Source organism: Mytilus trossulus, chromosome 3, assembly GCF_036588685.1.
Source record: "Mytilus trossulus isolate FHL-02 chromosome 3, PNRI_Mtr1.1.1.hap1, whole genome shotgun sequence".
NCBI classification, from domain to species: domain Eukaryota; kingdom Metazoa; phylum Mollusca; class Bivalvia; order Mytilida; family Mytilidae; genus Mytilus; species Mytilus trossulus.
In genome coordinates, this window is record NC_086375.1 from 73,553,355 (window position 1) to 73,625,443 (window position 72,089).

General features: G+C 32.3%; 3 protein-coding genes across 3 annotated transcripts in view; 1 reads left to right on the top strand and 2 right to left on the bottom strand.

Annotated features, from left to right (window-relative positions):
- Nucleotides 1–2,636, top strand: part of LOC134712367 (stress-induced-phosphoprotein 1-like) — a 13,736-nt gene extending 11,100 nt beyond the window's left edge. The window contains exons 11-13 of the mRNA XM_063573851.1: nucleotides 662–765; nucleotides 1,096–1,259; nucleotides 1,929–2,636. Of these exons, the coding sequence (XP_063429921.1) occupies nucleotides 662–765; nucleotides 1,096–1,259; nucleotides 1,929–2,001 (341 nt within the window). The 3' untranslated portion in view covers nucleotides 2,002–2,636. The remainder of the gene's footprint in view (nucleotides 1–661; nucleotides 766–1,095; nucleotides 1,260–1,928) is intronic.
- A 23,510-nt stretch (nucleotides 2,637–26,146) lies between these two features.
- Nucleotides 26,147–36,947, bottom strand: LOC134712368 (amino acid transporter heavy chain SLC3A1-like). Its single transcript, XM_063573853.1, has 10 exons — nucleotides 36,397–36,947; nucleotides 35,470–35,655; nucleotides 34,350–34,492; nucleotides 33,864–33,989; nucleotides 32,635–32,748; nucleotides 29,407–29,519; nucleotides 28,697–28,886; nucleotides 27,885–28,067; nucleotides 27,461–27,586; nucleotides 26,147–27,040 (listed from the first exon to the last, which is right to left on the bottom strand). The coding sequence occupies exons 1-10, from the start codon at nucleotides 36,830–36,832 to the stop codon at nucleotides 26,693–26,695; spliced, it is 1,965 nt and encodes a 654-aa protein (XP_063429923.1). The 5' UTR covers nucleotides 36,833–36,947; the 3' UTR covers nucleotides 26,147–26,692.
- Nucleotides 36,948–43,050: 6,103 nt separating this feature from the next.
- Nucleotides 43,051–59,567, bottom strand: LOC134712369 (nucleic acid dioxygenase ALKBH1-like). The gene is made up of 6 exons (XM_063573854.1): nucleotides 59,412–59,567; nucleotides 47,011–47,107; nucleotides 45,988–46,150; nucleotides 45,055–45,136; nucleotides 44,204–44,397; nucleotides 43,051–43,567 (listed from the first exon to the last, which is right to left on the bottom strand). The coding sequence occupies exons 1-6, from the start codon at nucleotides 59,517–59,519 to the stop codon at nucleotides 43,066–43,068; spliced, it is 1,146 nt and encodes a 381-aa protein (XP_063429924.1). The 5' UTR covers nucleotides 59,520–59,567; the 3' UTR covers nucleotides 43,051–43,065.
- Between the last annotated feature and the right edge of the window lie 12,522 nt (nucleotides 59,568–72,089).

A 72,089-nucleotide genomic window follows, 5' to 3' on the forward strand; every position in this document is an offset into this window, starting at 1 on the left:
TTTTTTACTTGTTTTAATGCATTTCTTGGTCAGAGACTAATTATATAACCTTGAATATCACAAGATACAATTTTCTATTTAATTTCATGCAGAGTTAATAACAAGTACTTAAAAATCATGTTCAACATGACTGACATTATTGTTATATTAAGTAAAACCATGGAAGTATTATTTCCATGGTAAAACTAATACAAATGATAAAAAGAAAGGGAAAAAGCTAATTGATTTTTTTTATCTGACTGAAGGTTAAAGGTTACTATCACAGTTGCTAATACATTGTAATATAGCTGTTCATATTATGTAATTCTTCAAAATGTTTGATTTAAGGTGAAATCTCTTGACTGGCATTAAATTTTTTATGAACATTTTTGATTAGGCATAAGTTTAAGCCATAAGTAAATAAAAATAGAATATAATTTGAGAAATAAAACAGTTGTCCCAAGAAGCAAATGGCATTGAAAACCAAAAATAAAAAGATGCAGAGATAAAAATGGCCAAATATTAGTTAATACTATAGTAGATCTATGCAGAGATAAAAATGACCAAATATTAGTTAATATTAGTCAGATATTGCTTTTCACTTTTAGAAGATGAAAATAAGCCATTTTAAAAACTTATAATGTATAAACAATGTACTTAATCAGTCCATTGTTTATTTTAGTTAAAGGTTATTTGAGAAAAGGAAGTATATTTTATGCCATGAAAGAACCATCAAAGGCTGCTCAGTCATACCTGAAAGCATTAGACCTTGATCCAAACTGTGAGGTAAATAAATTTAGCTAGTCAAGATGACACACATCTGGTGGTCATAATTGCAAAATATCAGATTGAAAACTTCTTCCTGACAACAGTTGGGGAAAATATATGAAATTTTTTCATTGAAATCAAACTCTTCTTGTTCTAAATTGATAGAAAATTTCTTAAAATGTTTATATTTGGATTTTTATGTTAATGCATATTTTATCAGATGAGCAATTCAGCCACTTGCATACATTTGTAGATTTCAGTCACAGACTTTCCTCTGAAATTAAACTTTTTCTTAAGAGGCCTGCAGTGCTTAAAATCATATTTTCATGACTTAATTTGAATTGTTAGGAAGCAAATCAAGGATACAGAGATTCAAGGATGGCAGAAGGAAATGACCCTGAGGCTGTACGTAAGAGAGCCATGGCTGACCCAGAAGTAACACAAATCCTCAAGGATCCAGCCATGCAGTTAATTCTTCAGCAAATGGAAAAAGATCCAAAGGCCGTCAGAGAGTAAGTCTGAAAAGACTAGATGCAGCTAAAAATTATTTTGAAAGCAAAAGAATTTGGTAGAAAGCCAGTTTAACAGCCTAAATATCAAAATAGTCACATTTTGTGTCCAGTATTCAATACAGATCTCCAATAAACTATATTAATATTGCAATTCCAGCTCTGTTTTATTTCAAGGCTTTGAATATAACTTTTTAATTGCATTTCCAAGAGTATAAAGAAACCATTTAAAAAAGCATATACATAATTATTTTGTACCATCACTTTTAAAATTTTAAGAAAAATTATCTGAAAAAGTTTACATCATTTTGTCTTTTTTTAAAAATAGTAGTCATATACCTCAAGAAAGTTATCTTTCACTATCATTTAAAATTATGTATCTGGAAATATCATGCTTTGCAAACATAAATGATTAAATGGTAAAAATTTATGATAAAGATATGTTAAATTACTTCACAGTATTCTATGACCAGTTCAGATTGTATTCTAAAGAAATAACTTGTCCTGATAATGATATACAAATTTCTAAAACATAGACTATCTCTCCAAAAACACAAAACAAAAAAAAAGATGTTAGAAAATTCTACTGACTTGTCTGATGAGTGATCGAGTATGCATCATACCTTATGCCTTCAAGACAAAGTTATTTTTAATGCATTTTATATATTTCAGACATTTACAAAACCCAGAAGTTGCAGCTAAAATAGAAAAGTTAATGGAATGTGGAATTATTGCTCTTCGTTGACCTATGTAGTTATTTCAGTGAAATCAAACATGTTTCCATTATACAAGCTTGCATAAACAATCACATCAGTGCTATAAAGTATTTCTTATCGGGAACAATCATTTTACTTCATTCAATTGTTTGTTACTGTATGAGCCTCTATTTTCATTTCTAAATTATAAGTTCAAGAGTTTTCTCCGATCATATATTGTATGTCTGTTGTGCAATTAAAAAAAGTTGTTTGTCATTATATTGTCATCATACATATGTATATATTGTCTCAGGAATAGATTTTACTTATTTTCATTACAATGACTGAGAAGAGTCGAAATATTATTTTACTGGTCTAAGAAAATAAAACTTCATAAGAAGATGGGAAACGTGAATTCAGTCAGACTACTATTATACTTTTTTTTTTGTTTAAAGACAAGCACATCCATGTTTTCTAGTAACATTAGTGCAGGAATCTTCAAATGAATTGTTATAGGTTGAGTTAAAAAAAAAATATCTATGTGACAGCTTTTGTAAATGTAAAATTCATTTTTTTCTGTAAGATTAGTTCATGATTGTTTTAAGAATGATTAACAAAATGATTGAATTGACTATATTGTCTAGAATATAATGAGGAATTTATAATAAAAATGCTGTTTCTGTTATGTGTTATGTTGTTGTTTGAATATTTGTACCAGTGGTCTTGCTAGCCCAAAATAGAAGGACGCCGCGCCCTGAGTGCCCTCAGCCGCGCCCTGGTGCCTTCATCCGCGCCCTTCTGCCCTGACGTCTTTTTCCAAAATTATCTTGTGCCGTTTTGGTTAAATTTTGTTTCATCGATTTCTGATCTCCAAGTTAATTACATATATGACACCTGTGTAATTGCCCCCAGGTTAATCATGTCATTACAATCAATTACAATGATAAAGACTTCAAAGGTGTTAATAACTAGGTAATTTAATTAGGACAATGTATCTTTTTGTCATACTTTTGATGAATGTGTCAGCGAGTGTGTTTAGCTTGGGTCTAGCTTGGGTCGGCATTTTCGATCTCCAAGTCACAATGGAAGAGTGTATAAATGAAGACTTTCATGACTTTAGAATTGAATTTAAGTCATCAAAATAAAACTATGCCTTTACAGAAATGCCATCCATCCCAACTTGTTAGCGAGAAACACAGTTTTTAATTAACGCAAACGTGGTGGAAATTGATTTTCGAGTTACTTCCCCTGTTTTAAAATATTATCTAGTATCAAAAAAAGGAATAAATCACCAATTTAATATATGATAGCATAATAATGTAACCTTAAAGATATTTACTGTCTTTGAACATATTAAAAAAAATATATTGCAATTTCTACTTGATAATTACACTTTTAGCAATCCATGTTCTAAACATTGATAAATAAGTAATGCTCTGAAGCACAAGGTGAATGATGTATTAAATGCAGTAATTGCTGTAGAGGTTAAAAAAAAACATATTCTTTCATAATCTATATCATTAATAACTACACAAACAATGTATAGTTGAAAAGCAGCTTTATATTAAAAAAAACCCAACATATACAGTAAAAAAAAAGAGATTCCTTAACTCGTGATACACACAGAAACGTAGACAAAAAATTGAGCAGTGCCCTTTCTTATCATAAAAAGTGCCCTGCCCTCCACTGGCACCCTGCCCCTTTTGATTTCTAGCTAGAGCACTGTGTACTATAAGTTTATTTTAATATGTAAAGAAAAATATTTATTTATTGTATAACTCAAGTAGATGTTTTACATGACATGATGTAATATAGATTAGGGATTTGATCAAACCTTTGCAACCGTGACTGATATTGACGACATAAAATCCTATCCAACTGTGACTGATATCAATATCTTCATGGATGAGTTATAAAGCGTGATTACCATTGGTCGTATTACATGAACAATTTACATGTATTTACTGCTAAGTATATAAGAAAGAAATTTATCTAGTATCTACTGATTTACTAACCTGTACCCAGTCTTTAGCGCTATAAATAAACTTTACAAGTTAGTACATCAAGAATCTCCCACAAAATTGTATTTAATACTTATTATTCCTTTTCAGCACAAAGATAAATTCCTCTAAAACTAAATAGAAAATTAAAAAAAATCTGATTTTCTCTTGCAAATCATTGTGAGACGAGTACTGATATTAGAAGTCAATAAACAAATAACTATTTTTTTATTCAATTACTTATATAAAAAAAAATATTGATGTTGTAATGTTTATGCCCTTTGGGGCCCATAATTGGAAAATAAAATATCTTATCTTATCTTATCTTATATAATATCCATACAGTGTATGAAAATACAAAATTTATTTGTTATTGCTACAAAACAGCAGAAAGGTTGTCTTTTCTCTCTATTCTCCTTAAATATGAAATTTTATATTTTCATACATTGTATGAATATTGATGTCAAAATGATTACAATGAACTTGTCTTGTAATTCTTTCATTACAATGATTACAATGAACTTGTTTTGTAATTCTTATATTACAATGATTACAATGGACTTGTTTTGTAATTCTTATATTACAATGATTACATTGAACTTGTCTTGTAATTCTTATGTTACTAGTAACATATCTACACAAATACAGTATTCCTTCTAGAATTTTCATAGCATGCATTTTCTTTTGAAAGTGACTTGTGCTCTTCTAACTTCTGATGAAATTTTGATATTGCAAGATATTTTTTGTTTGTCATATGCAAATTGCAGAATTTTTATATGATACGAGTTGTTATGCTTTGAATATTTAATCAATAGGAGCTTTACTTCTACCTTATTGTATGGTATAATATACATGTATTATATCATTTTCTGGAACAGTTCAATGCAGGAGTATTGTTATCATGTCCTGGGACTATTGCACTGTCAGAATATTCAACATTAATCATTATTGCGGTAGTTTTGTTTCGTAAATCTGTATTCAATACAGATACATACAGAACAAAAAGATTACCATTACAGATAGCATAATTATCTAGTATTAAAATATTTGAATTATGATTGATTGGAAAATTAATGTACATGTAAAGAATTAAATAACAAATAAGATATCTTTTAGAGTTATTCAATTACCTTATATTAATGCCTCATACATTAATTTTTATACGACCGCAAAATTTGAAAAATTTTCGTCGTATATTGCTATCACATTGGCGTCGTCGTCGTCCGAATACTTTTAGTTTTCGTACTCCAACTTTAGTAAAAGTGAATAGAAATCTATGAAATTTTGACACAAGGTTTATGACCACAAAAGAAAGGTTGGGATTGATTTAGGGAGTTTTGGTTCCAACAGTTTAGGAATTAGGGGCCAAAAAAGGGCCCAAATAAGCATTATTCTTGGTTTTCGCACAATAACTTTAGTTTAAGTAAATAGAAATCTATGAAATTTAAACACAATGTTTATGACCACAAAAGGAAGGTTGGTATTGATTTTGGGAGATTAGGTCCCAACAGTTTAGGAATTAGGGGCCAAAAAGGGACCCAAATAAGCATTTTTCTTGGTTTTCGCACCATAACATTAGTATAAGTAAATAGAAATCTATGAAATTTAAACACAAGGTTTATGACCATAAAAGGAAGGTTGGTATTGATTTTGGGAGTTGGTCCCAACAGAATAAGGGGCCCAAAGGGTCCAAAATTAAACTTTGTTTGATTTCATCAAAATTGAATAATTGGGGTTCTTTGATATGCCGAATCTAACTGTGAATGTAGATTCTTAACTTTTGGTTCCGTTTTCAAATTGGTCTACATTAAGGTCCAAAGGGTCCAAAATTAAAGTTAGTTTGATTTTGACAAAAAATGAATGGGTTGGGTTCTTTGATATGCTGAATCTAAAAATGTACTTAGATTCTTGATTATTGGCCGAGTTTTCAAGTTGGTCGAAATCGGGGTCCAAAATTAAACTTTGTTTGATTTCATCAAAAATTGAATAAATGTGGTTTTTTGATATGCCAAATCTAACTGTGTATGTAGATTCTTCATTTTTGGTCCTGTTTTCAAATTGGTCTACATTAAAGTCCAAAGGGTCCAAAATTAAACTTAGTTTGATTTTAACAAAAATTGAAATCTTGGGGTTCTTTGATATGCTGAATCCAAACATGTACTGAGATTTTGGATTATGGGCCCAGTTTTCAAGTTGGTCCAAATCAGGATCTAAAATTATTATATTAAGTATTGTGCAATAACAAGTCTTTTCAATTGCACAGTATTGCGCAATGTCAAGAAATATCTAATTGCACAATATTGTGAAATAGCAAATTTTTTTTAATTAAGAGTTATCTTTCTTTGTCCAGAATAGTAAGCAAGAAATATCTAATTGCACAATATTGTGCAATAGCAAGAATTTTTTTTAATTGGAGTTATCTTTCTTTGTCCAGAATCAACTTAAATCTTTGTTATATACAATATACAATGTAAATGAGTCTAAATTGAAAACTATGTTCAAACCTATGACTGCGTTTGGATAAAAACCGCAGTTTTTATACGTGTGCATGTCAAACAAATTTCGTTGTAGAAGGGTCAAAAAACAGCACAAACAACATTTTCCAAAAGACCAAAAGAGTGAAAAAGTATATTTAAACAAAATGCATTTGACTAACAGGTCGAACAACTGATGTTCTTTAACCCGGCTGACTGCCATTGGCGATTGCCAAATAAAATTGATCACAAGATGTAACAAAATGGATCCTAATATAAATTTAATACGTCACAGAAAAAAAAATTGTTAACTTGTGGACAGGATGTTGTGCCACAAACATTTGGTGTCAATATTTCTTTAGTACACTATATCCAGATTTCGACAATAAATGTCTCTTCAGTGATGTTAGGGATCGAAACTGTATTTGGGAGGCCATATAAAAAGTACCCTCATTTTTAGATTAACTCGTGAATTTTAAGAGTCAATATATAGGATGAACGGATCATATAAACCGGAGGGAAAATATGATACATGCCCAAACAAAAAATATAAACGAGTCTAAATTGAAAACTACGTTCAAACCTATGACTGCGTTGGATAAAAACCGCAGTTTTTATACGTGTGCATGTCAAACAAATTTCGTTGTAGAAGGGTCTAAAAACAGCACAAACAACATTTTCCAAAAGACCAAAAGAGTGAAAAAGTATATTTAAACAAAATGCATTTGACTAACAGGTCGAACAACTGATGTTCTTTAACCCGGCTGACTGCCATTGGCGATTGCCAAATAAAATTGATCACAAAATGTAACAAAATGGATCCTAATATAAATTTAATACGTCACAGAAAAAAAAATTGTTAACTTGTGGACAGGATGTTGTGCCACAAACATTCGGTGTCAATATTTCTTTAGTACACCATATCCGGAATTTCTACAATAAATGTCTCTTCAGTGATGTTAGGGATCGAAACGGTATTTGGAAGGCCATATAAAAAGTACCCTCATTTTTAGAGAAAGTACCCTCATACAATGTATATTCACTTTTTACTACCAACTGATAAATTAAAATAATCTTTACCATTCAGTGATAACAAGCAGTTTTTTTACATCTTATTTTTATATTTTATGATGTATTTAAATGAGTAGTTATTGTTGCAAACTCCATTAGAAATTTTAATTGAGATTAGTTTTGGAATAAGGGAAAGGGGGGATGTGATTAAAAAAATTGGGTTCAATTTTTCTCATTTGAAATTTCATAAATAAAAAGAAAATTTCTTCAAACATTTTTTTGAGAGGATTAATATTCAACAGCATAGTGAATTGCTCTAAGAGAAAATAAAAATTTTAAGTTCATTAGAACACATTCATTCTGTGTCAGAAACCTATGCTGTGTTAACTATTTAATCACAATCCAAATTTAGAGCTGAATCCAGCTTGAATGTTGTGTCCATACTTGCCCCAACCGTTCAGGGTTCAACCTCTGCGGTCGTATAAAGCTACGCCCTGCGGAGCATCTGGTTTGTTGTTTGATATTACAACTTGGTATGCAACTGCAGCATGAATTGCATTCTATTCAAGGCACAAAAATGAACCCTATGTTAATTCACATTTGTCTTAAATAAAACGTCCAGTCTGATGAAAAGTTGGCAGGAAAAAAATGTCCAATATGTCTTTAAATTGCTTATTTCATTTAATGACGAGGATTGACACACAAGGCAATTACTGCTCCCTCTTTCTAGCTATCCAGCCAGTCTACATCAAACTTTGCAGGAAGAATGCAGAAAATGGTGCAGCAGTAATTAGAGAAAAGTCTGAAGAAAAATAGGATGGAAGCAATACTAACTGGTAACATTGGTTAATATGAATTGAATTAAAAATTAATTAAAAATTAATTAAAAAAACCAATCGTCCAGATGTATATTAGAGTTTTTATGATATGCCAAATTTATTTTAATAGCAAAAATGTCACCTTCTTATCCAAAAATAGTGTCAGACAGATCTTGTCTACTGCAGAATCAAAAATATGTAGTTTGTAGTTCTGGTTGTTAGGGAGATTATCAGCTACTTCCAGTTTAAAATAGTGAAGGTGTCAGTTGAAAGTGTACTTTGAACTGATTCCCAAAATCCCTATCAAAAAATGGAGATTGTTCGAAAAAATGTATAGTTTCTATGTTCATTTGCTTGAAATAAAGGTGCTAATTAGTTACTTCTATTTTATAAAAAGTAATTTTTGGTTCACATGAAAGGTTGTCATTCACACTGATTCTGATATATGGTTTCTAGGTACTTTTACACTTCCTGTTGAACCTTTTCGAGGTCAAAAGTCATCTAATCTAATGAAAAGATTTATCTTGTTACTGTATAATTTAACAGAAACATCAAAGTCTTGAGCTTCAGATTTAAATTTGACCTATACCTCAATTTAAAGGTCAAATGTCATCGATCTAACCACACTCTTCCATGCTATTTATGCATGGTTAAAAAGCTATCCTACCAAACAGTCTTTTATTGATATTTAAAGCAGAAAACTCCAATAAAAATTCTTGAAATCACTACGGCCACAACTTACAGTTTGCAGAACACCTTGTGTTGATAACTTTTACATTTAATAAGGAGTTGAAATAACAAGCGTAGTTCAAAATAAGGGAAAAACCTTGGCCCTTTGACGATAACCTTAATTTGCCCTTTCTTGACCAAGGACCTCATATCAAAAGCCTCTGTCTCTATGACTTTCTTTTTATATGACCGCAAAAAAAAAATTGTGGTCATATATTGGTATCACATAGTCGTCCAAATACATTTGGATTCCAGACAATTACCAGTTTAAGTAAATAGAAAGCTATGAAGTTTTAACACAAGGTTTATGACCACAAAAGGAATGTTGGGATTGATTTTGGGGGTTATAGTCCCAACAGTTTAGTAATTATACAGGCAAATAATGGGCCCAAATAAACATTTTTCTTATTCCACAGACAATAACCTGTGGAAAGATGTACGGATCTCTCTGAAAGTATACGGTACTATACCACAAAGGGATGGTAAGAGTTAGCTATGGGGGCCATGGCTCAAACTGTTTAGAAAATAGGGGCAAAAACAAGGGTGTGACAGTCACTGTGAGTCTGTGACTGTCCTTGTTTATGAACAATAACTGAAGTACAAAACATAATTTCAAAGCGGTAATTCAAACACAAAAATAATTTGAATTTGTTGGAATTATCTCCCTTACACTGCTCTTAAGTTTTGTATAAAGAAATATTGTACTGTTTTGAGGTGATTAGCTGTCAATTTCTTTTAAGGAGTGACTATTTTAAAAATGTTGAAGAAGGTAATTTGAAGGTAATTTAATTTTATCTGTGATTATTTATGGCATTTTCTATTTTAAGACTTTTATGAAGTATTTAAATGGGTTATTATAGATGCAAACTCCATTTGAAATTTGTATTGAGATTATGACCACATCTTGAAGGGGAAGATTTTTTTAAAAGGGGGAAGATTGGAAGGGGACAATTTTATCTAAAGATTTCAGGAGATTTTTTAAAAATATTTTATTTTATTTGTAAAAAAAAAACCGGGGGAGGGGAAATCAATGGAAGGGTTCAATTCGCAACAGCATATTGTATTACACAAAAGCAAGGAAATTGATATAAATCCAAATCACATAACCAATTCAAGTTCTTTGACTTCAGCCATTTTGTGTCAGAAACCTATTATATGTCACATATTTAATTACAATCCAAATTCAGGCCTGAATCGAGTGCGAATATTGTGTCCATTTTTGCCCCAACTGTTCAGGGTTGGATCTCTGCTGTCGTATCCAAATGCGCTCGGCGAAGCAACTTAATGTAGTTATCCCAACTATAATGTCAAACAAAAAATGATAACTCATTCTATAATATTTTTCCGTACTGCTTTGGATCTAATTTAAAAGATTATCCAGAGAGAGAGAAAATGCTATACCCCATATCCTGACCTGGTCCCTCGATCCGATATGGCTGTTTCAGTCTGATAATAGTGATGATATGGAAAATGCAATGTATTAATCAAATGAGAATTGTTTGACTTGTACCTGTGTAATTCTGGTATCATAAATCCAGCATCATTTTTTTAAAACAAATTTCTATTGTACGGTTATATGTTAGGTTCTATGGTACGGTCATTTTTATAAATTTCCTGTTAACAAAACTTTATATTTTCGAAAAACTAAGGATTTTCTTATCCCAGGTATAGATTACCTTAGCCGTATAATATTTGGCACAACTTTTTGGAATTTTTGATCCTCAATGCTCTTCAACTTTGTACTTGTTTGGCTTTATAAATATTTTAATTTGAGCGTCACTGATGAGTCTTATGTAGACGAAACGCGCGTCTGGCGTACTAAATTATAATCCTGGTACCTTTGATAACTATTTACACCACTGAGTCGATGCCACTGCTGCTGGTGGACGTTTCGTCCCCGAGGGTATCACCAGCCCAGTAGTCGTCACTTCTGTGTTGACATGAATATCAATAATGTGGTCATTTTTATAAATTTCCTGTTAACAAAAATTTGAATTTTCGAAAAACTAAGGATTTTCTTATCCCAGGTATAGATTACCTTAGCCGTATTTGGCACAACTTTTTGGAATTTTTGATCCTCAATGCTCTTCAACTTTGTACTTGTTTGGCTTTATATATATTTTGATTTGAGCGTCACTGATGAGTTTTATGTAGACGAAACGCGCGTCTGGCGTACTAAATTATAATCCTGGTACCTTTGATAACAATATATGCCCTTTTGGTTATTCTTAAGCAAGTTGCAAGATTAAGGGATCAAAACATCAGCAAGCTGTACTCAAAAATAAGGAACCTTATCGGTGGTAATAGGATGTACAACACCTGTAAGTTTTGGACATACCCATGCGGTGTTTAAAAGTGATATTTAATTAAAAGTAGATATGAAGGCGATTTATTCTAACCTGTGGTACACTAATGAAATCCATTCAATTATAATAACTATGTACTCTACTTTATTATATAAACAAGATTAATGTTTTATGAAAAAAATTAACAGTTTGTAATGTATATAGATTTGGTCCGACGACATATATAGTTAAATCTATAATACTCGAACAAGAGATTTTTAAATATGACATGAATATATAGTAATCAGATTATAGAACATAAGAAATCTTGTAGAGATTACTTTTTGTTAATATTACACTTGGAAAAGGTTCGAAAATGGATGTCAAATTTTGAGCCGTTTGGGAATATTTGTTTTTATGATGTCTGTTGACACTTCATCCTCGTCTAAGACCAAGTGTTTTGACGTCCCGAAAGTGGAAATTAATTATGCCCCGATTTGCAAATCAAGTAATGTTCAACTTGCATTTGTCAGCATGCGATCCCAAACGACTCTTTGTCAGTCTATAGGACGATACCAAAAGTCATGGTCTAAGTACGATTTCAACAATCAGGCAATGAAATGCAAGGAATTTTCTTTCCATGATCTAACGGATAAGGCACAAACAGCTCATGGATTTAGAAAAGGCAAAGTCGTAGAATGTAAGTCAAGGCTTGAATCAAGTAATTCGTTTTATGAAGACTTTCTAATTAGAAATGATAGAAAGAAAAAGAAAAGTGAGGAATTTTCAATCGCTGGACAGAAAGTGAACTTTAGTAAAGATTTATGTGGGCCAAATGTGATGCCCCCACGTGAATGGATTGTTGAAAAATCTCGTACACTCCCGGATATAAAAGCACCTAACCCAACTCCGATTACATTCTTCAAACCATTGAATTCTGACCTCAAAGAAGAAAAGTTGAATGTTAGCCTAGAGAGTCTGGCATATAAGAATGAAGAGATAGGTGAAAATGAATCTAAAAATCTCAAAAAAGAAAAGTTGGAAACAGAACCAAAGAAAGACAATGGAGACACATTGCCGAAAATTACGGATTCTGTTGAAGATTCAGAAACAACTATGAAAGGTGTAACTGTTTCACTGCAAACAGATGACTACTTGTATTATAACAATGAATCGGGTGGAAGACCTATTACGAGTCAGAGCAGTCGTCCTCTGAAATACCAAACGGTGAAGGTAATAACGCCAACAACCAATAAATTACCCCAAGTGCACGAAAGGAGATCGTTCGCCTCCCGGGAGACACCTAGAACTTCAAGGAAAGCCTTTCCTAGTTTTCGAAACTCCAACACCAACATTCACGATACTGTATCAAGAGCTGCTTCAAAACAAAAACTTGGAAAGTTGTCAACAAGTCTGCCTCTACTACCGAACACGAAATAAAGCAACGATTGGACAGTGGCATATTTTAATGATGGAGAACATAATAATTGTGATTATGACTGGAATGTAATCATTGATTTTTAATTCAGCAATGAAGTATGCTAACACTATTATTCTAACAATACTTGCATCATAGACCATCATGTATAGGTAGTAGAGTCTTGGTATTTTTATTCATCTTATAAGTTATAATGAGATCCTCAACCGTATGTTGTTTTCACTTAAATCAATGGTCGTTATAGGATGCGCTATTGTTTCAGTTTCAGATACATTTATTTATGCATAAAGACAAGGAACGATCAACTTAATTAGATTGAAGGGACGATCATTTGACTTTTTAGGGGAAGTAGGGAAAAAAATGTACGAAAGAGACGTAAAGAGACGTTTGTAAAATCCTTTTCTCGTTTGTATATTATAATTTCCGGCATTTTGCTAGGCACGAAATATGGTATGAAATATTCAATTCCGAAATTTGCCTTTCCCAGCTTTTTCTTAAGAAAATCAAATGGTGTGCTAGGAGGGGACGATTTCCTTCTGTATGTTAGAGAGAAGTCCTTGTTCTGAAACGAGGGGAGGCTATCCAAACTGAGATCATGAGGTCAAGGAGCGTAAATGTTTTACATTCAAAAGAAATGTTGCCATATCAAGAATATTATTCAATATATAAGTAGTAGATTATACAAAGAAAAACGAAATTTAAAGACTACAAAAAGGAAAACGCCTCTATGAAGGCCAGGCCCTTGCCAATTAAATTCTATTCGGTATGAAATTGAATTTAATTTGTCTAATAAAACTGAAAGAAAGTACCGTTTGTTTGTATTTAATCTACTTAGTGAATATTGTGTTTATGCTATGCTATGGCATCGAGTACAATGTATAAAACGACTGTTTTATTTCACTGAACCTCTCTTAATACAGCTGTAACAACAAACGTTTAACCACATTTACATTGTTGTAAGACCCTCTTGTAAGTGTTTCGACCTTTTAAAATATTACTATATCTAAACTGTATTGTACCACGATATTTAGAAATGTGAAATATTTCATAATTTTAAAATAAATTGACAAGTTTATAAATTTGTTGGCGATCATTTTCCTCATAGATTTGGCACACAAATGGTCTAAAAAGTAATGGTACCATGTATTATATAATGTTTATCTTGCGATCTATAAAGGACTACAAAGAACCTATGTTTGAGTATCTACTACCAATATTATCAACGTTCATGTTCAGTACATGAAGGAACAAAAAGGTGATATGTTCAGACAGAAAGTCTAAGCATGGACAATTAGGACAGATGAGTTAAAATTCAACATTCAGAATCAACTCGCAGAAACGATTGCATTGATATGTAGGTGTAGACATAAATCGTATTGTTTTTTCTTCTTCACACAACTATCAAATAAATCTTTTAAAACACATCTATTCTTATAAATATGAAATTGTTTAGGTTTATACACCACAGCAGAAGGTTTATACACCACAGCAGAAGGTTTATACACCACAGCAGATGTTCTTGAAGTGGCTGGTATGTACAATGGTATGTAGTTTTCTATACAACCGCAAACAAAAAAATTGCGATCCGGACGTATATATATTGGTATGACGTTGGCGTCGTCGTCGTCCGAAGACACATTGGTTTTAGCACTATAACTTAAGTTTAAGTTAATAGAAATATATGAAATTTAAACACAAGGTTTATGAACACTAAAGGAAGGTTGGGATTGATTTTGGGAGTTTTTGGTCCCAACAGTTTAGAAATTGTTTGATTTCAACAAAACTTGAATCCTTTGGGTTCTTTGATAGGCTGAATCTAAACATGTATTAAGATTTTTGCTTATATGGCCAGTTTTCAAGTTGGTCAAAATCGTGGTCCAAAATTAAACTTTGTTTGATATCAACAAAAATTGAATTCTTGGGGTTCTTTGATATGCTGAAACTAAACATGTATTTAGATTTTTGATTATAGACCCAGTTTCCAAGTTGGTCCAAATCGTGGTAAAAAATTAGACTTTGTTTGATTTCAACAAAAAATGAATATATGGGTTCTTTGATATATATAAGCTGAATCTAACTATGTATTTAGATTTTTGATATTTGGGCCCGGTTATCAAATTGGTCCACATTGAGGTCTAAAGGGTCCAAAATTTAACTTCATCAAAAATTGAATTCTTGGGGTTCTTTGATATGAATCTAACTATGTATTTTAATTTTGGATATTAGACCATAATAGGTATTAAATGTCCAATTTAAAATGTTAAAGTTTTCAAGTTTAAGTTCTTAGACCACATTTATTCTGTGTCAGAAACATATGTCGTGTCAACTTTTTAATCACAATCCAAATTTCAGAGCTGTATCAAGTTTAAATGTGGTGTCCATACTTGTACGAACTGTTCAGAGTTCAAATTCTGCGATCGTAAAAAGCTGCGCCCTGGGGAGCATCTGGTTTAACATCGAGACACCATTGGAACTTCTCAAAGAAGAAAGAATACCCTGGGCTATGTCCATCCCTGTTTGTTAATGTAAACTTCTGCTTTGTATCCATCTGATGAATTGATTTGTATAGTTGAACTGTTACACCACTGTTATCATATGTTAGGGGAGGGTAAATTGGGATCATGCTAACCTGTTTAACCTCGCAACATTCTGTATGAATGTGACAGCCTTAAGTCATGCAGGGGCGTGTAATTCAGTGCTTATCGTTTGTTGCTGTGATAAATATTTGTTTTTCGTTCAATATTTGTACATTTATTGGGCCGTTAGTTTTCTCGTTTGAATAGTTTTACATTTGTGATTTCAGGGTCTATTATAGCTGACTATGCGGTATAGACTTTGCTCGTACGGTGACCTACATCTGTTAATTTCAGTGTTGTTTGCTCTCTTGTTGAGAGCTGTCTGATTGGTAATCATACCACATCTTCTTTTTAATAAGAGCTTCCCAAAAATGTTTTGAATTCCTATTTTCAAATTTGTCATTTTTGCCTAGTTTTGTACACACATTTTTGTCAATATAGTGGAATTTTAAGCGACTGTCATACACTGGGAGGTTTAGCTAGCTATTAACCAGGTCTAATCCACCATTGTCTACATCAGAAAATGCATGTACCAAGTCAAAAACATGGCAGTTGATATCCATTCGTTGGATGTGTTTGAGCTGAAGTTTAAATTTTGCCATTTGATTAGGGACTTTCTGTTTTGAATTTTCCTTGGAGTTTGGTTGCTTACCGTACATTTTTTCAAGCCATTGTATGTGTTTCTTATGCTAATGAACTGGATACTGTTCCTAAATATGACCTGAGCCTAAAAACATAACCCCAATTCCACTTTGAATGTGGTAATGATACCATGAGAGGTTGCCAAAACGAAGGTCGGGTGACACAACTGTCAAGAGAACATATACAACAGCGCACGAGGGAGTATGTGTATGCAAGACTACAGAATTCATAACAATTGCAAACGACTATTTACTGCATGAAACCGCATGTGTCCCACCCTATTACAAGAAGTCTAAATAAAAAAAGAATATGATTGAACGTCCTTCTAAGGGGAGAACTAATCCGTTCTGAAGATAGGACAGTGCTAGACGCAAGTTTCGACTAAAAAGAGTCATTCTCAATAATAAAAAGTTACAATTCCAAACAAAGTACGAAGCTGGAATGCATTACAAAATATGTCTTTGGTATATTGCTATTGTTTTCTGAAGAAATGTATGAATTTAAGAATGGAAATGAGGAATGTGTCAAAGAGAAAAAAAAACTACCAAACATCAACACAAGGCCACAAGTGGGTCTTCAAAACAGCGGGGAAATTCAGCACCTCGAAGCTGGCGTCAACTGGCTCCTTTTAAGGGCATACGATACAGTTTTGATCCTGTATTTACATGTTCGTGAAAATTTGCATATAGGCTATTTTTTACCTGATTAAATCAAATATGTAATAAAAAAATACCTTCCTAATTTTTGAGTAAAATGAGGTCGAAATTTTGTATATTTGCTCGAAATTTTGATTTGTGGCCGTAATTTCTTTTCCGAAAGAAAGGCATAACTTTTTTGTTATAACAAATAAAAACAATTTGTTTTTTGGTTAAATAATCGGTAATTTCTGTATTTTATAAATATCTTTAAAAAATATGCATTTTTTTAATCAGAAATTACTCATATTTATCAAATGTTCATGAATTGAGGAAAAAACGTATTTTTTTACTGCATGTTTATCACAATTAAAAAAAATCCTCTATTTACAGTTTTATTAAATTTGGGTCTCATAATCTCCCTGCAAAATGAAACCAAATGCCGTTTAGAAAGATAGGGGTCCATGAACTCGTTTTCAAATTAAATAAGTTTGAATGATAAAAATCAGTCGAAAAATGCATCTTTTCCCGATATGTCACAGTTTGACGTCGCGAAAATAACAAATTACGTTAGCAACGTCATTACCTTCCCTGTAACTGTATCGTATGCCCTTAAATGTGTACTTGTTCAGTGAGATTGAACGTCACACTAAACTCCGAAACATATAAATGAACCAAGATTAAAAAAATATATAATACTAACAGCGGCCAGAGGCGCCTGAGTTGGGACAGGCGCAAAAACGCGTCCGTGTTAAAACATTTTTTTTTTGGTTAGATCTAAACCCTCCCCTATATATCTATACAATGAAGAATAAACAAAATCAGCAATATGCAAAGTCCAAATCCGATATCAGAAGAAACAGCAAAATGACAATGATACATAAATTAATGAAGGACAAGTTGCAATTTATGCTAAAGACCTCTATTTAACTGATTAGGCTTTCTTCGTATGAAAATCAAGCTTAATCCCTCCCGTTGTGATTTTAGAATAAATTCCGAATTATGAAGACCTCAGTATGTGCATTAAAGAGATTTATCCGGTTGAACTGACTTTGAATAAATGAACACTGTCCTTTCCCGGATCTGGATATCTATATCTTATTATTCCTTTGTAGATGGAGATTTTCCCTTGTCACCATCTTATGGTGTTAAGATGTCGCTTCTGAGTGTAAGAAACTATTTGAATTAAACGAAAAAAAATCTGTCTTATTAAAAAATTATAACACCATGATTTTCGACACACAGGCGCTTGGGTATATGATACAATCTTTTTATTTTTTATTTTTTTTTATTAAGATACAAGAAATTCTAATGAATATTGTGTAAAGTAGAGATTTACGGCAGACATGGGAGTACATTTGAATAAAGATTAAAACGAAAACAAATGGTAGAGAAAGATTCGAACAAACAGATGTAGATCTTTTTCACTACATGAATTTCAGTTTCAAATATTAAATCGCGTTATCGGATTGGAGAAGATAACGGTGAAGATCCGGAAAACAATCACTAACTTGAAAAAGCAGAAAATTCATGCGAAGTCAAACTCTTCCTGATATAAGTTGGAAGAAAAATAACCCAAACTAAGCTGAATATGACCGGGAACAAGTATGTAGGTCTCCAGGGTAAATATTTATCTGATCATGTTTGTTTTTGACAGTTCGCACAATTTTAAGACTAAATACATGTAAACATGTCATTAGTGTTGACCATTGGTTCAATAAAATGTGTTTATATATTATACTTTCAACTTTTATTGCTCCTATTTATCTATTGACCATCATAAGCTGGTCAGTATATCGTAAATGAACTAGGTCAGCGAAGTGATGGCTTAATTATAAGTATTCATGGAGATCATTTAATTAGATATAGGAAGATGTGGTGTGAGTGCCAATGAGACAACTCTCCATCCAAGTAACAATTTAAAAAGTAAACCATTATAGGTTAAAGTACGGCCTTCAACACGGAGCCTTGGCTCACACCGAACAACAAGCTATAAAGGGCCCCAAAATTACTAGTGTAAAACCATTCAAACGGGAAAACCAACGGTCTAATCTATATAAACAAAACGAGAAACACGTATATATTATTTATTAAGATATTATTTTTTTTATATTTATAATGCATATTATCTATCACTTCTGTGCATGTCTCATCTAGTTTCGAGTGATTTAAACTACTTAGTGAAAATACCAAATTTTACTATACATAGTTTCGAGTGAAAATTTTACTATTCATACTATGGATAGTAAAATTTGGTATTTTCACTAAGTCGTTTAAATCACTCGAAACTATGGATAGTAAAACTTGGTATTTTCACTAAGTCGTTTAAATCACTCGAAACTAGATGAGACATCACTCGAAACTAGGTGAGACATGCACAGAAGTGATAGATATGCATTATAAATATAAAAAAAAATAATATCTTAATAAAAAAAAATCAAAAATCAAAAAAAATTGTATCATATACCAAAGCGCCTGTGGTTTTCGATACTAAATTTTATCACCGGTACAACGACATCTTTGTAAATTTAAATTAAACATGCAAACATCTTATAGTCAGGTATTCCACTGTGGCACATCCATTAATCTTTTTATGGTAATGGTATATGCAAACACAAAACTGTTATCATTCATACGATGGTAGTCCGCCGGAAGGGGACGATAAATGGCTGACCTGTGTTAAGAGAGTCTTATCTCTTGCACGTAAAAGACGCCATTGTAGATTTCGAAAAAGATTAGGCTAACGCCGCTACAAGGCAGCACTCGCACCCGCAAAGTGGAAAGTGATTAATACTAGTTGCAAAATTTGTTTCCCAATCCACTATAGATAAAAATATGTTTAAACTTAACTCATTATTCACCTCAATAGCAAACAAAACCTTTAATTAGTAACAGTAAGAAGGGATACAGCTACGATATTATTGCCAAATGGCATATTTTGAAATTCATACAATTCACTGATAGAGTCTTTGCATCGTCATTGTTGAGGTCCAATATATCATCCAAATATTAATAATAACCAGATGATCCACAGGGCGCAGCTTTAGACGGCCGCAGAGTTCGAACCCTGAACAATTGGGGGCAAGTATGGACACAACATTCAAGCTTGATACAGCTCTGAATTTGGATTGTGATTTAAAAAAAAATAGTAAACACAACACACAGTTTTCTGACACATAATGAATGTGGTCTAAGAACTAAACTTAAAAACTTTAAATTTTAAATCGGACATTACCTATTATGATCCAATATCCAAAATTAAAATACATGGTTAGATTCAGCATATCAAAGAACCCCAAAAATTCAATTTTTGATGAGATCTAATAAAGTTCAATTTTGGACCCTTTAGACCACAATTATGTGGACCAATTTGATAACCGGGCACAAACATCAAAAATCTAAATACATGGTTAGATTAAGCATATATCAAAGAACCCCATATATTCATTTTTTGATGAAATTAAACTAAGTTAAATTTTGGACCCCAATTTGAACCAATTTGAAAACTTGGCCAATAATCAAAAATCTAAATACATGTTTAGATTCAGCATATCAAAGAACCCCAATGATTCAATTTTTGTTAATAACAAACAAAGTTTAATTTTGGACCACAGTTTGGACCAACTTGAAAACTGGGCCCATAATAAAAAATGTAAGTACATGTTTAGATTCAGCATATCAAAGAACCCCAAGAATTCAATTTTTGTTGAAATCAAACAAAGTTTAATTTTGGACCAACTTGAAAACTGGGCCAAAAATCAAAAATCTAAATACATGTTTAGATTCAGCATATCAAAGAACCATAAGGATTCAATTTTTGTTAAAATCAAACTTAGTTTAATTTTGGACCCTTTGGACCTTAAATGGGCACTAGCTACACTACCAATAATTTACCTATACTTTTTTGGTACATTTCTACCCTCGTGCATATCAGTACTGTAAGGAAAGACTGAAAACTTATAATGTTATACTTTCAATGAAATCAGTACTGATTTTGTCAGTACTGTTTCAGTACTGATTTTGACAGTACTGTTTTAGTACTGATTTTGACAGTACTGTTTTAGTACTGATTTTGTCAGTACTGTTTCAGTACTGGTTCAGTACTGAATTTGACAGTACTGTTTCAGTACTGATTTTGACAGTACTGTTTTAGTACTGATTTTGACAGTACTGTTTCAGTACTGATTTTGTCAGTACTGATGTTGACAGTACTGTTTCAGTACTGATTTCGTCAGTAATGATTCAGTACTGATTTCGTAAATAGTGTTTCGTTACTAATTTCTTCAGTACTGTTTTATTATAACACTTTTTAAATCAGACTGTATCTTTATAGTGATGCCTAGTTGTTTTGTATATTTGGGGTGGGTTAATTGTTCTCTTTGACACTTACCCCATTTCCATTCATTTTCTATATCGTGACATGTTAATGTTTTCGTTATGTTTTTTTTTATTTCTCTGATTTTTGTTGTCCTGAAGTGGTTCAGCTTTAGATGCAGCTCTTCGACAGTTACTTTAGCTTTTTTTTTTAAATATTCTGGCTTTATGTCATATTTATTGTCAGAATTGCATCTTGTGTGGTCTACAAGGTTTATGTTTTTAATACTTATTAATACTTCTATTTGACAATACCAGATTACATGTATTTATATCTTGCTTGAGTCAAATCAGAACATATTGAACATTGGAACTCGATATATTACTTTTGAGAAGATGGGTGGATGGATTGATGTTATGTGATCCAGTGGCAAGTTAAGTGCAGGAAGAGGACATGATACTCAGATATAAATACAATGTAATTAACATATTTTGTACAGAACTAGACCAATAATGCACTGAGCTCCTTTTTAACATGCTAGTTCACCACAAGGAGAGAATCTGCTATAAGACATGTCCCCCTACATGAACAGGTACCTTCAGACTGTATGTTTTTCTCCTTTGAGCGAATATTCAGAATACGACCACTTTTTTTAGTCTAACTTCTCATAAATAAATTTCCAATCATATGCTCAATGTAAGATTTTTAATGGTTAAATACATTTATTGACAGATTTTTTTTTTTGTATACATTAATCGTGCTGCAATTTCATTCACTTGTAATGAGTGTATTGTGAATAGTAACTTAAATACATGTATGCATAACTCTTGTACTCTTTCCTATAAAACTGCAGAGCGTATTTTACGAAAAGAATATATGAAATTTAGTGCTACAATATTTAGGCATCCCGTTAACGGGGAGTTGAAAGGTTGAGAACTACATTACTCAGTATAGCATGTTCACATGAGGACTGATGACTTTCAGAAACTCTTGGTTTGTAGTTCCTCAGACATCTCTGATTGATTTGAATCTTACAGACATACAAACAAAGGTTCATTTTGTAAAATAAGCATAAAAATTTAAAGAAAGATTTCCAACAGACTGATTAATGTCTGACGGAGGTCATTTGGTACATAATTAACCTTTTTGATTTTTGAACATATATGGTTTGCTTTTCAAAATCAATTTTTATTGACTGAATAAAACAAGCTGAAGAACTCAAATTTTTGTTCTATCTTCTTATCAACTGCAATAACTTCCATCGAAATACAATAAACAGTAATCTTAAGAATGAACAGCATTAAAAAGTTAAAAAAATGTGTTTTTCTCTCTCTCAATTTAATGTGTTTTTTTAATAACTGTTTCATAATTCTGCTTCAATGTTATTTTCCATTGCTCTTCCTATGCATGTGATATATATCTTTGCCAACTTGTTTCTGGAAAGGAAAAAGTGGATTATAACATTTATCATTTTGTTTTAGTCCAATAATAAGATTAAACATAGGTCAACCATGACATTATGTGAATCAGTGTACATGCATTGCTAAAGGTGGTATAACGTTAATTATACAAGGTTTATATTATACAGGGAGAAAAATGAAAGAAAAAAAATGGAACAATGTTTGATTTACCTACTTGAAAACTGGCCTTGAAGTCATTAAACTTTCGAGTCAGTTATTTACGCAAACTCCAAAATCAACAAATCAACCAATCAAAATGCTGGATTTCAATTTTCGACCACGATTTTTTTTCTCCGGGCACTGAGAAAATTTTGTATGACTTCAGGGCCTGATCTTATACGATTTGGAAAAGAATTTTAGCGTCCTAAGTCTGGATTCATGGCAAATATCCATGTTTTCAATACGGGCTGCACTTTCAACATTTTTAATTTGTTTTGTTATAAATTAGGTCGTTAATTTTTCTGAATTAAATTGTTTCATATATTGTTTATGTCATGGTCTTTTGTAGCCGACAATACGGTATGGGTTTTCTCATTGTTGAAGTCTGCAGAGTTGTATATTATTGTTCACATGCACATCGTCTCAAATTTGGTGGATAGTTGTCTTACTGACAATCCTACAACTATTTATCATTTTATACATATGCAATAGTTTAAAAATTAAAAAAAAAAGTATTCTTTTTGTGATTTTTTTCATTATTAGTACCAGTGGAAATTCTCATTATAATAAATTACTATCTTTTAAATCTGTTATTCGGTTACAGAGAAGGAGATCTTTGTTTATATTTCCTTTAGGTTCCTAAGTTCAACGTATACGAGATATATAAACTTCGGGCCAGGTGAGCTAAAAACTAAAATAAGATTTTTTTTTCAATCAATAATGAAAGTGAAATAGTGAAATAATAATTCGCTTGTAGCAGCTAAAATGGTTCAATTTTGTCAAATTAAGCGAAGAAACATTGATAATTACTCATTCACTTGCAAGTGAATTAGTCGACCTCATTAAATCCGTATTCATGTGAACTTCAATTTAACCCCTTGCTCGAGATTGACAACGCATGCATTGTACTTGAACTGGTTATTTAAAGAAAAAGAATGTCAACAATGAAAGAAAAACTACGGTAAATCATTTGATTACAGATTCAATCCATATAAAATCATTCTTATACGGATAAAAACAATGAGAAGCATATATTTTTAATCTATAAAATAAACTCAAACAGACCTAAAAAAAAATCCAATTGCACGTGTTGGTTTAATCTATTCATATCTTTATTCATGTTTACATCGCTTATATGGTCATCTGGGGTCAAATCGATAGTTAATTAGATGGTGTCTGGACTAAAATACACACGAAACGAACTTACATATTATCTACCCCATGCTCTGTAAACTGTTTATTTTAGACTTTTGGTAGTTTGGATAAATGTTTTACATTATTATAAATCAAATATGAGAATTTGAGTCAAATCAGTGACCACGAATTTGACCGCTAGTGCCCCTTTAATGTAGAATTTGAAAAAGGGACCAAAAATTAAGAATCTACATACACAGTTAGATTTGGTATATCAAAGAACCCCAATTATACAGTTTTTTATGAAATTAAACAAAGTTAATTTTGGACCCTTCCTAAACTGTTGGGACCAAAACTCCCAACCTTCCTTTTATGGTCATAAATCTTGTGTTTAATTTTCATAGATTTCTATATACTTATAATAAAGTTATGGTGCAAAAATCAAGAAAAATGTTTATTTGGGCCCCTTTTTGGCCCCTGATTCCTAAACTGTTGTGTTAACATTTCATTGATTTCTATTTACTTATACTAAAGTTACCAAGAATAACGTTTATTTGGCCCCTAATTCCTAAACTCCAAAAATCAATTCCAACCTTCCTTTTGTGGTCACAAACCTTGTGTCAAAATTTCATAAGATTTCTCTTTACTTTAACCAAAGTTATTGTGAGAAAACCAAGAAAATGCTCATTTGGGCCCTTATTCCTAAATTGTTGGGAGCAAAACTTCCAAATTCAATCCTAACCTTCCTTCTGTGGTCATAAACCTTGTGTTTAAATATCATAGATTTCTCTTTACTTATACTAAAGTTATAGTGGGAAAACCAAACAAAGAAGACGAATATGTGATACCAATATACGACCAAAATTTTTTCAATTTTTGCGGTCGTATAAAAAGGGTTATTAAAATTTGTATCTCTTTGGCATCACACATATTTTTCATGTTATTGTGCAGAATATCAAATCTCTTTTAAAAGCCTTTTTTCTACTTTATTTTGTATTAGTGCCATCTTCTTCTAAAGAGTCCTATGTAAAACTGGTATCTTAGAACAACCACTTTGTTGATGACATTTATAGTTAAGTATTCTCAGTGAGTATGTCACCATCCCAGTCGTCAGCACTTTCTGTTTGACACAAATGTCATTGCTTTTCTCATTTTCAATATAATTACTGGTTATAAAATAGACTCAACTCTGGTATAGAATATTACATTTTGTAAAGCTATTTACTTTGTATTTGATTCAGCTTTCCAACTGTTTTAATGAGACTAAATAAGCGACCGACATACCAAATCATAAACCTGATATCTTTGAGGAGTTTTTACAACCATATGTCCACTACTTGAAGATGTAATTACCACAAGGGTATCATCAGCCCAGTAGTCAGCACGAGCACTTTAGTGCCAACATGACCTATCACTGAATGTTCATTTCCTTTTAAGTTGAATTATTCGATACACCAAGATTTTTCTAAGCAAAGGCATAGGTTGTTTATAACAGTTGTGTTTGGAAACTTTGTATTTATATTTATTTTGCCTTTCCAGCTGATTTGATTCAGGTGCTACTGACAAGTCTTGTGAAGACAAAACTCTTGCTAACCAAATTATAAGGGTATTTTAAAAATGTTGATTGAGTTTGTTATGATAAAAATATTGTAGATTTTTTTTAATTGCTGTTTCCAGTTTGTTTGATAGCAATTTTGTATAATTTTTTTAATTGCCGTTTTCAATTTGTTCGTCTTATATAAATTTTTGCTCAGAGGCCACTTTGCTAGTGCAGCACATACTATTACAAATCCATGTTCAGTGAACAATGCAATCCATGTTAAAACTATGAACAGTTTGTACCTGGAATACAAAACTTGACAAAATGCATGTGTACTAAGTTTCTCATTGAGACACACACACCAATTTATTTTATCAGACTCAAGTGCACCAATATATATTTTATACACTAAGTTCAAACACATCACCATATTTCTAAGATCATCAAATAATTCAATAAAAGAATGATGGTAAGAACTTAGAAAGATGCTTAACCAAACATCTTAAAAACCCAACACAAATGGTAATAACTATATTATGTTAACTTCTATGTCATTTGGTCTCTTGTGGAGAGTTGTCTCATTGGCAATCATACCAGATCTTCTTATATTTATATATACTTATAATCCTAAATCTTCATAATCATAATTTAACCAAGTTTTGTGTTTATGTAACCACATCTTCATGGGAAACTATCTTAACCAAAAGTTTTAACATGTGAATCTATCAATTTCACCATCAAATCCATAATTTGGAACATGATTTTAAGTTCATATCATGAATGAAGATGCATACTTAATTTGAAATTATGAGGTAACAACTGCATGGTAAACTATCTGAACCAATAAACTTTATACCTGACAATTGACAGATGAACTGTAGTAGTAAGGGCATTGTAAGAACCTGACGCATGTTTTTTATGTTTTTTTTCATATGGTCACAAAAAGATTGGAACAAATATGGTAAAAGACAACTACAAAAAAAGTTTTGTTATTTATTATTTGACCACTTCATCAAGCACAAAGCCATCATTCATGACCATTCAAGTTAACTGTATAACAATTGTTAGATTTAAATTATCATTTCACAAGAACAAAATCCAAAAAGTTACTTTAAAAAGATAAACATGTTTTAATATCTCATTAACAAAAAAAATCAAATTACTTGAGGATGTACTTAGGTGAGGTTTTTGGAATTCGTGTCAAATGTTCAGACTCCTTGGTGTTTTTCCGTACAAAACAAGGTAAAATATTTTGCCCCATAACACACATTCATTTCTTTCATATAAAACTTAATAGCCGATTAAAGTCATTTACCCATATTTTAAATCTTCAATATCTCGAAAAGGATGTTCATGACCTATCAATATTTTTAACTTATTTTTATCCTTAACAAATGCTCTACCAGGTTAAAGTGTCAATTTTAAATTCTTGATTTATTATTTTTCACCAAACCTCACCTTACATCCTTAAGATAATTTTGATAAAAAGTCCAAATTGAAAAAATAAATGCTATTTAAAGAGTTTTTAGTCAAATTTGTATACATGAACATGTTTGGGGGCAATACTGACTGCCCTCTTGCTGAGGTCCATATCTCCTTCTATGAGGTCACCATCTGAATGGAAGACGTGCATCAGTGTGTTTGAAATTTGAGCCTCTTTGAAGTTACTAGCAAATGGTGAATCTCCCAGGTTGATGATTACAAGGTACCCAGAGAATCCTTCAGCTTTTCTTGTCATCCATAAAATGTCATTGTTGTCCTTCAAGACAGATACAACTGTCTTGCCAAACTGTATAGATTCATTACTGGCCAGTAAAACTAATTGTTTGAAGGTATTCATTATACTGTGTTTACTGTGGTATGCTTTGGCATGCTGAAAATGAAAATCAAATATGCAATAAAATGAGAACATTTCATGATATATCTACTAAAGCTTACATACCAGTACACACCAGGTTCAAGGTATCAACTTAATATAAGATTTAATATGGATATTAACACGTCTCTTAAGTTGTATATACTAGAGCACAAAATATCATTTTACAAAGACTACTTGTATAAAAAAAAAAAAGGATTTTGGCATGATTGCCAATAACACAAGTACTTGTACTTATTTCTTTATTTTTTTCATTGTCTTAATATCAAGTAATACATCTCTTACTTAAAAAAAAATGTCAAATGTATTAGCTGAACATGACATCATCAGAAAAATATCAGTATGAAAATACGAAAAAAATGTGGTATGATTGCCAGAGATAACTTACTATGTACATAACTTTGTCAGATAACTTACTTGTACATTGTTAGTTTTGTAGTTTGCTCCCAAAGGAATCCATGGCATGAATGTTGGATCAGTGAAGCCAGCATTTGGTTGTTCACTACTCCACTGCATAGGTGTACGGAATACATCTCTATTTTTCTATAATTATACAAAAATTCGTAATCAGTACAGAATAATAGGAACGAATATTCAAAACAAAGGAAATTATAAAACTGCAAAATTGACATAGACATAATTTCATGCCTTTCAAGGCCATATAACATTTAGATTGAACTCTTGTTTAAACTTGCCCTATCAAACAATCAAGTCCAAAACTGTTGAAAACAACAGGTTAGAATTATAAAAATAAAACTGCATTTGTGTTTAGAATTAGAGATAAACATTATATTAAAATATTTCTCATTTGGTCAAATGTTTATAAACAATTCCCCCCTACCTGTCCAGGTAATTTAGAAACTGGATCCTTGCTTGGTGTTGCTGGAACTCCATTCTTCATAGCAATTTCATCCCCATAGTAAGACGATGAGACTCCAGGAAGTAAAATCTGTACTGCTAACAAAGCTTTCATATACTCATCACCAATCAGACTGGCAATTCTGTCCAAGTTTTCATTGTCCAACTACAATAGAAACGATTTTTTTATTTCTGTTTTCTGTAATGTGATGTAATGTACAAGCGTTCATTATCACTAAACTAGTATATATTTGTTCAAGGGCCAGCTGAAGGACGCCTCCAGGTGAAAGAATTCTCGCTACATTGAAGACCTGTTTGTGACCTTCTGCTGTTGTTTTTTCTATGGTCGGGTTGTTGACTCTTTGACACATTCCCCATTTCCATTCTCAATTTTATTGTCTCTGGGGTGATATATTTTTTATTACAAAACATGTAGCTTTTATCCTTCTTGCTATTTCAATTCACCAATAATATCTTTCTATCGATCAAAAGATCTTCCATGTCAATTCACTTTTTTAATACTCAAAATAAAAAATAATGTTTCATTTTAATTTACATTTTGTTTTTGGTGCTTGTTATATGAACTGTGGGTGATAACTTACACAATGTTAGCTTAATCTTGTAACTTTCTTGTCCAAATGATTTATAAAGCTGTAATCTGTAGTGGGAATTTTTTCCCATCTTATGACCAGGCATGTTTAAACTAACTTTTATAACATTGTCATCCACACTAATAGTGGAGCTCTATTTTTTTTTGATAGATCTATATCTTAATTGATATAACATAAAACTAACCATCCAGATCTTCCTGTGAACGTCATCAACAGCCACTTCTTGTATCCTGTCTTTAAGATGAGTGGCTAATCCATTCGTATTGTAATTTGTGATTGGTGACATTCTGACATAAGTAGCTCCACTTTTGCCATTTGTTTCATAATATTTCATAGTTGTGTTCATATCTGTATCAACAGTTACAATCAATGCCCTGTAATTTTAATTCATATATTAAATCAGATTATTAAAATTAAAACATTCTTAATTGAATCAACAAAGTTATCTATCCATATTACATCTATAGTTGTAATCCTGTCATTTTGTTTTAACTTTCCCATTGTACACTTTCAGCTGTTTTCTATTTTGATTGATTGATGTTTGCTTAACATTTAGAGACTATTATTCAAGCCTAATCATGATGAACTTTACATTTAAAAAATGCCTAACAAGTAACAGAGTATGGTACATTAAACATTATGCACTAAAAAAAAGATATTAAAGAGAATTACAATACTGAATTCATGGTTAACAAACAGTATGACAGAAATAGTAGGATATACAATCGTAACAATGTAAAAATCAATATTGAAGAAAGAAAATTGGAAGTGATGCAAGTGAGCAACTACCTCACTACTTCTCCATATAAGTCTAAAATTTACACCTTTGCCTTTTAGATAAAAGATGACAATTAAACTTTGCCACTTTGTCCGGCTATTTGTTAATTAGCTTACTTTTCCCTTCCTGGTTTGTTAGCAGCAGTGTCCAATAAAGCTCTCCATTCCTGTAGTAACTCAAATGTTTCAGGCTGGTGTGTTGTATGGTCATGTATCAGTGTTTCATAACTCTGTTAAAAATAAACATTTACTTTATACATACTTATCATACAAAACTATCTTGATTATTAGAGTAGTAAGAAACCACTGTATATGTATCTTAGTGCCTTGAAATCTTTAATCAAAGAGCTGAAAGCTCTGAAGAAAAATGACGCCACTGTCTCTAATATTGGGATAGTTTATATGCAAGTCTTGATTTTCACATGCCGTAATTAGTTTAACAATGCAACATGTATCGTAAGCATATAATTGATATTCGTATATGTGTGTGTGTGTGAAGTGAAGGTGACAACTGGCTGTTTTTTTTAAGACAAATGAATAGGTCAAGACTACCTGAATTGTACAAATTAATACCGTAGAAAGGCTTGTATATTTCTCACTGGTACATAGTCTGAATCCGGGTCCGTTCGCTTCCATTCACGTTTGCGCCCACTCATTTTCACCCCCTTTCACTTTCACACCCTACATGTTCGCACCCAATCTTAATTGGTTTTGTGTTTAATAACTCTGTAAGCAAGTGTTTTCTTATAAGTATAATTGTTGTCATTGTCTCAAAATAAAGTGAGACAGTATTTTTTTTTGTGTTGAATAAATCTTAATCATATTTAGGATAGGGTATTGTTAAAAATAATAATAATCCTTTCTAAATAAAGTGGTATTTTATCAACGTTTTATTTTGTGTTGAATAACTCTTAATCATGTTTTGGTATTAAGTGTATTGCTATAACTTGTTTCATTGACTTGTTTCAAAATGAAGTGAGATTCTGACTATATGTTTGTTTCTGTGTGTTGAATAAATTTTATCATGTTTTGGTTATATTAGTGGATTGCTATATTTTAGTTTCTATGTTTTATTGTTTTGTTGTTTCAGATCAAAGGGACCAAGCTTTTAAAAACAATTATCTTTTGTGTTTTCCTTTAAAATCTTCAATGTTTTACTCATACCAAGCTATAAATACATTCAGTATTTACACCAAAGCAATTTAAAACAACAACCATGATTTTCCAATTATTCAACTTGAATTTGAATTAAAATTGGGCGCGAATGAGTAGAGTGCGAACGGACCTTGAGTGCGAACGGACCTTGGGTGCGAATGTGCGAACGTGTAGGGTGCGAAAATGTATTGGGCACAAACAGACCTGATACCACATTGTCTGAACCCACTTCTCCCACAAAACATTAAGTAAATAATCTATTTGTTACTGTTATCAAAGGTCTAATGAAACTCAGATAATTTCAAACATTTCTCAAAGAATTCTAGTCAAACCGGCACCTAGTTAAAATTGGCACCTGGACAAATCAGCACCTGGTTAAAATCAACACCTGATATAGCCAATTCGTCACCCATGTTAAATATATATTTTTAACAGTATTTTAAGCAAAAAGAGTAAAAATAAGAAAGGGGTTGCCAGAATTTTTTTAAGTATTTAAGCAAAAAGAGTTAAATACTAACTTTTACATTTTTGGGTGTTCGTGTACATTTTGTATATATTTATTTTTCTCAACTAAATGACTTTTTTGGTGTATTTTTAATGATATATATATATGAGTAGTCCAAATAATTATTACGCCTGGCAAGGCCTTCCTATAACCGCAAGGCTATGTTAAATTTTTTCTGGGACGCCTTCCTACGAACGTCGTAGGAAGGCGTCCCAGAAAAATAATAAAATTGCCTTGCCAGACGTCTTCTTCTTCCAATACAGTGCAGTCCTCTAATTGAGTATTATCGCACTATTTAATAAAAACGTCATAATTATTTGGACTAATACATGAGATATTGGGTATTTTTCTGCATTATTTTAACCAGTTGAGCATTTTACAGGATTGTTGGTTTAATGCTGTTTAACTTTACTGAAAAAAAAACACCTTAAATTTGCTAACTATTTGGCATGAAAGTTTGATTTATTGAAAGGGACTCATAGTTTTCCATTTTATTTTAATAATTGTCTAATTGTTATAAAACAGCTTTGGTAAGGGCTTCGTTGTTTACCTTTATACACAACATATTCACTTTAGTTTCGTTGTTTACCTAAATATACAACAACATATTCACTATGTTCTTGGTAACAGTAATTAATTAATAGAATAGAAAATATTATAACAAATATTATTGGATGCCGAATTGACGTCAAATAGGTGCCGATTTGACTAGATGCCAATTTAACCAGGTGCCGGTATTTTCTAGAGAAAACCTATTTTCCATCATCAAAGAGAAGAAGAAACTGCTTTAAAATGATTCTGGAACGCTTCATGATTGTTAAAATAAGTTTAATTCACCCAAAAAACAATTATAAAACTTGCGATGTTTTTAAAAACAGGAAGTTTCCAAAGCACACGTAAAAGAAGAAATTAACCGGTGAGAGTGGAAATCCGTATATGACAGATATCACTATAGTACGACGTTGAAAGTAAAACAGTTAAATCCTTTTGTAAAACAGTCTTTAATATACCTATCACATTAATGTTTGAAGGGTCTTAAGCTTATTCGAACCATATAAGTCGGTATGAAACACCAAAATGGAATGAACAATAACCGATCACGTTTTGTAGTTTACAAATTCTAAACTGGTTCCTGTCAAACTACAACACATTGTTCGAGTGTAGTGGAATACAAGCAGAAACCAGTGTAAACTGGTTCCTGGCTGATTACTACACAATGATCATGCATACATATGATAACACAAGCAGATTCAAGTTTGTATGGAAAATAGTAAATACGAAACCAAGCGCGGTAGGCAGAGAAATGTAATGAAGTTCAGGTCGGCAGTTATGGAACAATGACTGCGTCATTTTCCAAAAACAATACAAAACTTTCTTTCAAATCCCATATTCTATTGACAATATTGTATTGATCTACACTTAATATGATTACTATCGATCTGATCCTTTACTAACAAATAGTTAATCAGCAATGATTATGTGCTAAGACAGATTATTCTTATGAACTCAGTGGTACTAAATGTCTTTCATTTTTTAACAAACCACTAAGAGGTTCATCATGAAGTGTTAGGTTCTCAACCAGATACTATGGACACTCTGGTAATACCTACCATTACACATTCACTACCATTGTTTGATTAAAATTTTCAACAGATACTTAAACTCTGGTAATACATTGTACTTACAGATCCACTTCCACTGGCTGCTTCATTACCAAGTGTCATATTCTCTACTAGATATTCTGCATTTCTTACATGGAAACCATCAATTCCTTCTTTCAACCAGAAACTCAACACGTCCTGAATAAATTAAATATAGTAATAATATGGGCTGAAGTATTCTACTGCAGCTGCAAGACTTTAAATAGATACTTGATAATCAAAAATCTAATATAGCTCTGAGGTGCAGGTTCTTCTTGAAGACCCATTTGTGGCTTTCAGCTGTCATCTGCTCTTTGGTCAGGTTGTTGTCTCTATGACATTTTTCCAAATTATTATTTCCAATTATATATTTTTTTTGAATTCCCATGATATCAGCCCGCACCAACATCAAAAGTTAATTATACCAAGAGAACAATGCCTGTTCCGAATTTATTCAGACAATTTCCGATAGTATAGAGCAAGGTTTGAAAATTGTACAATGAAAAATGTTATCACTGTTCAGTAGATTGTACATGGTTTAAAACAATATCCTTCATTGAGCCTCCTCAATGTTATCCATAAATACTGCATCAGTTGTAAAGGTCACATGGTCAGGTAATCAATACACAAAAAGAAAAGTATCATGTGTATCAATCTGTACTACAATTAAAGATCATTAAAGCCATTCGTCATTAACAGTTAAAAATAATATGGCCTTAATTTAAACAAGTGTAAAGTACTCACAGAGAGAAGATATATTATTTAAACACAAACAAAACAAAAATATGAGAAAAGTCAGGTACTGAAGCTGACTGATGCAATGATGGTTCCTGATACACAAAAAAATTACACAACACCGAGGATAATATTTTATTTATTTTTAGAATGAAGACAACAAAACAGTTATAAATAATGTTATTGCATATAACACTTCTAATTACTTAGACACATATATCTTATGCATCCTCTCAGTTACATTTAAGTATCCAGTTGATCATTGACCGTCAAAAATTTTTCTTTGTAAATGCCCGGCTGTCGTCTGGAAATTTTGGAAGCCTTGATCAAAACTAACATCATCTTACAGGCCAATGGAATCAAAACTTTTGTAAAATTCAATTTGGGCCTGTAGATTCTAAAAGTTAATTGTGAAGACTGTAACACCGTTTTTGCATTTATGGTATGAAAGTACTGGTATGTATAAAACAGAGTAGAATTAAAATGGTAGCATTTTCAAAAATGTCCTTTACAGAAAGGAAAATTGTATTAATACAAACCTTCATTTCTTTTCTGACATCTTCATTCATCAAGTTGAGATCTGGTTGTTCTTTGAGGAATGTATGGAGATAACATTCACCACGAAGGTCATCATACTCCCATGCACTTCCCCCATAAACACTCAACTGAAAAATACATTTCATTTATAAATTAATCAATCAATAAAGTTGGGTTATTTGGGGCTGATAATGCAAACATTAAATATTTGTATTGCTTGTAAGACAAAACATATTGGTGACCTATATATAGCTACAAGGCATAAATTGAAACTTTAAGTTCTCTATTTCTCTGATATCTGAATTGTTTTTGAACACAAATGTTGAACATGAACATGTATTATTGTATATTTATATATACCTGAAGGCTTCTTCAGTTTATTCCGATTAAAAGGCACTCTATGGCTTAGAATTAACCTAAAATGTTTAATAATGAACAAAATAACGAGAATAATTCAATATTAATATTTTAGTCCATCATGTCCATACCCAATTGTTTGGCGTTGCTCCACCCTTTGTACATGGTCTCCATACATAATAGTCTGTATAAGGATCTTGTTTGTTCTGACTGGACACAAACCAGGTGTGATTTCTACTGGTGTGATTTGGAATGAAATCAACCACTAGTCTCACTGTAATGATAAAATAAATTCATTACTTTAATTAGTTTCATCTCTTGATTTAAACTTATGTACATGTACATCCGACAATAAATGTATGTATAAGAAAAAAGTCTTCCCTACATACATGTAAATTAACCATAAGAATGCACTAATGGTAATTGTTTCGACTCTTCTTTCTTTTAACAAATAAGAAAATGTGCTTAAACATGTTAAGAGAACTATTTGGTATATATGTAGAAACCAGGAAACATGTGTGTGTAAACAGTTTAATTTAATTGTAATTTTATTGCCTACTGAAAATAAAATACAGATTCTGTTTTCTACGTCTTAGTGCATGAAGATTTGACAACACTTTATTTTATTTTTCTTCTTCTGGAAGCCTTCAAGTTCAATTATTTTTTGGAAGGATGTAATTTCATCATCTTCGCTAGCCAAGGGTTAGGATCCACTTCCATCAAGTGGATTGTAACCCTTGGCTAGCAAATGTACAGTGTAATTTCATTGGCTGATGTTACAAGTAGTAAAAAAGGTGTTGTGACTTGTCAGATCCTTGTAATATGAAACAGTAGAATCACAGATATTAAAGGTGCACCAATAAAAGTATTAAACTGAACTTTTGGCTAACTCTTCAATTAAGATAAAAATAAATGTAAATAGACCCACCAGTTTAAATAAATAATATTGTAAACTGAACAGTCTGCATCAATCAGTTATTGGGGAAAATTACAACCTCTTTCACTTGACACCAGTGGCATCATGATATTCAGTACATAATGCTCTCAGCAGGATAAATACATAATATTGCATCATCCTTTATAACTTGACTACACTTATGATTTAAATACCAGATGTGAGAACACAAACTAGAACATGTAACCCCCCACTGAGAGACAAATTGATATAATTCATACCAGATGTGAGAACAAGAACTAGGACATTTAACCCCTAATTATAGACAAATTGCTATCATTCATTTGATTACATACTTTTGTCTTTAGTCTCTTTTCTGAGTTTTCTGATGTGTGCTAGGGTGCCCAAACTTGGTTCAACATCTTTGTAATCCACAACATCCATTCCATTGTCAACACCTCCACTCTTATAAAAGGAGTTGATGTACAGTGTTTCCACTCCAAGATCTTGGAAATGTCCATCTTCCAGCTCTGATATTATTCCTGTTTTAAAAAATATATATATGTTGAAAATACATTGTCACATGTGCATGTATATTAATTTTATCATAAAGTAAAAAGTGGCAGAAACACTTTAGAAATAAGAAATATGTAACTTATAAATTAGACTGGCAGTTTGTCTCAATTGAACCGTTTCATATATTTGATGTCTATTCTTTAAAAGAGATCTCTTATAATCGACCATACAGTATGTTTTGATTTCTCATTGTTAAAGGCTGTATGGTTGCATCATATTCTTGCATCCACTTCATTTGAACTTTTGGTTGATAGTGTCTCTTTCGTATCACATAGGCGGTTCCAGGGGGTGGGGCCTCACCCCTTTCATGGGAAAAATTTGGTTGATTATATATAGGGAATCACTGAAGCATGACTGAAGCTAGCTGCGGAACCGTAGCTCATAGGTCCTTATGTTACTTTTTGACTATTTGTGGACCATATTATTTGCGGACCATATGGTCTGCAAATAGTCAAAAAGTAACATAAGGACCTATGAGCTACGGTTCCGCAGCTAGACTGAAGCGAGCCCCCCTAATGAAAAATTCTCGATCCGCCACTGTATCACATCTTATTTTGAGAACACAAAAAGTTTACAAGAGTATAAAAATGTTTAAAAGGTACATTTTACATTGTGTAGATTAGAATTTATAAATATTCAAAAAATAAAACTGGAATAATTTGCATTTGGTGACTGATACATGTACATATTTTAACTTTAGTCTTTACCTTGTAAATCTCCTACTCCTTCTCCGGGTTCAGCTTTTCCTGGTTTATTGGTGTCTTTGAATGATTTGGGGTAAACTTGGTATGAAGCTTGTTTGTCATACCACTTGAGATCTGGTCTGTGTGGACAACGTGGAGCTAGCACAATGATCACAATAGCAGCTGCCAGCATAGCAATCCATCCTACCCAGAAAAGGATGAACAAGATCACCCGTACTTTCTTCCAGAATGGGTCGTTAGCGTACTGAAGAAGCTCTTCTTTTCCCAATCCAGTGAACGATGCCCCACCGGAGCTTGATGTCTCGACTTCTACTTTTACGTCTCCTCCATTTGTTAAAAATTTGGCAGTAGAATCGTTGAACTTGGGATCGTCGTCGACTGCTGGTTCAGCTAATTCAGCTTTTAACTGGGCTTTTTCGTCAACACTTTCATCCGCCATAATTTGTGCTTTTTTAGTTTGTTATCACGTCTGTTTCTTCGCAACACTCCTTGTTAATATTCTCCTTATTCGACCTTCAGGGATGATGCAACATTAAGCTATACTGGTTTACTCCGGTTGCGCCGAGTCCATTTCAAAAGGGGGGATTATAATAAAAGCGTATGTTTGTTTCTCCCCCAAAATAGTTTATACAAATGATTGTCATACAGAATATTATAGTTTTGCTTTTATTCCACAAACGACTACATTAAAATAGCAATGTTGGCTTGAAACTACCCTAAAAAATAAAGGATGAAACCCGATCGCCCCCAGAGAACAAATAAGGAAGAAATACCATAGCACCTGTTATAAACTAGAACAAAGTAAAAATACCGGGAAGTATGAAGGTTTACAAAAACAATTTTACTGATAAGATAACACACCAACATCCTGTTGTATTGTTTGTTAGCGTGTAAAGCAAATTATATCCGGAGGAAAAAATGTCACAGTAGTTGTTGTTATTTTTTTAACTGGAGGAAAATATTTCCCTGGGATATTTTTTCCTTTGCCGCGAAATAGACCACTTTCGAGTTCATCCGTCACCGGAAAAAACTCGTCAATTATACGCGCCTTTATCATCGTCATTTGTGCGTTGAGGGCGTCGTCACTTTCCTTCCAATGTTGAGCGAGTGGTTGGAAAACTATAATTCTATATTGTACGAATTATTCGGCAAATTGAATTCTCAAAATTGACAATCAACACTGCTGTCATTAGGGAATTGTCAGTAAGTACCTACAGAGCAACCATTATTTCTAGTTTATCCTGCACAAAGACGATCACTAAGACGCTTGATGAACGTAAATAGTGCAGGGATACAGGCGAGCCCCTCTATCTGGTAAATGACGTCATAAAGGCGTGTATAATTGACAAGTTTTTGCCGGTGACGGATGAACTCGAAAGTGGTCTATTCTATCTGGGTAGTTAACTTATTGATAATAGTTATTAGAAAAAAACTATCCTTTACAAAGACCATGAAATAATGATAGTGTATTTGAATTCAAGCTAAATTGTTAAAAAAAAATGATAATGGGAAATAATTTCATAAATCATTGAAAAAAAATCCTGAAATATTTAAGTAAATATCATTCTTTTAAAAAGAATTATCATGAAACATAAGGAAAAAAAAAACAGAAGTAATTTCAACATCTTAATTATGAAATAATATCATGATCAAATAAGGTAAGTGAAATACATGTAAAAGTGAGTTGTTTTCATATCTCAGTACAAATACAAATTAAAAAGTACAGGTAAAAATATAGTTGCATTACTACTGTTAACAAGAATGGAAGAATTTGAGTATGATACTAGTTTTATTATGATGATATTTTTAACTATATAATTAGAACATACTCATCCCTTCTCGTCCAATGAAGGCTTGGGCTTAAATCTTCATAAAACATGACCAAGTAATGTCTAACATATAATTAGTTTTGTCTGAGTGTCACTATTCCAACTGGAAATTTTGAAAGAGCAATTTTGTCCACAATTTTAATAAAACAATAAATTTTACAATGCCTATAGGCTTGTACTAGTATGAAGTAGCAAAAAAAAAAAACCCTAACACTTTAATATATTTGAAGGCCCCCTTGATAGTTTTGTAGAACTATAGGATCCATCTTGCACGTAAAACCCCCATGGGCATTTTGAAAAGTTGGCAGGTATGCAAGTAGATATAGGAGGATGTGGTGTGAGTGCCAATGAGACAACTTTCCATCCAAATAACAATTTAATAACCAGATGCTCCGCAGGGCGTAGCTTTATACAACCGCAGAGGTTGAACCCTGAACGGTTGGGGCAAGTATGGACACAACATTCAAGCTGGATTCCGCTCTAAATTTGGATTGTGATTAAATAGTTGACACAGCATAGGTTTCTGACACAGAATGAATGTATTCAAATGAACTTAAAATTTTTGTTTTCTCTTAGAGCAATTCACTATGCTGTTGAATATTTATCCTCTCAAAAAAATGTTTGAAGAAATTTTCTTTTTATTTATGAAATTTCAAATGAGAAAAATTGAACCCAATTTTTTATTCACATCCCCCTTTCCCTTATTCCAAAACTAATTTCAATTAAAATATTCTAATGGAGTTTGCAACAATTACTACTCATTTAAATACATCATAAAATATTAAGATGTAAAAAAACTGCTTGTTATCACTGAATGGTAAAGATTATTCAAATTTATCAGTTGGTAATAAAAAGTGAATATACATTGTATATTGTATATAACAAAGATTTAAGTTGATTCTGGACAAAGAAAGATAACTCCAATTAAAAAAATTCTTGCAGATATTTCTTGCTTACTATACTGGACAAAGAAAGATAACTCTTAATTAAAAAAAAAATTGCTATTTCACAATATTGTGCAATTAGATATTTCTTGCCATTGCACAATACTGTGCAATTGAAAAGACTTGCTATTGCACAATACTTAATATAATAATTTTAGATCCTGATTTGGACCAACTTGAAAACTGGGCCCATAATCAAAAATCTAAGTAAATTTTTAGATTCAGCATATCAAAGAGGCCCAAGAATTTAATTTTTGTTAAAATCAAACTTAGTTTAATTTTGGACCCTTTGCACTTTAATTTAGACCAATTTTAAAACTGGGCCAAAAATTAAGAATCTACATACACAGTTAGATTTGGCATATCAAAGAACCCCTATTATTCAATTTTTGATGAAATCAAACAATGTTTAATTTTGGACCTCGATTTGGGCCAACTTGAAAACTGGGCCAATAATCAACAATCTAAGTACATTTTTAGATTCAGCATATCAAAGAACCCCAAGGTTTCAATTTTTGTTAAAATCAAACTAAATTTAATTTTGGACCCTTTGGACCTTAATGTAGACCAATTTGAAAACGGGACCAAAAATTAAGAATCTACATACACAGTTAGATTCGGCATATTAAAGAACCCCAATTATTCAATTTTGATGAAATCAAACAAAGTTTAATTTTGGACCCTTTGGGCCCCTTTTTCCTTAACTGTTGGGACCAAAACTCCCAAAATCAATACCAACCTTCCTTTTATAGTCATAAACCTTATGTTTAAATTTCATAGATTTCTATTTACTTATACTAACGCTATGGTGCGAAAACCTAGAAAAATGTTTATTTGGGTCCCTTTTTGGCCCCTTATTCCTAAACTGTTGGGACCGAAACTCCCAAAATCAATACCAACCTTCCTTTTGTGGTCATAAACATTGTGTTTAAATTTCATTGATTTCTATTCACTTTAACTAAAGTTATTGTGCGAAAACCAAGAATAATGCTTATTTGGGCCCTTTTTTGGCCCCTAATTCCTAAACTGTTGAAACCAAAACTCCCAAAATCAATCCCAACCTTTCTTTTGTGGTCATAAACCTTGTGTCAAAATTTCATAGATTTCTATTAACTTAAACTAAAGTTATAGTGCGAAAACCAAGAAAATGCTTATTTGGGCCCTTTTTGGCCCCTAATTCCTAAAATGTTGGGACCAAAACTCCCAAAATCAGTACCAGCCTTCCTTTTATGGTCATAAACCTTGTGTTAAAATTTCATAGATTTCTATTCACTTTTACTAAAGTTAGAGTGCGAAAACTATAAGTATTCGGACGATGACGACGACGACAACGCCAACGTGATAGCAATATACGACGAAAATTTTTTCAAAATTTGCGGTCGTATAAAAAGTAAACCATTATAGGTCAATGTATGGCCTTTAACATGCAAGTGGCTATTAGCAGATCTGTCATGAGTAACTTGATTTTTATGTTTTTTTGGTTTTTTTTTTTTACATCAGTTTTCTATGGGTGAACTCAGAGTGGGTAAACCTATTCAGCTACAACTTTTACACTATTATAGATCTAATGTGAAATGTACCCCAAAAAATTGGAATACTATGACCAGAGACATTATTATACACATATGTCTCTGATAATCACTTATGCCTAGTCCTAAATAAATTTTTTAAGTGACCGTGGGTAACTGGTATAATAATAATTTCCTAATATTCTCCGGCCTAGCTAATACATGCAGGGATCAATACACCTTATCGCTTTTTGTCAGCCATTACTGGATATATCAAAAATTGTTTATATTTCAATAAAATCAAAATTAAATTAAGGGCTATATTTTCCATAGTGGTTTCATCAAAATTTTGTAGCAACTGGATTCAAACTTGACATGACTTCTATTGCAAGAATGATTTGTCAAGATAATTATTTGATGAAACAGTGGAAGGAAGACATTGTGATTGTGGTCGTCAAATATACTTGTTTTAATTAAGGAGAGTAGGTACAGTTTTTGAAGGAACATTATTTTTAACATAGTATTAAGGTGGTACCCAACACCATCACTGAAATTAATTTGGCTCGTTTAATTTTCATAAAATTTGAGAAAGTATTTACTTTGACCATTTGACAAAAATAGAAAAATTTCAACAAAATTGAACCAACCATTTATCAGAAAAAATACACTGGTTATATAGCAGTTTGACAAACTATAATTTTGATCAGTGAGAAGCTTAATCTTCCCTTATAAACAACCCAACGTCATTAAAACGTTAAGCTGATTTTTAAAGAGTTATCTCCCTGTAGTTTTAGGTACCACCTTAATGAATCTGGATAATATTGCTTATGTTCACCAGGTTCTTCAAGAGAATTGACCTAGATCCTCTGTGTCACTCACCTATGGTAGGTCTATGTGCATCTTCAACAAATGACATTCTTCAACATTGTAGACTATGATTGATTTAATCACAAATATCATTTTGATGCCCTTGCATTGTTGATCTTTTTTATTAAATTCCTCTCTTAATTCTCTTGTTTTTGCCAATATCACAAAAGAAGGTTAAAATAAAATTGTCATTGAAGGGTTAATCACTCTAATAAGAGATACCTATTTTTTGCGAAATTTACTGTGCCTATCCAATAAGCTTTGTGGTCAAGAATTACCTATTGCCTGACCAGTTTAAAAAATTGTCAATACAATTTGTCCATTTAAATTGTACAATAGGTATTGTGAGAGCTACTATCAACAGGTGGTCATTTAACTACCTGTAGATTTATTTACCTGGTTTGTTTTTGACAGAGCTAATTTAAATGAATGATGCATGTAGCTAGCTTGCTTTCCTCATGTTTAATGTCCTGAATTAATAAAGATATTTATTGTAAATTTATTTATTTTGCTTACAATCACAAATAAATCATTGCTGGTATATCCCACTTTCATAATGAAGAATAAAGCACTGAAATTTCTATTCACTATAAGCCATTTGTACTTTTTTTGATATATTGAAAATAAATTTTTAACAGTAATTCCAATTGAAGTAGATCCTGAATATTAAATGAAACTCAGCATCACTACTATTCCATTTCAGGAATCTTAATATAACATGAAAATATATCCCATTAGAAAACACTACGCCACACATAATTCATCTTGTAGAATTATTCACATATCCAAAAAAATCCATTTCACAAACACTTTAATTCCATTCAGGAATCAAAAACTTAAAATACATCCCACATTAAAAACACCATGAAGCAAACATATATCTCCTTTTTTATAAACTAAATCCACTGATTGAAATGTCCATCTCGACTATTTAGAGACACAAAAAGAAATGGCTTAAAATGTCCCATATCTTATTCAGGACATTGGTCATGATGCATGAGGAAAGCAAGCTAGCTATCGGTCATATAAATTTTACCTTTTAGAAATAGTGAATATTTTTTTACTGGGTAGTTAAATGACCACCTGTTGATGAGCTCTCACAATACCTATCATACAATTTAAATGGACAAATTGTGTTGGCTATTTTTTATACTAGTCAGGCAATAGGTATTTAAATACCCCAAAGGTGATGAGATAATGACAGTAACTTGTTTGTAGATCTTATCTTGCCAATCAGTATTATTACTTAAAAGTTTCTTATGAATATAAATGGTAATATGTGTCATTTAAGAGCTGCAACAACTCCTATAAGAAGTTGTCTTACAGTTTTTACTTTAATTGATAATAGTAAGCAGAGGCGGATTTAGGGGGGGAAGTTTTAATAAAATGTTGTTCTTCTTAAACAATAGGCATATATATACTTCAATGTTTCGCCTGCCAGTGATATTAAGCAACCTGAAAGTTTTACTTCCTTCAATGAAAGTCAGACAAAAATGTTGAAGTTTTCTAGTTTTGACTTTTTTATTAATTTGTTTCCAGTTTTAATTTTTTACTCTCAACACTATAAGACAAATCATTTTGATGCTCTGGAAACCGTTCATTTTGTTTTAGGACTTGTCTGACATTGACATTTATCCGTGTACAGTTTAAATAATCACAAAATAATGTTTCATCCATAGATGCCTCTCTGCTATTTTCTGCAGAATCAGATTGTTTGTCAAACTGTCCAAAGTCTGACTGTTTATCACAAGACATTTTTCTTTGATTGTTGCATGTTCGCTCATCTGTAACTTTATCACATGACTTTTTATTGTGTTCTATATTAGTTTGTTCACTGCATTTGTTACATTTCAGTATACACTTTTCTATTCTGTTCATTTGAGCTTTCATAATTCTTGGTACAGCATGGTATACAAGTCTTGACTGTTCACTCATTATACAGATGTCACCACTGTGTAACATTAGGGCTTCTGGTTTGGTTTCTTTGGTTAGACCTCCAATCAAAAATATGGCATCTTGGCCAAAACTGCAATCAAAAGGTTAGTCATCAATTTCAACAAAGGTTATATAACAAGAATAATATAAATAATATCTTTTTTAAACTTAAAACAGGAAAAATCTTTTAAGAAATGCTTGTGGAGATAAAATGGTGCATGTATAAAGTAAAACATTTAAGTCATTATAAAATTGAAGCATTTCCAATACAGGATAAAGTGTTTAAGAATGCATCAGCAATATGATAAGACCTTTAATCATTTACTGACATATGGTCTGAAAATCTGTTTAGGAACAGTAAGGGGTCACATTAAGGTACCCTTTCAAAAGGTCTTTAAATTAAGATAAGATTCAGAAAGTAGCAGTGCCTATTATATTATCAATTCCAAACCCAAGGATACAATTGAGCATGTAACTTCTTACATAATCACCATAAAATGTTGCTTCTATGTTATGTAAACATTCTTTGAATAATGTTTGAGTTCAGTTTTGTCTCCTTAAAAGTAAAATGTAAAATATTTTGGATAAAGGCAATATTTTTGTGTAATATCAAAGGCGAATCCAGAGGGCCCAGGGAGGACCCCCTTTTGTAGGAAAAATCTGCTGAATATATAGGGAATCACTGAGACCCCCCCTCCTTATGAACATTTCTAGATATTAAGCATACCTTATTGAAATCAATGGTGCATTATGGTCTAATTCTGAATGGTCTGTATGTCCTGCCAGAGTTGAATCCATGTGATAATAATTAACTATGGCAGCCTCTGGAGCGAACAATGGGTAACCCAATACTGATGCTATATATTTACACAGTCTAGAAAGGTCCACTGGAAATTCACTGTGTTTGTTGGTATAATATTTCTGTAATTAAATTAGAAGAAAGTTATCTTGTAATAAAAAAAAACGCTTTTTTTTATCTTTTTTGAATTTTCTCTATAATAATGCCATCCACAGAACTAATTTAAAATCAATGATGTGCATGATTCAATTAGCAATGCCACATGAGGGTCAGTTGTATTTTAAATGACACTGAAGATCAAAAGTTACATTTTAAGATTCAAATGGTAAAAAATAAGTTCTCTTGAATTGAATTTTAAACATTTAAATGTACGTATTGTTATGCGTTTACTTTTCTACATTGGCTAGAGGTATAGGGAGAGGGTTGAGATCTCATAAACATGATTAACCCTGTTGCATTTTTGCGACTGTCCCAAGTCAGGAGCCTTTGGTCTTTGTTAGTCTTGTATTGTTTTAATTTTAGTTTCTTGTGTACAATTTGGAAATTAGTATGGCGTTCATAATCACTACTAGTATATATTTGTTTAGGGGCCAGCTGAAGGACACCTCTGGGTGCGGGAATTTTTCGTTATATTGAAGACCTGTTGGTGACCTTCTGATGTTTTCTATGGTTGGGTTGTTGTCTCTTTGATACATTCCCCATTTCCATTTTCAATTTTAGTGTATTTGCATTTTACAATTAAAATCTTGTAGTTTAAGAAAAATAGGAATGCAACTAACTTTATTATCCCAGTCATAATGGTATCCTAGGGTGACCCATCTCAACTTCATCATCAAACTATCTTTGCTTGTTATATCCTTACTGCAAAATAAAATTTATTGTATTTAGTAAGTTTACACAAAAAAAAATGTATAATTTACAGAAGTTCTACTAAACAGAGTTTTTAAACAATAGATATAGGAAGATGTGGTGTGAGTGCCAATGAGACAACTCTCCATCCAAATAACAATTTAAAAATTAAACCATTATAGGTTAAAGTACGGCCTTCAACACGGAGCCTTGGCTCACACCGAACAACAAGCTATAAAGGGCCCCAAAATTACTAGTGTAAAACCATTCAAACGGGAAAACCAACGGTCTAATCTATATAAACAAAACAAGAAACGAGAAACACATATATATTACATAAACAAACGACAACTACTGTACATCAGATTCCTGACTTAGGACAGGTGCAAATAATACCTTTTTATAAATTCAATTTTATACAAAATAAGACATTGCAGTAGTATAATTGATGACAGATGTTAATTATAAACTTGTCTGGCACCTGTAACATGTGTACAATTACTGTATTATTAAATCACTTATTTTTTTTTGCATTCTTTCAAAGTTGGTATAAACTTCTTCAATGCCAAATTGCAATTTCATTTTTTTTCTATTCTAATTATAATTAACATTGATTCCTAAACATTTTATTTCAATTCATTGACACTTATTTCTTTCTCTTCTATTGTTGTACTATGGACTACTGTGTCTTCAGTTATTCAGTGAAATTTTGTATTTTTTGGGATGCACATCATGGTTTAACAAATTCTGCATACAAACCAGTTATAAATTTGAAGACTAGATAAACACTCAAATTTATGATTTATCTTAATCAAAAGAGTACCCACCAATAATAATAAATTATTGAACATTAATTGACAAACCTATAGTTAGCTTTACTGTGCCGCCATACATCATGTTGATCTACTGAAGATAGATGGGAATCAATGTTGGTGATATTTGGTGCCAGTGGATAAGTTTTAATACACTCCTCCATCCAATAACGCTGACTTCCATCTTCAAATGGGTTCGAAATTATTATGAATCCTGAAAGTAGTATACAAAGCCAAGACATAAAAATGTGTGATAAATTTTGCTGACAAAATAATTTTTCAAACTGAAGACCTATCATGAACCCCTTTAAGCTGACCAAGCCAAAGTACTAGTAAGCTATAACCACCTTCTTTGACTTTTACACAAATCTTCTCTCTTGAAAACAACAATTGAAAGGTAAAGTATGGACAAAGATATATGTCACATCTGATTGCAATTATTATAGTACACAAAATGTACCATCCAAATGGTTAAATTCATCACTTAAACAGGTAGACTTTCCCGAACTTTCAAGGTCAATAAACCATGACTGAGGATGCATGCCGAAATTATTGAAATCATTGCAATGGAAATGAGACATGCCATTGCTAATACATGTACAACTTCATACAAAATACAATTGATTTAATTACCCCTTTTTAAACTGATCTATTCAGAAAATTTAACAAAATGTTGACACAACTGCAGTAAATAGCATGTCTTAGTCTATCAATTGTGTCTTCGCAAAGGTGAATCCGAAAAGAAATTGTATGACAAATCCTTATAAGAGCTATTGCCTTTAAAGGACAATTTTTGCAGTATTTTGCATTTTGTGAAACTAAGGTAGATTATCAAAAACTATAATTTATTAACAGAAATTTATCAGCGTATCAAATGGCTGAAACTGTGGGTCAACTAGTACTCTTTCCAGGAGTTATTGTTCTTAACTAATGATGTTTGACCAATTTCAGTGTTTTTCTCCAATATCATGAAAACTATTAAATCCCATGATATCTGTGTATTCTATAAAACTTAAAAAGATTAAAACAACTCTTTCCTTTCAAAAATGAATGATAGTACATGCATATACTAACCTGGGCAATTGTCAAGAGTGTATGCTTTCCATTGATCAACAGGTTTAAGTCCTTTTACAGCAGGATGGTCTTGAGTTTTAAGAGTAAATAAAGTGACCTATAAAGTGTAAAAAATAAAGGAATTGAAGGTGCAGTGTATACAATTCAAAATCTTAAGATAATTACTGTCATTGAACAAAACAACAGCTAACACTCTATAATTTGCAAAAAAAGTATTTAAACAGCTAAATGTATTAAATAAAATAATGTCTTAAAAAGAATTATAAATCACCTGAATAAACTTGGAAAATTAACAATTAATTATACTTTCATTAATTTTAAGTTTAATTTAAATCATGGCCCTCTAGTTTAAGGAATGCTGGGAAAAGTAAGCTTTGAAATGAACAGCCAGAGTTTCACAAGCAATCATCTTATATTATTTCACTAGTCATGCTAGTAGAACTTGATAAATTCTCAGTCAGTGTTTAGCCTGCAAAACCAGTTACTTCTGTTCTTTTTTCCTACTTTAATTTATTGCTTTGCTTTTAGAAGGGCAATTTTATTTGTGATGCGTGTAAATGGTGTAGTGCCTCTGCTATTTTGTGCTTATTTAAGTCACCTAACTTATAGCTAGGTGCATTTTTCATGTTGCAAACACTTTTACTAAAATTGTATTTTCAACCCATGCCTTAAGTGTATGTTTGTGTTTTCTCTGCTTGATATAACTTTTTTATGTGTGTTTTATAACCAGATTAGTTTCTGTGGCCCATACACTTTTAAACAATATCTATAAATCAGTACAAGCCAGCACTCAGTCTCACAGGCACTTGTCTCAAAAAAAAATCTCCTATATACCTAAATGTTATATTAAGGTATATATGAAATTTTTTTTTTGAGACAAGTGCCTGTGCTCAGTCTCCATGGTCTCAGGCTGTCTCCAAATTAAAGACAACTTGCAGATCAATGCCATTGTAAATGATTTTATTTTGACAAAGGGGCCCCTAGTTGCAAAACTAGATAGCGTCTGGAGTGGGACATGCACAAAGTATATGCATTATAAAGGATGAGGCATTTAAACAAAATACATGTACATGTGTTATGAATATGAATGAGAATAAAATTGAGAATGGAAATGAGGAATATGTCAAAGAGACAACTATAACCAGTATATTTTAGATACAAGAATGTTAAAATGTGGAATTCAAAGATTTGTTATAATTTAGTATTAGTTAAGATATTTAGCACTAGCTTAAGAAATAATTTACTTGATAAATAGTTAATATAAATCTTCACAATTTTAGATAAGTGTAAAGCAAATTATTATGTAATCCTCTGAGGGCTAAATTGACAATAGAGAATTAAGGATTAAAGAAGTGTTATATATACAAAAAGGATTTCTTACTTTTTAAGATGATTTAAGTTATGTCACAAAGACTTGATATTTGGGAATATAGATACATAAGCATTATTATGTAAATTAGCTATTTGAGTATTAATGATATGTAAATTGAATAATGAAAGAATATATATTAGTTGACCATGTAGTAAGGGACAGTCAGTATTCACAGACACTTGCTTTATAGTCACGTATTGGACACTTGTGTTATAGACTTGGATTTATATTAGACATGCTGTTTTATTATGTCTCATGAACTATTGTGATTATTGTGATTGACAATTTATATTGAATGCTGATTAATAAACATTATATATTGAACTTTGAATCTGTGTTACGTTAACATGTATTCATATCAAAGCTACCAGCTAGTTCCTCCAACCTAGCAAGATGAATAACCAGGTCAGGAACGAACATAGTACTGGCCTTGGTTATACGTGGCGGAGTGACCCAGCTTTCCGGTACTAAGGAGGGATACACGTAGGATGCGAACCTGAATACCTGAAGACAAGAGTCAGCATATCTCCATATAGGAAACAGTGCATTTTCCTGAGTGTGCAGAGGTGAGTCAACCTTTTATTTATGATCTTATATGACACCAAATCTTTAAATTTTACTTTATTTTTTAATTAAAGTTGTCAAGATCTTTTAATAGGATTTTCCCTCTACAAAGACTCAACATGTCTTATTCAGTTTATCCTGACCCCTCCTTAGCTCTAATAGCCCCCCTTTCAAAAAATATTATACATTTGCAATTAGGAAATAAAACAGTTGATTCATTAGTTGATACAGGTGCTTCAATTTCTTGTATATCATTAAAATGTTTACAAAAATGTTTGAAAAACATCAAAATACAAAAAAGTACACAATCTGGAATTTTTACTGCTTGTGGAATGAGCTATCCAATTTTAGGAAAAGTAGATGTTGAATTAAATATAGATGACTTAATTATATATCAAGAATTAACAGTACTTGAGAACTTAACTTTTAATATAATTTTAGGAATAGACTTTCTTAAAGCTAATAAAGCTCACATAAATTTTGAAAATAATACCTTAGCAATTCAAGAAAATCTATTGAATGTACCTTTAAATAATATAGAGACTATGAATGAACATTATGCACATGTTAAAACTATAGCAGAAGAGGTTATCCCCCCTCACTGTGAAATTATTATACCTGTTAGGCTTTCTGTGAGGCATCGCAATAACAGTACAGTAATTCTTGAACCAAACTTTTCAAATGATATTAAAAATTTGGTTGGTTCAAAAGTGGTAGTAAATGTACAAAATGGAAAGGCTTTGTACAGAATTCTTAATCCCACTGGATTAAGCATAACATTGTATAGGAATAAGAAAGTAGCCAAGGCTTTTGAAGTAGACAACAATGGTATTTTTGCCTTAAATGATAATAATTCAAAAGAAAAATATATTAAAGTTAATAAATATCAGAATGTTGAAAAAGAGTTGGGAATAAAAATAAATGAAAACTTAAATGCAAATCAAAGAAAACAGTTAAATGAACTCTTAACAAGGAATAGAAATGTTTTTGCTAAAGACATTACAGAGTTAGGTAAAACTAGTTACCACTATCACAGAATTGATACAGGTAATGCACCACCTGTACAATCAATGCCCTACAGGCAAACACCACAAATGAGGCAAGAAACAGAAAAACATATTGATATAATGTTAAACAATGACATTATAGAGGAATCAAACTCTCCATGGTCGTCCCCAATTGTCTTAGTTCGCAAAAAGAAAAGTAATATGGATGCAAAACAAGAGTATAGGTTCGCGGTAGACTATCGTAGGCTCAATAAATGCACATTAAGGGCAAAATTTAGTATTCCTAGGATAGATGATGTTTTCGACACAGTTGCTAATTCAAAAGCTGTAATATATTCAGTACTGGATCTCATGAGTGGATTTTTTCAGACACCCTTAGATCCAGAAACAAAACACAAATCTGCATTTGTAACCCACCAAGGTATTTACCAATTCAAAAGAATGAGTTTCGGCTTAACAAATGCACCAATGGCTTTTCAAATGCTCATGACAAAAGTTTTAAAAGAATTGAACTGGAAAGTTGCTTTAGTATACATAGACGACATTTTGATTTTTAGTAAAAATTTTGAAGAACATTTAAAACATTTACAATTAGTTTTTGACAAATTAAAACAAGCAAATCTTACACTTAATCCAACAAAATGTCATTTTGCAAAAGAAGAAGTACACTATTTAGGTCATATTTTGTCCAAAAATGGTATTAAAGTAAACCCTGAAAAAACATCTGCAGTGCAAACATACCCAATACCTAAAAATATCAAACAATTACGCAGTTTCTTAGGATTATGCAATTACTACAGAAAATTTGTGCACAATTACTCCAAAATTGTAACTCCACTTACACAATTAACTCAGAAAAATAAGAAATACATCTGGACACAAGATTGTCAAGCAGCTTTCGAAAGATTGAAGCACAGCCTTGTCTCAGCTCCAATCTTAGTGTTCCCAGACTTTGAGAAACCATTTGTGTTGTCAGTGGACGCTTCTGATTATGCTATTGGCTATGTCCTTGGACAATTAAATCCAAACACAAAACTTGAACATGTCGTAGCTTATGGTGGTAGATCACTGAATAAAAATGAACAAAAATGGCACATAAACGAAAAAGAAGGGTTAGCACTTAAAGAGGGAATAAAACATTTTAATCCATATTTGGCCTCACACAAATTCACAGTTTATACAGATAATATAACTGTTCGTTGGATAGATACAATTAAAAATATACAAGGGAGACTAGGTAGATGGGCACTTGAACTTCAAGGATATGACTTCGAAATAATGCATAGACCTGGGAAGAAAAATAATGCAGATGCCCTGTCAAGAAGAGAGTATGAAAAGATAGGTCCAGAATATTTTCCGCAGAATGAAATTGAACAAACAGTTGCAGCCATGAGTAATAAGAATTACGAAATCATAACATTTGATTACAAAGGAGACGACGAACAGCAACCCAACATTCTTACAATAACAGATACTGGTAATGAGGATGATGAAACATTAGAAACCATTGACCCAGAGCAATTAAAGAAACGTAAAACATTTCGGCACCTTCAGAGACATTGCCCAGATTTTGTTGAAATCTTAAATTACAAATTAGATGGCCAAGTACCTGAGGAAAGACAAAAAGCTAGACAACTGGATGCGAAAGCCTTCCATTACGAAATTGATAATGGCATACTTTATCATTTTTTTAATGCAAGATCAAGAAGCCTACCAAAGGGGCAAAACATGGTTAAGCAGCTAGCAATACCAAGAACCCTACGGAAGGAGGTACTAGAAGCTTTCCATGATAATATTGTTGGATGTCATCAAGGAGAAGAAAGGACATATGAAGCTGTGCGTCAACGATATTACTGGCCAAACATGTACACTGATATAAAGACATACATTAAGACATGTGAAATCTGCCAAAGATCTAAAAGAGACACACACAGCCATCCAGTATCGCTTAAACCAATGCCAATAGAAGAGGTTTTTTCCAGATGGCACATGGATATTTTAGAACTGCCAGAGACTCTAGAAAAATATCGCTATTTGCTGTTGGTGGTTGATAGTGGATCCAAATGGTGTGAAGCTTTTCCTATGAGAACACAAGAAGCAACAGAAGTAGCCAACATCCTGTTTAGAGAGATAATTGCCCGTTTCGGTGCACCCCGCTGTATTGTATCTGATCAAGGTGCCAATTTTCTTTCCAAGCTTGTTGCAGCTTTATGTGAGCTTCTCCAAATCAAACGCCACTATACAAGTGCATATCATCCACAAACTAATGCAGCTTGTGAAAGGATGAACTCATTTATTGTCCAATCATTGAGAGCTCAACTGGAAAAACAGACAGATTGGCCAAACTATATAGCACCCATAATGATGGCTTATAGAATGACACCAGCTACTCAGTCTACTCAGTACTCACCTTTTCACCTTCTCTTTGGACAAGAAATGAGAGCACCTATTGATGTTGCCTTAATTCCAAAGTCAACATTGCCTAAAAACCATAGAGAATACCTCAATAAATTTATTAAGGACCTCCTATTAACAAGGGATGTTGCTGCAGAAAACACAAAAAGAGCACAAACAAAATACAAAACACAGCATGACAAAAGAGCAGTAAAACCCACATATTTACCTGGTGACAAAGTAATGCTATTTTGTAAGAAGGTTAAAAAAGGTCAAAGTCCAAAATTAACAGTTAAGTGGACCGGCCCATTTACAATTACAAACCTTGGACCCCCAGACTGTAATACTTTTAAGCTAAGAAGGGACAGCGATAACAAAATCTCAAAGAAATTAGTTAATGCAAGTCGTCTGAAAGCATTTAACAGTAAAACAGACCGCCCTGACTACCTCCTAGATGACACTGATGATCCATTTGAAGAAGATGAGGATGATGAAGGTGAAAATCAGCAAGTCCAGAATGAGGACCCTGAAAATCAAGACACAATATCTAATTCTCAACCCCAAAATATACCCAGGAATAATCAAAACAATCATTGTAAATCAAAACTTTCAAAGCAAAATAAAGCAGTGCCTCCTGACAATTCTATAGAAACCAAACAAAATACAAATAAAACTGCTCAACAAGCTACAACAGAAATACAAATTACACCTGATGATGTTGAAAAGATTATATCATCGGCATGGGTAAACAAGAAACTATGCTACAAAATAAAAATTAAGAACATGTCAAAAACAGAATGGGTACACCAAGATAAAGTCCCAGAGAATATGAGAAGAGAATTTCATGAAAACAGAACGCATACTGGTAAAAAGAGAAAAAGACCTTTACTAGGAAACAAACATAAATTTTTTGAACCTTCAAATGAACCACAAAATGTAACTGCAATAGACATGATAGACCAAAACAATGATGTTAAATATAAACAAAGACCAAAAATAAATTGGGATAAATTTCCAGTGCAAGCTGTAAAACTGGAAAATAACAGATTTTTCGTCAAAACCATATTGAGAAATAACAGAATATCGCATTATCAACCCTTACACAGAGTAAATGGAGAAGATCAGCATGCTTTTACAAACTTGCTGGATTATTTTTATGGTGACCAGTTTTATAACATTATGCTGACCCTTACATGCAATTCACAAACAAAAGATATGGGACCAGGATGTTTTGTTACAGGCTCTCACATTACACATTTTAAAATAGAAAATAATGTTCCAAAATGTTTCATACACTATGAGGAAAAACATATTTATGATCCAGAGTGGGTACCGTTTGAAACTTGTCCCCCAGGACTTCTTAAACTTTTCCAAAATAAATATGAAAATGAGTGGTTGAGATGTTATAACTAGATATTCAAGTAGTATTATACATGTTATGAGCATACGTAAATGCATTGTGACATTATTCTTTTGTATCGTTGAAAATGTTATTTTTGTTCTGAATTTCTGGTTAAAGTACACAATATTCAGATTAGTTATAGTGTCTGTTAATTTAATCCTGCTGGACAAATGTATTGATTACATTAGTAGTTCTTACTATTAGATCCTTAAATATTGCAGGTGGATGGCACATCTACTGATGTACTTTTAAACCAAATTTAACTTCAGATTATACAAAATGTACTTTATCAATGATACAAATAGAACTATCAAGTGTTCCCTATACATACATTGTGTATGGGCATCACTGTTTTTGAGCTGTGTTTTTTTTATTATGACTTAAAAAGATTTTTTAGCTAAAGAGATAAAATAATTAAGGAGAACTTAATAAGGAAGTACAAAATAAACTGGTGTACAGTTGCTAAATATTAATTAGAAATAAGAAGAGAAAGTATAGGAAATTAAGATAAAAAATAAAGGGAAGAGAATTAGAAATTCTTACATGTTGTATGTAATTTATGTTGATATTAATAAATAGGTATATATATTGGCCTAACGTTGTGGTATTCTAATGCATATTTTAGAGATAAATAAATAAAATTTCCCCAATTCAAATGAATTAAATACAATAAGAGATAAGGGTTAATTGGTGTCATGTATGATTATGATATTGGTTGCACTTACATTCATGAAGTAACCTACCAATGGTGGACCCACAGATAAAGAAATGGTGGACCCACAATGATGAAATGGTGGACCCACAAAATGATGAAATGGTGGACCCCACAATGATGAAATGGTGGACCCACAAAATGATGAAATGGTGGACCCCAAAATGACGAAATGGTGGACCCACAAAATGATGAAATGGTGGACCCCACAATGATGAAATGGTGGACCCACAAAATGATGAAATGGTGGACCCCACAATGATGAAATGGTGGACACACAAAATGATGAAATGGTGGACCCAAAAATGATGAAATGGTGGACCCACAAAATGATGAAATGGTGGACCCATAGAAGTGACCATATTGTGCTTTTAAAAGTTAATAAAGACAAACAATGATGGACATATAATAATTATCTACTGAAAATTTATTTAATATTATAGGAACTAATTAGCAGAGATTTGTGATATATAAATAGTGACATTTTTATAACTGTGCATGAATAGTGATGAAGATGAAGAGACAATGAGATGTTAATGTTAAAATTGAACCAGAAATATATGAACATTAATCCTTAAAAACTATCAACCATGTGTTTCCCCAAAAATGATGTTAACAGGGAATATGACGATTGTGCTCAAGAACAAATATATTGCCTATATATATGTATTGAATATGTTTTTAATACAAAAAACAGTTATTATTGCTTATTGATATGAAAATGTTTTGCTTATGATATATTTTGATATTGTTTTGTGTTTCAGTTATATTTATTAGATAATTCTTTGATATATTACATACTTATGGTTTAGGCATAAAGTAATTTTATTATTAAGAATAATATTTATGATATGATTACTAATATTTTTAACTTGTAGCTGATGACCTATTTGATAAAACATTGATAATCTTATATTTCAGCTGTATTGTATATATTGCTATTTTTTTATGCCCCTTTATGCCCTTAGAAATACTTCATGAAGTATGCAATGAGCTCATTGTCATTAATTATGTGAGAGTTGGACTTGTCAATATTAGTGAACTTCAGAGAACTTCCCTGATATGGACAATCTAAACTTGACCATTCCCCCTCCATGTACATGTATATATATTTAGTAATGTTTTATTACAGGAATCAGTGATTTAATTGTTTCACAATATATTGTTATATTTTATTGACAGGAATCAGTAATTCAATTGTTGCTATATAATATATGTGTAAAATATTATATTTTTTTTATTATGCATTTTGTATTTTAATTGAAGATTGCAGGAGCAATCTTGGCGACGAAGGGAAGGGTATAACCAGTATATTTTAGATACAAGAATGTTAAAATGTGGAATTCAAAGATTTGTTATAATTTAGTATTAGTTAAGATATTTAGCACTAGCTTAAGAAATAATTTACTTGATAAATAGTTAATATAAATCTTCACAATTTTAGATAAGTGTAAAGCAAATTATTATGTAATCCTCTGAGGGCTAAATTGACAATAGAGAATTAAGGATTAAAGAAGTGTTATATATACAAAAAGGATTTCTTACTTTTTAAGATGATTTAAGTTATGTCACAAAGACTTGATATTTGGGAATATAGATACATAAGCATTATTATGTAAATTAGCTATTTGAGTATTAATGATATGTAAATTGAATAATGAAAGAATATATATTAGTTGACCATGTAGTAAGGGACAGTCAGTATTCACAGACACTTGCTTTATAGTCACGTATTGGACACTTGTGTTATAGACTTGGATTTATATTAGACATGCTGTTTTATTATGTCTCATGAACTATTGTGATTATTGTGATTGACAATTTATATTGAATGCTGATTAATAAACATTATATATTGAACTTTGAATCTGTGTTACGTTAACATGTATTCATATCAAAGCTACCAGCTAGTTCCCCCAACCTAGCAAGATGAATAACCAGGTCAGGAACGAACATAGTACTGGCCTTGGTTATACAACAACCTAACCATAGAAAAAACAACAGAAGGTCAGCAACAGGTCTTCAATGTAGCGAGAAATTCCCGCACCCAGAGGCGTCCTTCAGCTGGCCCCTAAACAAATATATACTAGTTCAGTAATAAAGAATGCCATACTAATTTCAAAATTGTACACAAGAAACTAAACTAAAATAATAAAATGTATTGATGTGGATACAAGTATTGACTATTGGTGTACATATGTTCTGTTGAGGCACAGGCATTTGTTACAATTTGCTGGGTTTACTATCAATACAAAACTCGGCAAATTGTAACAAACCCCTGTGGTTCAGCACAGGCACGTGTCTCAGATTTTTTTCCTTCTATATATACATTGTACCTTATTAACACAAGTTACTAACTCTCATTTTAGAAAAATGTCAGATGGTCCCAAAATTTTGTTGCATGATGATTTCTCAGTTGTCAACCCTACTAAAACTTGGTTTTCCCACACAGTGGTAACAGGTAATATAAAAAAAGAAGATGTGGTATGATTGCCAATGAGACAACGATCCACAAAAGACCAAAATGACACAAACATTACAAACTATAGGTCACTGTACAGCCTTCAACAATGAGCGAAGCCCACACTGCATAGTTGGCTATAAAAGGCCCTGATAAGACAATGTATAAAAACAATTCAAACGAGAAAACTAATGGCCTTAATTATGTAAAGAAATCAGGGGCGTAGCTAGAAAGAAAGGACGCGGAAGAAAATGTTTTGGGACCCTAATATGCAGGAAAATGTTGTTTTTTTTCGGTTTTCGGCCATAGGACGGTTAAAAGAGGAGCTATTTGTAGATAAAAATTTATCAATGTAAAACTATTAATAAATCTTCTGAATATAGTAATACATAAACAACACATATTTGTGATACAGAATTTACTCAAAATTGTCAAAAATCTGGCTTTCGGGTGTGTGCAGAAACAAACTTCTCTATTACTTTGTCAACATTCACACTGAAATCCTGATGCATATATGCAGTTATGCTAAATGTAGCTTTCGTTGTTCATTGTTGATCGTACATTTTTTTCAATTACATATTAAGTATATAGTACCGTGACTGATCTCAGGGCCGTCATGACATGGTAGCACTCGTGAGATGTTATAAACCAGCGTACATGTTCGGCATCGAGCGACCTCCCAATTGAATTCGTCAAAATTACATGTCAGGTCAGTTTGGTATGTCTCAGACAATATTGAGATTTGTTCGTTTGTGATATTTCCGACAACACGATGAAGCAGATACAGTGCAAAGAAGCGATTTCCTGATAACTTGACGCGAATTCACTCTCCAATTGACTCATCATTTGGTCTATGAACGCAAAAAATAATGAGACTTTCCAATACTGTTTGGCGTAGTTGCAGGGTGATTGGCTACGGTAGTCTGTCAACCACATCGCCTCGGCATGTTTTCAATGATATCGAAGGAATCTGATAATTATAAAGCCGATTGGTACATCTCATTCCAAACTGATGAACTGTCAGTCAGGGGTACTACTTGTACAAGTGTATTTTATTTACTTGAAGAAGTAAAAAAAAATATACATATATAAGTAAATAAATAATGTTTAAATAATCTCCCCTTCATTTTCTCAAAAATTTACTTGCATAAGTAAATTTTTCTTACAATCCAACAAAAATCCTCAAGTTTTGAGATGTAAAATCATGCCTTTAATGATTTTTCCCAGGTTTGCTCAAATTTTTTAATTAAAGTTGCTCCTTGGGGGCTTGTAAATGAGCAGTGTTCTGAAGATAACAGACAAATGAGATTTTCATTGTCCATGAAATTGCACTGAAATGATTAGTAAAGACATCTGCAAAATTTTAAAAATTTAAAATTCTATTACAGCAAAGAAATCCAAAGATTTCAATAAAAGAAGATAGGATGACTTTTTTACTTCTACAAGTAAAAAAATCTGAATGTCTAAGGGACATAACTCAGCCAATATTTTTTTTTACCTATACAAGTAAATAAAATTCACTTGTATAAGTAGCGTACAAATTTACTTATATGTGTATATTTATTTTTACTTCTTCAAGTAAATAAAATACACTTGTACAAGTAGTACCCTAGTCCAAATAATTATGACGTCTGGCAAGGCTATTTTTTTTTTTTTTCTGGGACGCCTTCCCACGTTGTAGGAAGGCGTCCCAGAAAAAATTAAAAATAGCCTTGCCAAACGTCATAATTATTTGGACTAGTAGTACCCCTGACTGACTGTACACTGTAAAATGTGCTCCAAAACTACATATCTTAGACTGAGTATTACAAATTCAAATCTTGTAAAAGATACAAGTATTGTAACCTTCAGATTTTGTCATAATCTCCAAAAAAAAAATTATTTTGAAACCAAATGCTGTTATTTAATGATATTTCATCAATTAAAAAAGTGACAACATAGGTGTTTCCTTTAACATTCAATTTATAATTTTTTATTTTGCCATTGCTTTTTTGCATGCCGAATCAATGTGCCGTCAACTGCGGAGCTATGATCTTTTTCTGCATGAACAGCTTCATCAACACTTGTAACTAGGTTGTCAAACTAATATCCGGGATAGTAGACGAAAAAGACACCAACAGTTTCCGATTCTGATTGACCAACTCATCTCTCTCTCTCTTTTTTTTTTTTTTTTTTTTTTTTCTTGTGAAAATGACGTGGATGCACGTGCTGTCGTGCCTCCGGGTAGCTACGCCCCTGGAAATGAATGAAAAAACAAATATGCAACACATAAACAAATGACAACCACTGAATTACAGGCTCCTGACTTGGGACAGGCAGATACATAAATAATGTGGCAGGGTTCAACATGTTAGCGTGATCCCAACCCTCCCCTTTAATACCTGGGACATGTGCCTGCCTCGTATTATCAACAGAAAAAAATCTGAGACAAGTGCCTGTGGCTGTGGGTTGGGGGTCTTTGATTGGAAAATAAAGAACTTTAAACAGACCTTTGAGGGAGACTCTTCAATGTCTATGACGTCTGAAAAATTTGGAAGAGGATTACGCTGTTTATAACGTTTAAATTCGCCTTTGAAGTTATCAACTAAATCTGTCATCTCCTCCTCCAGTGAGCTCCAGTAAAGTGGTCATTTGAGATATTTTAGACAACATCAAAGAAATATGAAATCAATGAACATGTGTCAAAAGATCTAAAATTAATTTGTCAATTGGAAAACAAAATATATTTGGAAAGATTTTGTGTATTTATTTTCAATAGTGTGTCATTTTCACGTGCTTTTTCTAAAATATGCCTAACATAAAATGCACACTGCATATTTATCCTCATTGGTTATACTAAAAAGAGTCTGGCTTTTCTAGACACTAAAAAATAGAGACTCTAAAGGGGCATAAGCTACGAGATATATAACAAATGTATAACATGATTTATGTGTTCGCTTTCAGCAGCCAGTATGGTTCAATTTTGTCAAAATAAGCTAAAAAAATTGATGATGAATTCAGTATTCACTTGCAACACTCCGTATTCTTGTGACTCTGACTTCAATCATTAACCCCTTTGCTATATATATAGGTTACAAGAGCGCAATTATTCGTAATGCATTTTCCATAGGGTACCACTAGTGTTCTGTATTTTTTTTCCCGAAGACTACACAAACTAGGGAAAAACTGGTGGCAGTTCCTGTTACTAGAAATGCCAGTGTTACAATAAAACTAAAAAAATATATAGGGTCATGCGGCTCAAATTGACTTAAAATGCAGTTGAAAAAAATCGTCTACTTTTTTCGCTTAATGAAAAAGGCATATTTTTAATGGCTCCGACGTGCAGAAATTGAAGATATTTTCTATACTTCGTAAAATGTGAATATGATGTTCGGCAATTTTTAAACCTAATTGGATAAGCTTTCGATTAAATGTAATTTCAATCCTGTATCAACCAATCAGAAGCCGTATAGGATTCTAATCTGAGTACCATCTTCGGGTAAAAAACTTGCCGGTAAAATGTAAACAAATAATTGCGCTCTTGTAACCTATACGGTAGTGAAAAAAATTTCCGAAAATTAAGCGCACGCGCCTAAAGTCGCGCTGGCGTCTATCTAGATGATATCACATCTTCAAAACATTATCTGATCATTTTCTGAATTTGGAGAATTAGTTTTTGCCCGCCGATCAGGTCAAAAATTGGAACTGATTTTTTCGCCAAATACGGTACTGGTCAAAGAGACATGAAGATAATGTTAATTTATTGGCCTAATTTTTCGAAGGTCATCCAGCACTGATCATATTGTCGACAAAACCGTTCTGATATTGAAAAGCTACATCGAATTTTGAAGAATTGCTATATATGAAACCATTTCTTGAAAAAACACGTTTTTGAAACAGACTATAGTTTTTCCAAATGTTGAAAATATGATAATATTACTACTTTGGCAAGAGGAACTATTCTTGGACTACGATATTCAATGCCAAGATAAATTTTTCTACTATGCAATTTAACTAAATCGTTGGTATTTGCTTAGGGACCCTTTTGGCCAATTTTCACGAAATTAGCTTTTTGCTAGAACAGCAACTGAGACACGGTCATTATGGTTAAACACCAAAATTTACCTTCAAATTCAAGATAAATACTTGCTTTTTCCGATAAAAAGAGTAGATATCACAAAAACGTTGCATTCTCTTCATACGTTGTCGACATTCGAGCCCACCCTAGATTTAGATATAGAAATAAATACAAATAGGAAACAGACTATAGCATGAATTCATGTTGATGAAAAGTCCTTTTGATCCCGTTTCTCACTGTTTCACATTTTTTCCGTGCAAAATGACCATTTTTGATATTTTTCAAAGCCTTATTAAAAAAAAGTGTCATTTCTCTATAGGTTACAAGAGCGCAATTATTCGTAATGCATTTTCCATAGGGTACCACTAGTGTTCTGTATTTTTTTTCCCGAAGACTACACAAACTAGGGAAAAACTGGTGGCAGTTCCTGTTACTAGAAATGCCAGTGTTACAATAAAACTAAAAAAATATATAGGGTCATGCGGCTCAAATTGACTTAAAATGCAGTTGAAAAAAATCGTCTACTTTTTTCGCTTAATGAAAAAGGCATATTTTTAATGGCTCCGACGTGCAGAAATTGAAGATATTTTCTATACTTCGTAAAATGTGAATATGATGTTCGGCAATTTTTAAACCTAATTGGATAAGCTTTCGATTAAATGTAATTTCAATCCTGTATCAACCAATCAGAAGCCGTATAGGATTCTAATCTGAGTACCATCTTCGGGTAAAAAACTTGCCGGTAAAATGTAAACAAATAATTGCGCTCTTGTAACCTATACGGTAGTGAAAAAAATTTCCGAAAATTAAGCGCACGCGCCTAAAGTCGCGCTGGCGTCTATCTAGATGATATCACATCTTCAAAACATTATCTGATCATTTTCTGAATTTGGAGAATTAGTTTTTGCCCGCCGATCAGGTCAAAAATTGGAACTGATTTTTTCGCCAAATACGGTACTGGTCAAAGAGACATGAAGATAATGTTAATTTATTGGCCTAATTTTTCGAAGGTCATCCAGCACTGATCATATTGTCGACAAAACCGTTCTGATATTGAAAAGCTACATCGAATTTTGAAGAATTGCTATATATGAAACCATTTCTTGAAAAAACACGTTTTTGAAACAGACTATAGTTTTTCCAAATGTTGAAAATATGATAATATTACTACTTTGGCAAGAGGAACTATTCTTGGACTACGATATTCAATGCCAAGATAAATTTTTCTACTATGCAATTTAACTAAATCGTTGGTATTTGCTTAGGGACCCTTTTGGCCAATTTTCACGAAATTAGCTTTTTGCTAGAACAGCAACTGAGACACGGTCATTATGGTTAAACACCAAAATTTACCTTCAAATTCAAGATAAATACTTGCTTTTTCCGATAAAAAGAGTAGATATCACAAAAACGTTGCATTCTCTTCATACGTTGTCGACATTCGAGCCCACCCTAGATTTAGATATAGAAATAAATACAAATAGGAAACAGACTATAGCATGAATTCATGTTGATGAAAAGTCCTTTTGATCCCGTTTCTCACTGTTTCACATTTTTTCCGTGCAAAATGACCATTTTTGATATTTTTCAAAGCCTTATTAAAAAAAAGTGTCATTTCTCTATAGGTTACAAGAGCGCAATTATTCGTAATGCATTTTCCATAGGGTACCACTAGTGTTCTGTATTTTTTTTCCCGAAGACTACACAAACTAGGGAAAAACTGGTGGCAGTTCCTGTTACTAGAAATGCCAGTGTTACAATAAAACTAAAAAAATATATAGGGTCATGCGGCTCAAATTGACTTAAAATGCAGTTGAAAAAAATCGTCTACTTTTTTCGCTTAATGAAAAAGGCATATTTTTAATGGCTCCGACGTGCAGAAATTGAAGATATTTTCTATACTTCGTAAAATGTGAATATGATGTTCGGCAATTTTTAAACCTAATTGGATAAGCTTTCGATTAAATGTAATTTCAATCCTGTATCAACCAATCAGAAGCCGTATAGGATTCTAATCTGAGTACCATCTTCGGGTAAAAAACTTGCCGGTAAAATGTAAACAAATAATTGCGCTCTTGTAACCTATACGGTAGTGAAAAAAATTTCCGAAAATTAAGCGCACGCGCCTAAAGTCGCGCTGGCGTCTATCTAGATGATATCACATCTTCAAAACATTATCTGATCATTTTCTGAATTTGGAGAATTAGTTTTTGCCCGCCGATCAGGTCAAAAATTGGAACTGATTTTTTCGCCAAATACGGTACTGGTCAAAGAGACATGAAGATAATGTTAATTTATTGGCCTAATTTTTCGAAGGTCATCCAGCACTGATCATATTGTCGACAAAACCGTTCTGATATTGAAAAGCTACATCGAATTTTGAAGAATTGCTATATATGAAACCATTTCTTGAAAAAACACGTTTTTGAAACAGACTATAGTTTTTCCAAATGTTGAAAATATGATAATATTACTACTTTGGCAAGAGGAACTATTCTTGGACTACGATATTCAATGCCAAGATAAATTTTTCTACTATGCAATTTAACTAAATCGTTGGTATTTGCTTAGGGACCCTTTTGGCCAATTTTCACGAAATTAGCTTTTTGCTAGAACAGCAACTGAGACACGGTCATTATGGTTAAACACCAAAATTTACCTTCAAATTCAAGATAAATACTTGCTTTTTCCGATAAAAAGAGTAGATATCACAAAAACGTTGCATTCTCTTCATACGTTGTCGACATTCGAGCCCACCCTAGATTTAGATATAGAAATAAATACAAATAGGAAACAGACTATAGCATGAATTCATGTTGATGAAAAGTCCTTTTGATCCCGTTTCTCACTGTTTCACATTTTTTCCGTGCAAAATGACCATTTTTGATATTTTTCAAAGCCTTATTAAAAAAAAGTGTCATTTCTCTATAGGTTACAAGAGCGCAATTATTCGTAATGCATTTTCCATAGGGTACCACTAGTGTTCTGTATTTTTTTTCCCGAAGACTACACAAACTAGGGAAAAACTGGTGGCAGTTCCTGTTACTAGAAATGCCAGTGTTACAATAAAACTAAAAAAATATATAGGGTCATGCGGCTCAAATTGACTTAAAATGCAGTTGAAAAAAATCGTCTACTTTTTTCGCTTAATGAAAAAGGCATATTTTTAATGGCTCCGACGTGCAGAAATTGAAGATATTTTCTATACTTCGTAAAATGTGAATATGATGTTCGGCAATTTTTAAACCTAATTGGATAAGCTTTCGATTAAATGTAATTTCAATCCTGTATCAACCAATCAGAAGCCGTATAGGATTCTAATCTGAGTACCATCTTCGGGTAAAAAACTTGCCGGTAAAATGTAAACAAATAATTGCGCTCTTGTAACCTATACGGTAGTGAAAAAAATTTCCGAAAATTAAGCGCACGCGCCTAAAGTCGCGCTGGCGTCTATCTAGATGATATCACATCTTCAAAACATTATCTGATCATTTTCTGAATTTGGAGAATTAGTTTTTGCCCGCCGATCAGGTCAAAAATTGGAACTGATTTTTTCGCCAAATACGGTACTGGTCAAAGAGACATGAAGATAATGTTAATTTATTGGCCTAATTTTTCGAAGGTCATCCAGCACTGATCATATTGTCGACAAAACCGTTCTGATATTGAAAAGCTACATCGAATTTTGAAGAATTGCTATATATGAAACCATTTCTTGAAAAAACACGTTTTTGAAACAGACTATAGTTTTTCCAAATGTTGAAAATATGATAATATTACTACTTTGGCAAGAGGAACTATTCTTGGACTACGATATTCAATGCCAAGATAAATTTTTCTACTATGCAATTTAACTAAATCGTTGGTATTTGCTTAGGGACCCTTTTGGCCAATTTTCACGAAATTAGCTTTTTGCTAGAACAGCAACTGAGACACGGTCATTATGGTTAAACACCAAAATTTACCTTCAAATTCAAGATAAATACTTGCTTTTTCCGATAAAAAGAGTAGATATCACAAAAACGTTGCATTCTCTTCATACGTTGTCGACATTCGAGCCCACCCTAGATTTAGATATAGAAATAAATACAAATAGGAAACAGACTATAGCATGAATTCATGTTGATGAAAAGTCCTTTTGATCCCGTTTCTCACTGTTTCACATTTTTTCCGTGCAAAATGACCATTTTTGATATTTTTCAAAGCCTTATTAAAAAAAAGTGTCATTTCTCTATAGGTTACAAGAGCGCAATTATTCGTAATGCATTTTCCATAGGGTACCACTAGTGTTCTGTATTTTTTTTCCCGAAGACTACACAAACTAGGGAAAAACTGGTGGCAGTTCCTGTTACTAGAAATGCCAGTGTTACAATAAAACTAAAAAAATATATAGGGTCATGCGGCTCAAATTGACTTAAAATGCAGTTGAAAAAAATCGTCTACTTTTTTCGCTTAATGAAAAAGGCATATTTTTAATGGCTCCGACGTGCAGAAATTGAAGATATTTTCTATACTTCGTAAAATGTGAATATGATGTTCGGCAATTTTTAAACCTAATTGGATAAGCTTTCGATTAAATGTAATTTCAATCCTGTATCAACCAATCAGAAGCCGTATAGGATTCTAATCTGAGTACCATCTTCGGGTAAAAAACTTGCCGGTAAAATGTAAACAAATAATTGCGCTCTTGTAACCTATACGGTAGTGAAAAAAATTTCCGAAAATTAAGCGCACGCGCCTAAAGTCGCGCTGGCGTCTATCTAGATGATATCACATCTTCAAAACATTATCTGATCATTTTCTGAATTTGGAGAATTAGTTTTTGCCCGCCGATCAGGTCAAAAATTGGAACTGATTTTTTCGCCAAATACGGTACTGGTCAAAGAGACATGAAGATAATGTTAATTTATTGGCCTAATTTTTCGAAGGTCATCCAGCACTGATCATATTGTCGACAAAACCGTTCTGATATTGAAAAGCTACATCGAATTTTGAAGAATTGCTATATATGAAACCATTTCTTGAAAAAACACGTTTTTGAAACAGACTATAGTTTTTCCAAATGTTGAAAATATGATAATATTACTACTTTGGCAAGAGGAACTATTCTTGGACTACGATATTCAATGCCAAGATAAATTTTTCTACTATGCAATTTAACTAAATCGTTGGTATTTGCTTAGGGACCCTTTTGGCCAATTTTCACGAAATTAGCTTTTTGCTAGAACAGCAACTGAGACACGGTCATTATGGTTAAACACCAAAATTTACCTTCAAATTCAAGATAAATACTTGCTTTTTCCGATAAAAAGAGTAGATATCACAAAAACGTTGCATTCTCTTCATACGTTGTCGACATTCGAGCCCACCCTAGATTTAGATATAGAAATAAATACAAATAGGAAACAGACTATAGCATGAATTCATGTTGATGAAAAGTCCTTTTGATCCCGTTTCTCACTGTTTCACATTTTTTCCGTGCAAAATGACCATTTTTGATATTTTTCAAAGCCTTATTAAAAAAAAGTGTCATTTCTCTATAGGTTACAAGAGCGCAATTATTCGTAATGCATTTTCCATAGGGTACCACTAGTGTTCTGTATTTTTTTTCCCGAAGACTACACAAACTAGGGAAAAACTGGTGGCAGTTCCTGTTACTAGAAATGCCAGTGTTACAATAAAACTAAAAAAATATATAGGGTCATGCGGCTCAAATTGACTTAAAATGCAGTTGAAAAAAATCGTCTACTTTTTTCGCTTAATGAAAAAGGCATATTTTTAATGGCTCCGACGTGCAGAAATTGAAGATATTTTCTATACTTCGTAAAATGTGAATATGATGTTCGGCAATTTTTAAACCTAATTGGATAAGCTTTCGATTAAATGTAATTTCAATCCTGTATCAACCAATCAGAAGCCGTATAGGATTCTAATCTGAGTACCATCTTCGGGTAAAAAACTTGCCGGTAAAATGTAAACAAATAATTGCGCTCTTGTAACCTATACGGTAGTGAAAAAAATTTCCGAAAATTAAGCGCACGCGCCTAAAGTCGCGCTGGCGTCTATCTAGATGATATCACATCTTCAAAACATTATCTGATCATTTTCTGAATTTGGAGAATTAGTTTTTGCCCGCCGATCAGGTCAAAAATTGGAACTGATTTTTTCGCCAAATACGGTACTGGTCAAAGAGACATGAAGATAATGTTAATTTATTGGCCTAATTTTTCGAAGGTCATCCAGCACTGATCATATTGTCGACAAAACCGTTCTGATATTGAAAAGCTACATCGAATTTTGAAGAATTGCTATATATGAAACCATTTCTTGAAAAAACACGTTTTTGAAACAGACTATAGTTTTTCCAAATGTTGAAAATATGATAATATTACTACTTTGGCAAGAGGAACTATTCTTGGACTACGATATTCAATGCCAAGATAAATTTTTCTACTATGCAATTTAACTAAATCGTTGGTATTTGCTTAGGGACCCTTTTGGCCAATTTTCACGAAATTAGCTTTTTGCTAGAACAGCAACTGAGACACGGTCATTATGGTTAAACACCAAAATTTACCTTCAAATTCAAGATAAATACTTGCTTTTTCCGATAAAAAGAGTAGATATCACAAAAACGTTGCATTCTCTTCATACGTTGTCGACATTCGAGCCCACCCTAGATTTAGATATAGAAATAAATACAAATAGGAAACAGACTATAGCATGAATTCATGTTGATGAAAAGTCCTTTTGATCCCGTTTCTCACTGTTTCACATTTTTTCCGTGCAAAATGACCATTTTTGATATTTTTCAAAGCCTTATTAAAAAAAAGTGTCATTTCTCTATAGGTTACAAGAGCGCAATTATTCGTAATGCATTTTCCATAGGGTACCACTAGTGTTCTGTATTTTTTTTCCCGAAGACTACACAAACTAGGGAAAAACTGGTGGCAGTTCCTGTTACTAGAAATGCCAGTGTTACAATAAAACTAAAAAAATATATAGGGTCATGCGGCTCAAATTGACTTAAAATGCAGTTGAAAAAAATCGTCTACTTTTTTCGCTTAATGAAAAAGGCATATTTTTAATGGCTCCGACGTGCAGAAATTGAAGATATTTTCTATACTTCGTAAAATGTGAATATGATGTTCGGCAATTTTTAAACCTAATTGGATAAGCTTTCGATTAAATGTAATTTCAATCCTGTATCAACCAATCAGAAGCCGTATAGGATTCTAATCTGAGTACCATCTTCGGGTAAAAAACTTGCCGGTAAAATGTAAACAAATAATTGCGCTCTTGTAACCTATACGGTAGTGAAAAAAATTTCCGAAAATTAAGCGCACGCGCCTAAAGTCGCGCTGGCGTCTATCTAGATGATATCACATCTTCAAAACATTATCTGATCATTTTCTGAATTTGGAGAATTAGTTTTTGCCCGCCGATCAGGTCAAAAATTGGAACTGATTTTTTCGCCAAATACGGTACTGGTCAAAGAGACATGAAGATAATGTTAATTTATTGGCCTAATTTTTCGAAGGTCATCCAGCACTGATCATATTGTCGACAAAACCGTTCTGATATTGAAAAGCTACATCGAATTTTGAAGAATTGCTATATATGAAACCATTTCTTGAAAAAACACGTTTTTGAAACAGACTATAGTTTTTCCAAATGTTGAAAATATGATAATATTACTACTTTGGCAAGAGGAACTATTCTTGGACTACGATATTCAATGCCAAGATAAATTTTTCTACTATGCAATTTAACTAAATCGTTGGTATTTGCTTAGGGACCCTTTTGGCCAATTTTCACGAAATTAGCTTTTTGCTAGAACAGCAACTGAGACACGGTCATTATGGTTAAACACCAAAATTTACCTTCAAATTCAAGATAAATACTTGCTTTTTCCGATAAAAAGAGTAGATATCACAAAAACGTTGCATTCTCTTCATACGTTGTCGACATTCGAGCCCACCCTAGATTTAGATATAGAAATAAATACAAATAGGAAACAGACTATAGCATGAATTCATGTTGATGAAAAGTCCTTTTGATCCCGTTTCTCACTGTTTCACATTTTTTCCGTGCAAAATGACCATTTTTGATATTTTTCAAAGCCTTATTAAAAAAAAGTGTCATTTCTCTATAGGTTACAAGAGCGCAATTATTCGTAATGCATTTTCCATAGGGTACCACTAGTGTTCTGTATTTTTTTTCCCGAAGACTACACAAACTAGGGAAAAACTGGTGGCAGTTCCTGTTACTAGAAATGCCAGTGTTACAATAAAACTAAAAAAATATATAGGGTCATGCGGCTCAAATTGACTTAAAATGCAGTTGAAAAAAATCGTCTACTTTTTTCGCTTAATGAAAAAGGCATATTTTTAATGGCTCCGACGTGCAGAAATTGAAGATATTTTCTATACTTCGTAAAATGTGAATATGATGTTCGGCAATTTTTAAACCTAATTGGATAAGCTTTCGATTAAATGTAATTTCAATCCTGTATCAACCAATCAGAAGCCGTATAGGATTCTAATCTGAGTACCATCTTCGGGTAAAAAACTTGCCGGTAAAATGTAAACAAATAATTGCGCTCTTGTAACCTATACGGTAGTGAAAAAAATTTCCGAAAATTAAGCGCACGCGCCTAAAGTCGCGCTGGCGTCTATCTAGATGATATCACATCTTCAAAACATTATCTGATCATTTTCTGAATTTGGAGAATTAGTTTTTGCCCGCCGATCAGGTCAAAAATTGGAACTGATTTTTTCGCCAAATACGGTACTGGTCAAAGAGACATGAAGATAATGTTAATTTATTGGCCTAATTTTTCGAAGGTCATCCAGCACTGATCATATTGTCGACAAAACCGTTCTGATATTGAAAAGCTACATCGAATTTTGAAGAATTGCTATATATGAAACCATTTCTTGAAAAAACACGTTTTTGAAACAGACTATAGTTTTTCCAAATGTTGAAAATATGATAATATTACTACTTTGGCAAGAGGAACTATTCTTGGACTACGATATTCAATGCCAAGATAAATTTTTCTACTATGCAATTTAACTAAATCGTTGGTATTTGCTTAGGGACCCTTTTGGCCAATTTTCACGAAATTAGCTTTTTGCTAGAACAGCAACTGAGACACGGTCATTATGGTTAAACACCAAAATTTACCTTCAAATTCAAGATAAATACTTGCTTTTTCCGATAAAAAGAGTAGATATCACAAAAACGTTGCATTCTCTTCATACGTTGTCGACATTCGAGCCCACCCTAGATTTAGATATAGAAATAAATACAAATAGGAAACAGACTATAGCATGAATTCATGTTGATGAAAAGTCCTTTTGATCCCGTTTCTCACTGTTTCACATTTTTTCCGTGCAAAATGACCATTTTTGATATTTTTCAAAGCCTTATTAAAAAAAAGTGTCATTTCTCTATAGGTTACAAGAGCGCAATTATTCGTAATGCATTTTCCATAGGGTACCACTAGTGTTCTGTATTTTTTTTCCCGAAGACTACACAAACTAGGGAAAAACTGGTGGCAGTTCCTGTTACTAGAAATGCCAGTGTTACAATAAAACTAAAAAAATATATAGGGTCATGCGGCTCAAATTGACTTAAAATGCAGTTGAAAAAAATCGTCTACTTTTTTCGCTTAATGAAAAAGGCATATTTTTAATGGCTCCGACGTGCAGAAATTGAAGATATTTTCTATACTTCGTAAAATGTGAATATGATGTTCGGCAATTTTTAAACCTAATTGGATAAGCTTTCGATTAAATGTAATTTCAATCCTGTATCAACCAATCAGAAGCCGTATAGGATTCTAATCTGAGTACCATCTTCGGGTAAAAAACTTGCCGGTAAAATGTAAACAAATAATTGCGCTCTTGTAACCTATACGGTAGTGAAAAAAATTTCCGAAAATTAAGCGCACGCGCCTAAAGTCGCGCTGGCGTCTATCTAGATGATATCACATCTTCAAAACATTATCTGATCATTTTCTGAATTTGGAGAATTAGTTTTTGCCCGCCGATCAGGTCAAAAATTGGAACTGATTTTTTCGCCAAATACGGTACTGGTCAAAGAGACATGAAGATAATGTTAATTTATTGGCCTAATTTTTCGAAGGTCATCCAGCACTGATCATATTGTCGACAAAACCGTTCTGATATTGAAAAGCTACATCGAATTTTGAAGAATTGCTATATATGAAACCATTTCTTGAAAAAACACGTTTTTGAAACAGACTATAGTTTTTCCAAATGTTGAAAATATGATAATATTACTACTTTGGCAAGAGGAACTATTCTTGGACTACGATATTCAATGCCAAGATAAATTTTTCTACTATGCAATTTAACTAAATCGTTGGTATTTGCTTAGGGACCCTTTTGGCCAATTTTCACGAAATTAGCTTTTTGCTAGAACAGCAACTGAGACACGGTCATTATGGTTAAACACCAAAATTTACCTTCAAATTCAAGATAAATACTTGCTTTTTCCGATAAAAAGAGTAGATATCACAAAAACGTTGCATTCTCTTCATACGTTGTCGACATTCGAGCCCACCCTAGATTTAGATATAGAAATAAATACAAATAGGAAACAGACTATAGCATGAATTCATGTTGATGAAAAGTCCTTTTGATCCCGTTTCTCACTGTTTCACATTTTTTCCGTGCAAAATGACCATTTTTGATATTTTTCAAAGCCTTATTAAAAAAAAGTGTCATTTCTCTATAGGTTACAAGAGCGCAATTATTCGTAATGCATTTTCCATAGGGTACCACTAGTGTTCTGTATTTTTTTTCCCGAAGACTACACAAACTAGGGAAAAACTGGTGGCAGTTCCTGTTACTAGAAATGCCAGTGTTACAATAAAACTAAAAAAATATATAGGGTCATGCGGCTCAAATTGACTTAAAATGCAGTTGAAAAAAATCGTCTACTTTTTTCGCTTAATGAAAAAGGCATATTTTTAATGGCTCCGACGTGCAGAAATTGAAGATATTTTCTATACTTCGTAAAATGTGAATATGATGTTCGGCAATTTTTAAACCTAATTGGATAAGCTTTCGATTAAATG

Coding starts and splice junctions, on each gene's coding strand:
- LOC134712368 (XM_063573853.1), bottom strand. CDS start 36,832: ATGGCGGATGAAAGTGTTGACGAAAAAGCCCAGTTAAAAGCTGAATTA. Junction 28,068..28,696: donor TTCACAGGAAGATCTGGATG/GTTAGTTTTATG, acceptor TTTCTATTGTAG/TTGGACAATGAAAACTTGGA. Junction 27,041..27,460: donor ACAAAACTAACAATGTACAA/GTAAGTTATCTG, acceptor TTTCATTTTCAG/CATGCCAAAGCATACCACAG.
- LOC134712369 (XM_063573854.1), bottom strand. CDS start 59,519: ATGACAGATTTAGTTGATAACTTCAAAGGCGAATTTAAACGTTATAAA. Junction 44,398..45,054: donor ATTATGACTGGGATAATAAA/GTTAGTTGCATT, acceptor ATTTAATTACAG/AAATATTATACCAACAAACA. Junction 43,568..44,203: donor GCACCATTGATTTCAATAAG/GTATGCTTAATA, acceptor TTTTGATTGCAG/TTTTGGCCAAGATGCCATAT.